The sequence below is a fragment of the Chelonoidis abingdonii genome, chromosome 1, assembly GCF_003597395.2.
Source record: "Chelonoidis abingdonii isolate Lonesome George chromosome 1, CheloAbing_2.0, whole genome shotgun sequence".
Lineage (NCBI taxonomy): Eukaryota > Metazoa > Chordata > Testudines > Testudinidae > Chelonoidis > Chelonoidis abingdonii.
In genome coordinates, this window is record NC_133769.1 from 69,048,749 (window position 1) to 69,111,478 (window position 62,730).

General features: G+C 42.3%; 1 protein-coding gene across 3 annotated transcripts; it reads left to right on the forward strand.

Annotated features, from left to right (window-relative positions):
• Nucleotides 1-15,336: 15,336 nt before the first annotated feature.
• On the forward strand, nt 15,337-60,433 carry NUP107 (nucleoporin 107). 3 transcript variants are annotated; one of them, XM_032796528.2, is made up of 28 exons: nt 15,337-15,356; nt 20,803-20,888; nt 22,632-22,721; nt 23,417-23,532; nt 25,708-25,843; nt 26,510-26,613; nt 31,252-31,379; nt 34,135-34,183; nt 35,453-35,524; nt 36,066-36,154; nt 37,071-37,149; nt 38,703-38,816; nt 42,662-42,752; nt 44,093-44,169; nt 44,746-44,805; nt 47,822-47,967; nt 48,076-48,124; nt 49,463-49,532; nt 50,217-50,335; nt 53,382-53,420; nt 54,107-54,257; nt 55,551-55,657; nt 56,171-56,273; nt 56,533-56,693; nt 57,271-57,396; nt 58,199-58,312; nt 59,061-59,228; nt 60,091-60,433. In XM_032796528.2, exons 2-28 carry the CDS (start codon nt 20,819-20,821, stop codon nt 60,196-60,198), a joined length of 2,736 nt encoding a protein of 911 aa, XP_032652419.1. In that variant the 5' UTR covers nt 15,337-15,356; nt 20,803-20,818; the 3' UTR covers nt 60,199-60,433. The 3 variants fall into 3 exon arrangements, with proteins under 3 accessions (XP_032652419.1, XP_032652418.1, XP_032652420.1); XM_032796527.2 differs by lacking the exon at nt 15,337-15,356 and adding an exon at nt 15,526-15,581; XM_032796529.2 differs by lacking the exons at nt 15,337-15,356; nt 20,803-20,888; nt 22,632-22,721; nt 23,417-23,532 and adding an exon at nt 24,368-24,448.
• Nucleotides 60,434-62,730: the final 2,297 nt, after the last annotated feature.

Consider the following 62,730-nt stretch of genomic DNA (forward strand, 5'->3'; position numbering starts at 1 on the left):
AATCAATCAATCATCCAATCTGATGCCAAGGGTATGAGCACCAAACCCATCATGGCACCCAAGTCTGGTGTCATAAAGGGGGACCCACAGCTGCCCAGTCAGCCCCTGTGCCTAGTGAGATTGTACCATAGCTTAGCCATTGGGGATCCCAGTTTCATTCCTGATCCCTACACTTCCACGTCCCATCCTGTTGCTATCCGAGTGTCATGTTCCCTTTTACAGGAGGGTGGTATTTGTATTCTCTTCTCGTTCCACCCATCAGGGGTTGCCGTATTCCCTCTGCTGCTCGCTTCTGTGTTGGGGGCCACAGGGGAGAATGCAGTGCAGGTGATACTTCACAGAGGTTTTGCTACGGGTGAGGGAGAGACCCGAAAGCTGCTGCCTGATGCCCCTGGCTGAGTCTACAGACCACTCAGCCCCCACCATGCTATGGAACAAGCTGCACTGGTTCTTGTAGGGGTGCCAGCATCTAGTTTTCAACAGAAGCACCCACTCAAAAAGGGCCCCTAGTGGCTCTGGTCAGCACTGCACCCCAAACCACTTCCTGCGCCTCAACCCTGAGCCCCCTCCTGCACTCCAAACCCATTGGCCCCTGCATGGAGCCCCCTCCTGCACCCCAAACCCTTCAGCCCCATCCCGGAGCCCTCACCCCCTGCTGTACTCCAACCCCCTGCCAGAGCCCCCTTGCACACCATGAACCTGTCATTTCTGGCCCCACCCTCGAGGAAGCACCTAGAGGAAGCTCTGAGCCTCCTCCTCTCCCCCATGGGATTGTGTGTGACCCACGACTGATTTTCTGTGTGTGTGTTAATGGTCCCTGATAGAAAAAAGGTTCCCCACCCCTGGTTTAAGGACTAGTAAGTAAGAAATAGTATTTTTTCCCACACTATTTAGCTAAAAGTTCCCGACACTGCTAGGGAAAGCTAGTCCAGCAGTTCTGAAAACCCAATATTTTTAGTCTAATTAGACGAGTTTTCAATATCTTAAGACTACTCCCAATTAATCAGAAGACTTTAGTTACTAGAGTGGTTAGAGATGCCACAGTATATGTTGTAAACTAGCAATTGAAAGATTTTTTAAAAAACTACAGTTAATTAATAGATTTAAATATATGTATTAGGATACAGCTGCATAGATCCTTCTTCCAACAGGTAAAGGTTAGCATCGTTTATCAAGCTTAAGCATTATGAAGACATAAAAATTTAGAATATTTACACAAAACTAGAGCACTTTGCAATGCATAATGTAAAATTGATTCTGTAGAATGCAGTATATAATCGGAGCCTAGTACAAGAGCAGAGTTATCACTTCTATTATGGTAGAGGGCGCAGAGAGTCTTCTAAAGAACCTATATGGTCCCCCATTACCACAGTATCTGAGCATCTCACAACTTTAATGAAATTATCCTTACAACACCCATGAGAGGAAGGGAAGTTCTATTATCCCCATTTTATAGGTGAAGAACTTAGGCATACCTTCTAAAGGGTTGCCATGGCCTGGAGTCAATCTGAGTCAAGTTCTCAGTTCCTATAAAAATGCTCCAAATAGCCAGTGTCTCACAGCCTCTGACAACCAAACTTCTACTACTTGCTTTCTCATGCTAGAGGTATTCTAAACAAAGGGGGGGTATGAAAGGCAAGTATCTGACGCTTTAAAACCAGGCTGTTCAGGGCCGTCACCCTGACTCAGGGTAGGTGGGACCTGTTAGCAGTGGCAGGCAATTCACCAAGGAGAAGAAAAACTGAATAAATTTTCTCAAGACAAGAAAAGATTGTTAAGAGTATGAGCAGCAGCAGTACTCTTACGGTGCTCTGGAGAGAGAAGGGGAAACCACATGTACATCCACCAGATGGTTAGGAAATGCAGCTTAAGAACTGGGTCTAGGTTGTAAGTTTTACTATGCAAATGGTAGTGGAAGGAGAAATGGTGCAGAAGTGTGGTTCACAATAATGGTAACACTGTTCAGGAAATCATCAAGGTATATGACCATTTAACAACTATCTGAATAGAAGCAAAGGAGTGCAGGTTGGTTATTGTGCTGTATATGTCCCTCAATAACATTGTCCTGAGGAAGAGGTTAGGCAGGGCCTACAGTAACTAGAAGATTTGGCCAGACCATAGGAATTATTGCTCATACAGGCTCAAATTGATCAGGGTATGACCAGATACTGGGACAGTATGCACTGAGATTGCAGAGTGCAGATGTTGCTGCACTGCTTGACAGGTGTTTAGGTAATGAGTGGGCAAATGTCAACACTTGGTTCAAGAGAAGAGAAAGTCATCTTTGCACATACTGAAGCAGCAGAATAAGCATGCAAATAGATTTCTTGATAACCTAAATGAGCCAGAGGAGGAAGTTAAGGATTGTAAACTTTTCCTGAGCAAAATGGTCACACCCCAACACGAGCCACTGGTAATAGTTGCAACTGACAAATGGTCCTGGCATGAGCTGTGTACAGCGAGACATGCATCAGGATACGGAGATTGTGCGGGGAGACTGCAGATAAGGTTAGGGAAACAGCTGGAAGGTTTGAGACAAAAGGTACACAAATTGGAACAGTGGAAGAGTAGTGTATCTTTAAGAACATTTTGATCTGAGAAGCTGAGCCTGTATGTAGACACACTAAGCTGGGTAGACCACAGTCTCATGAAGAATGGTAGTTAACAAGAAGGTGCAGAAAGAAATAAGAGAAATGAGAAAAGTGATGTAAAATAACTCTTTGAAAGAAGACATTGCCACCTATAGAGCCTCCAAGTGAGCAGCAAAGCAAGCAGTCAAAGGCAAGAAACCTAACTTTAGGCAAGCTCTATGAGATGAACAACTGCTTTCAACTTTCCAAAAAGAAAGTATATTCAATTTTGTGAACAAGAAACAAAAGGAAGAAAAAGAGGTAACATACTATTTGTAAAGGATACGAGGGACAGACTGCTTGTGATGGAAGATGTGCAAGTGACGGTAAGAATACTGCAAGGATATACTTAACCAGAACCCTTTATTTGCTACACTACCATCAAGTGAACCAATTATTACGGATGATCTCTCAGAGGCAAATGTCAAGGCTGCAATGCTGAAGATGATACCTGGAAAAGCAGCAGGACTGGACAAAGTCACAATAGAAATTATCAAAGTCTTGAGAGAGGTTGGTGTATGCTGGCTTATATGAGTCCTGCATGAAGTCTGAAAAGAGAAGAAAATTGCAAGAGAGTGAAGAAAGTCCACACTGGTACTGATATACAAGCAAAAATGTGACATACAGGACCATTCGGAGTACCAAGGAATTAAGTTGCTATCCCACTGCATGAAACTGTCCAAGAGAATCATATACTGTCACATTTGCTGAATAATGGAGCCCATTTTAGGAAAGATCAGTTAGGTTTTAGAAAAGAAAAAGGGACAATAGGTGGTGTGGTCATTGCTAGACAGTTGGTGGAGGAGAAGCTGGAAGGAAACATTGAATATGGCTGGGCTTGCATCGACTTCAAGAAAGTATCCAACAAAGCATCTGAGTGACTGCTGGTGCCTCTGCTACAATTCTACAGGGTACTGGAGGATCTTGTCCAGATGGTGATGGGTTTGACTCAACTAAGTCTACTTCTAGGGATTACAGAGCTTGGTGGAGTAGCCTTTTAGTTCTTTATAACTGACAGATGGTGATACTTGCATAGTTTTTAATACTATTAAGTCTAAAATGTACAATTATCATGTTTATGATGGTAGTGCCTGGGGGCCAAACTAGACTAGACTCCATTGTGCTAGGCACTTTACACACATAGAATTTAGTTTATGGGAGCTGGGATTTCAAGTATGGGTATGCATATACCTTTTCCCACCCAAGAAGTTACCTATTATTACAAGTTATAAATTATGTTAGAACATCCTTCCTATTTTATCAACATATTATTATTAAACCAACTGCGTATCTATTGTATCAATCAGGCAAGGCACTAACAAGCTTCAGCAGGACTTTATTTTTACAGTGGAAACCTCTTTACCAAGCTGCTGCTGCACCCTCTGTAACTCTCACTCCACCTCCTCAACTCCTCCCTCCTCCTTCCTGTTTCCTGTCCTTTCAGACTCCCAACAGCCAGTGCTCCCAGTTCTAATCATTACAAGCACATCTAAACACCACAGCATCTGGTACTTTTCTGCAAGATATGAGATACCCGAGATAAGAGTAATAATTTTCATTTAGTTTTCAGTTGAGGATTTGAAAGCATTTTACAAATAAAGCCTCAGACACCCTTGTGACATAAGTAGGCAAACATATTCATTTTACAAAGTAGAAAGTTGAGAGAGAGGATAAGTGACTTGCCCAAGGTAATAGCACCTCAGTAGGGAAACTCTGACTAGAAGGCAGGCTGTCCTGAGACCAAACCCTACTCACTCTTCCTATGTATTTTATACCTTGGGGAATAAGTATTACCTTCAGAGGAAACTTTCTTAAGAAACTAATTTAATACCTATAGATGTGCCATTTCTAGGTTAAGCTAAAAATCAAGTAGTTACAACTTTTGCCTGTTTGTTTCTTAAGAGTAAAATAACTACAAGAAGCAGCAAGTAGGTAAAAATGCCACATTTCTATAGAAATGTTCAGAGATGGTCAAATGTGGGAATTGCTGGGAAAACTCTTGCATTAGTTTCCCGGTAGTTTTATACTGTTATTATTTCTTATATTTCCTAGCCAAGCCTTCTTTAAAAACATGGACACTTCTATGTGTCTTTGGGGACCCAATATAAACTCAGTGGTTACCTCTCTGAGAGACACCTTTAGCATAAGAAGAAAATAGAAATAGGACCATCTACACTCCTAAATAGTGCTGGCTGTCATATTGGGGGGAAGGGTATTTCTTTCACCTAATTAGTAGAATTAACATGGATTTTTGTTTTTAAAATGGTATTTACAGGGGTGGCTCTATGTATTTTGCTGCCCCAAGCATGGCAGTCAGGCAGGTTTCGGCGGCGCACCTGTGGGAGGTCTGCTGATAATGCAGATTCGGTGGCATGCCTGTGGGAGGTCCCACGGTCCCATGTCTTCGGCATACCCACTGCCGAATTGCCACCAAAACTGCGGGACCGTGGGACCTCCTGCAGGCATTCTGCCGAAGGCAGCCTAACTGCCGCCCCCGGCGGCTTGCCGCCCCAGGCACGCACTTGGAGCGCTGGTGCCTGGAGCTGCCCCTGTGTACCTAGAAGTATTTGCCCTCAAGCTTTGTTTTTCAAATTAAAATTCATATGTAAAGGTAATTCTTACGTTGAGTCTTTAGTCTACTTAATGTTTAAACATTTTCTTTTACAAAAACACAACTCCAATTGCCACGAGGAACTAGCTGTTCACCTAAAAGCAACAGCTTTTCATGCTGCAATGAATTTATGAAAGTTGTAGTAATTCCTCCCTCCCCCCAGACAAAACTTCAGCAAGATTCCAGCCACAAAAGCTGATGGAGTTTTTTTCTCTTCCACCCTCTCAGGTGGTAGTGATATTCCTGTCATTTTTATCCAATGACTCCTTCTCTCCCTCCACTTCTCCCTCAGTGGCCCTCTGTTAGGTGTCTTCCCTCTAATAGTTGAATGCATGGCCAGCTCCAGGGTTTTTGCTGCCCCAAGTGGAAAAAAAAAAAAAAAAAAGAAATGCCACAATTGCAATTGGCACCTGCTCCACCGTGCCACTTTCTACTTCAGCGGCAAGTCCTTCCCTCCAAGAGGGACCAAGGGACCCACCGCCGAATTGCCGTCAAAGAGCCCGACATGCCGCCTCTTCCCCTCGGCTGCCCCAAGCACCTGCTTGCTGACCTGGTGCCTGGAGCCAGCCCTGGCTGAATACAGTTTCCTTCTACAGTTTCCAAGCAATTACTTGAAGAAGCTTCTCTGTAGGAGGAGTGTGTAGTACTCACCTTCTCAGGCCCAGGACCTAAGCCCATGACGTGGCAATATATTGCTACTTGTCTGCCGGGTCAACACCATGTTACCCATGTTTACTGGCAATAAGATCAATCTCAGAAAGGGATATGAAAGGTATTTTTAAACAAATGAGGAGGAATTAATGTCTTAACTGTTACAACTATTCCTCTTCCACTTTTTGAGGGGCAGCATCCATGCCTTTCTTGAAGCCATAAGTCATTTCCTTTCTTATCCCAAGGATCAATCTGGGGTGGGGATAGTGGCTATAGTCAATACTACTAGCTGGGTTGGCAAATGAGGTTTCTAAGGCACAATCAGCTCAGTTCCTTTTTTTGTGCATTAGCTAGTTACCATCAAAGACCATCTTAATTCAGATGGTACAGAACGGGTTTCTCCTTTAAAGCCATTACTAATGCCTAGCTATCAGTGAATTGGCTGGTAAGGATTAATAGACTCATTCCCCCCAAGACCAATCTGTGTGCTCCTCCTTGCCACATTATTGGAATTGTCAATTTGAAGGTTACCAGAAGCTCCCACATGGCAATTCCAATAGCAAAATTTCAATAATTAAAGTGTGAGTATCATCTCTGAAATAAATTAGCTATGATTGTTTGTGTATTTATCCACACTATATTGAACTCTTTGTGTGTCCTGGTGTGAACTGGAGCAGGCTCTTGGTACAGGAATTTTGGTGCAAGGGTGGGGGAGAGAGCAGAAGTTTATCTTGTGGCTTTTTTGGCCTATTGAGTTTAATTATAGGTGGAGCTGGTAGGGCTGCCTATTAAGATTGTATTACACTTTCCATTATAAAACCTCATTTTCAGTTGCTTATAACTTTGCCGAACTGTTTAGTCTGAAATGTTACATGCTGGGTTTTTGCTTCTGGCTGACTTTTTATTTTTGGAAAATTTCAATCAAAATGGGTCAGCAGTTCTGAGAACCAGGGCTAGGGAAAAGGGTTTTGTCCATATTAAAGATCGACAACTTTTTCTTTAAAAAAAATTACTGTCCCCATGCTTTGGAGCAGAAACTTGAAATTTAACAGGGACCTGGGATGTGGCTTTTGCTACCCCCATTATAAACCCCAAGAGTTTGACTAAGCAATCTGCCTTAGATGCTTATTAGAGGCTTTAGCAGACAAAAATCTGTAAAGATTCTATCCTCACTGAGCGTGCCTGAGCCTCTTGTTACTCATACTGCTGGCCAGAGTGTGCATGTGCTGTCCCCACAAGGCAGATGGAGCAGGCTCTATCTTCTCGCAGCTTTGTGACCAGACTGTGCATATACTATCTGTGAGCAAACTGAGAATGCTCCAGTCCTGGGCTACAATGGCAAAACTAGACTTTCCCTGTAGTGGCTGGGCAGGGCACTGGAACTGAAAGCAAGGAGCTTCTTTCCCCTGTGTTCTCAATAATTCTAATGCAGGCAGCTAGGGAGAAGGCTGTTGGTTTTGAATGCAAAGGGGACAAAAGCCAGACAAGGGGAGGAAAAGGAGTAAGCTGGGTCAAGAAGTCTGATGAGACTGGGAACTGGCTGGGCAAGGAGACTGGGAGACAGAGGTGGATGGGAGAACACTTTCACTGCACAGAATGGACAATGCTCAAGGAATGCATCAGGGTTGTATAATAAAAGACGCTGTTGTCTCTAGAATCTCTGGCTCATTTGTTGAAGAGGTTGAAGAGTGTGTACTATTTGAAGTACTGAGGACAGGTGGGTCTAGGCCTGCCCAAAACTAAAGGCCTTTTTCTCAATTAAGGGTGAGGAACCACAGATCCCAGGCAACAAATAATGTCTAGAAACAACAAATGAAAAAAAAAAGGAGTGAGAGTGGTGTCAAAGGTTGAAAATCAGAGCTCCAGAGTGGGACTCTGAGCAGAGAACTCCCAACAGCACCCACTGCTCCTCAAAGATGTCTAGAGAGTCAGTGGACACTGCCCAGAGGAACTCTCTCTGGAGGCATGATTGTACAAGGGATCAGAAATAGATCCCACACTCACAGAGCATCACCCTGTTCAGCTTCCTCCCCCTGGTGTGATGGCTGGCCCACCTTGGCCAGTGCCAAGAGAAGGTTGAAGAAGAGGTCCTGTGACTTTGTGGGGCCATGGATGGGAGGTGTAGAGAAAAGTGCAGTCAGAACCACAGTAAGAAGTTTTGAAGAAGCCAGAAGAGGGGCTGCAATCTGATGTACCCTACCTATATGTGTGCCAGGGTCTCCCGCTCACTGCACAAGGGACATGTGTCCAGGGAGTTTGTGAACCACGCCAGGTACATCTCTGTGCTCACAGCAGTGTGAAGGAGCCACCAACTAATATCCCCAGAGATTCATAGGACCAGAGTGGAGTACAAGCTGGTCTACTGGGGTGTGTCGCCCTCCTTGGGAGGCAACAAGTCCCACCACTCAATCTCAGGGAAGGACATGAGGGCAAGGAAGTGGATGGGGTGATTCATGAGCACATCAGATGTTCCCTGGGCACAGTTCAGAAACAGACTGTCTGGATATTGTGCAGCTGGCTCAGGTGACCTGTTGGGGACAGGCGGGGAGGCCTGCAGGACAAGGGCCCCATTGCGAGTTCCAGAGGGTCAGGGGTGAGAAGCACTCTCCCACAGGACCTGCTTGAAGAAACTGAGAGAAGTAGGAGGCAAAGCTGCCCTCACCTCCTGGAGCACACAATAGGGGACGTGCAGTGTGAGCAGCCCCATGCACTGGTAGAGTGCTGTGGGGTTCACCCACTCCCTCTGACTGCAGTCCAGAAGATCTCCAAGGCTTGTTATACCAGCCACGCCCCCCTGCCCCACTCCTTCTCTGAGGCCCTGCCCACAATTCCCTCCAGCCTTCCTCCCTCCTGTGCTGGATGAAATGAAGCAGTGGGCTGAAACCAGACAGTAGGTTCCTCACCCCTGCCTTAAACAGTATGTAAAGCCAACAGATTCAGCTTATTTCTTGGTATCATTCCAATTAAATTAAAGTGCAAAGGGTGGGTGGTTTCAGTTAAATTCTTAATGGCCACTTGATTCTCATGTTCCTCCTCAGCAGTCTGATAATACTCCTGAATGTTGACCTACCTTGAGGTGTTGAGATACACTGGTGGACCAGTTGAGTGGGGGGGGTGGAGGGGTGGGGGGAGAGAAGATGATATGGGTACTACCACTACCCATGCTGTACTCTAAATTGGACTGTAAAGTCAGAAGGGACCACTGCGATCATGTCATGTGACCTCTTGTGTAACACAGCCATAGAACTTTCCAAAATAATTCCTGTTTGGGCTAGAGCATCTCTCTTAGAAAAACATCAAATTTTTATAGATCGCCAGTGATGGACAGTCCTGGGTAAATTGTCCCAATGGTTAATTACTCTGTTAAAAAATTATGCCTTATTTTGTCTAGCTTCAACTCCCAGACATTGGATCTTCTTATACCTTTATCTGCTAGATTCAAGAGTCCATTATCAAATACTTGTTTCCAACGTAGGTACTTATAGACTGATTATCACCCCATAACCTACTCTTTAAAATAAAAAGATTGAGCTTCTTGATTCTATTATAAATCATGTTTTGCAATGAGGATGAGGAATTGTCTTAAGTGAATCAATAATTAGGACAATTAAAATAAACAAAACAAGGTGTTTTCTACTGTTAATGTCTTTTTATAGGCAGACTTAGGGCCTGGCTACACTGGAGAGTTGCAGCACTGGTGGTGGCTTTACAGCACTGCAACTCACTCCCCATCCACACTTGCAAGGCACATACAGCACTGTATCTCCCTGGTTACAGTGCTGGTTGTACTGCACCTCGACCATGGGAATAACGACTATAGCGCTGCTGATGCAGCGCTGCTCCACCAGTGTGGCCACCAAAAGCGGTGTTATTGGCCTCCAGAGGTATTCGGAGGTATCCCAGAATGCCTGTTCAGCCACTCTGCTCATCAGTTCGAACTCTACTGCCCTGGCCTCAGGTGACCAAGTGTCAGAGCCGCCCTTTAAATGCCCCGGGAATTTTAAAAATCCCCTTCCTGTTTGCTCAGCCAGGTGCAGAGTGCAATCAGTGAATCTTTCCAGGTGACCATGGCCCCACGTGGCAAACGAGCCCCAGCATGGAGCAATGCGAGTTGCTGGATCTCATCAGTGTTGGGGAAGGAGGAAAGCTGTGCAGTCCCAGCTGCGCTCCAGCCATAGGAATTACGATACCTATGGGCAGATATCAAGGGCCATGCTGGAAAGGGGCCATGACCGGACACGCTGCAGTGCAGGGTTAAAGTGAAGGAGCTGCGGAGTGCCTACTGCAAAGCCTGCGGGAAACCGCCGCTCTGGTGCTGCCCCCACACCTGCTGTTTTTACAAAGAGCTGGACGCGATACTTGGGGGTGACCCCACCTCCACTCGAGGGTCCCGCGAAACAAAGCCCGCTTAGGGAGATGAGAGTGCGAGGAGGAAAGCAAGAGTAAGGTAATGGGGTGGGGGGAGACACCCAGAATCCCAAGAGGCATGCAGCCGGGAGCTCTTCTCAAGCCAGGAGGAAGGTAGCCAGTCGCAGCAGCCAGTAGTTGGTGGAGGACAAACAGAGAGCGGGTTCCCGGTAACGCTTTTATTTTCAAGACTGAAATTTTTCGGGAGAGGAGGAGGGTTAGGGCTGCATGCATGCATCCCGTAGTGTGGAACAGTAGGCATTGATGTGGCCTATCACGTTCGGTAATCGACTCGTAATCTCTTCAAGTTTCAGCAGAGTATGGGCAATGCACTTGCACAGTTTCTGGGTCCTCTCTGAGTCAAGCTAAGCATCCCGCCACTGTTAGCCGATGGGGTGGGGGACCATTGCAAGACACAGGCAAGCTGATCGGGCTACGGCGGAATCCACATTGCAGTAGAAGAGTCCTAGTTCCCAGGTGACCGCGCAGCGAGATATCTTCCAGGATAAATCCTGTGGAAAATGTGGGATAGTGTTCAGTGTAGTGCCCCCTGCCAGCTGTTTGCTTCCCCAATGCACAGAAACCCGAGGACAGTACAGCTCTGAAACAATCAGTCCCCTTACTCACCATTCGGGCTCCGGGGTTAATGTGCGCTCTCTTGGGATGGGGAAATTATGCTATTGTGAAGACTGTTACCCTCCTTACTGCGGGATAACTGTCTGGTATAAACAATGCTGCCTCTGTTAAGTGTTGCATTTTTGCCTTACAGACGGCACTTGAGATCTCAGCTGCCCGGGTTATCAATGGCTGAGAGACTACAACCTCTAGAGAAGCTGCGAAAAAGCAAAGGAGACATGCTGCAAGCAGTTATGCACACTCTATCACAGAGAATCAAAAAAGTGCAGGACTGGAGGGAAAGGGAAGCAGATCCATCAGAGAAATGCAGCGGACAGGAAGAAAAGCACACAGCAGCTGATAAGCATCCTGGAGCACCAAGCAGACTCTTCAGCAGGCGCTCGTAGCCATGCAGGCGGGCACTACCGCACCCGCCCCCCGCCGCCCTTGTCCCAAATCTTTCCCTTGTCCCATGTCAGCTCAAAACCCCCTTCCAGCATCCACATTCTTACCACCACCATCAGTGCTCCAACACCTTACGTTCACAAGCAGCCCTGAGAACTACGACCCTTACCCTCTGCACTCAAGCCCCCTCACCATGCAGTATAGCCATCCTGAAGTGCAGAAGTCATTGCACAGACTCCAGACAGGCATATTCAAACCTGTGACTGTACAGTTCCCTCTCCACCCCCTGCCCTTTAGGTTCCAAAAACTTGTGTGTCTGTCAATAAAGTTATTTTATTTTCAATAAATGAATTCTTGCGTCTTGAGAAAGAGTCTTTATTATTGCAGAAAGTTAAAGATACCTTAGCCAGGAAAGAAACAGGCACTGCAAATCAGCTTAGCAAACACTGATTCCTACTAACATTGTAACCACTGCACTTCACTCCGTGCAAGGCACCAACATTACTGTGGGTTTTCAGCCTCAAATTCCTCCCTCGAGGCATCCCCTAATCCTTGAGCCATGTGCTGGGCCTCTGTAGTAGCCCTGCTCTCTGGCTGTACAAATTCAGCTCCAGGTGTTGAACCTCGGAGGGTCCATGCTGACTGAATCTTCACCCTCCTTCACAAATATTATGGAGGGTACAGCACGCGGATATACTGCAGGGATGCTGCTTTTCCCCCAGTCCAGCTTCCCATACAGAGATGGCCAGCGCCTTTAATGGCCAAAGCACACTACACAGTTTCGGTACGGCTCAGCCTGTAGTTGAACCGGTCCTTGCTGCTGTCAAGGCTCCCTGTGTACGTTCATGAGCCACGCATTAACGGTAAGCGGGTTCCAAGGATCACAATGGGTATTTCGATGTCCCCCGACTGTTTCTGGTCTGGGAAAAAAGTCCCAGCCTGCAGCTTCCTGATCAGGGCCACTGTTCCAAAAGATGCTGCATCATGCACCTTTTCTGGGCCAACCTGTGTTAATGTCAATGAAACCGCCACGGTGATCCACAAGTGCCTGGAGAACCATGAGAATACCCTCTTCGATTATGTACTCGGATGCTAGTGGGGTGGTGCAAAATAGGAATATGTGTCCCATCTATCGCCCCTCCACAGCTTAGGGAAACCCATTTGGGCAAAAGCATCCACGATGTCATGTCCTGCACGTTCCCCAGAGTCACGGTTCTTCTTAGCAGGATCCAATTAATGGCCCTGCAAACTTGCATCAACACGATTCCAATGGTCGACTTTCCCACTCCAAACTGGTTCCCGACTGATCGGTAGCTGTCTGGAATTGCCAGCTTCCAGACTGCAATAGCCATCCACTTCTCCACCGGCAGGGCAGCTCTCAAACTCGTGTCCTTACGGCACAGGGTGGAGGCGAGCGCCTCACACAGTCTCATGAAAGCGGCTTTTCTCATCCGAAAGTTCTGCAGCCACTGCTCGTCATCCCAGACTTCCATGACAATATGATCCCACCACTCAGTGCTTGTTTCCCGAGCCCAAAAGCTGCGTTCCACAGTGCTGAGCATGTCCGTGAAGGCCACAAGCCATTTCGTGTCATACGCATTACGCGACTCGCTATCATCGTTGGACTCCTCACTGTCACTTTGGATCTTAAGGACTAGCTCAACTGCCAAAAATGATGTGCTGGCGAGACTTGTCAGCACACTCTTCAGCAATTTGGGCTCCATTTCCCAGAGAAATCGCGCTGCACAGAAACCGTTGAAAGAGGCAAGATGGCACCAAATGTGGATGGAAAAACAGAGATTGCTGGGATGTGAAGCGATGCATCACGGGGCGTTGGGACAGGAAGCAGAATGACCCGCACCCTCTGCCCCCTTCCCACAACCCACGGCGCTAGAATGGGAAGAGGTGCTCTGTGGGATAGCTGCCCATAATGCACCACTCCCAACACCGCTGCAAATGTGGCCACACTGCAGAGCTGGTAGCTGTCACTGTGGTCACACTGCAGCGCTTTCCCTACACAGCTGTACAAAGACAGCTTTAACTCCCAACGCTGCATACCTGCAAGTGTAGCCAAACCCTCAGGAAGGAGATTGATGTCACTGAATTCTGAACAGGTATGACAAAATATAGTCTCTGCTAACTTTCAGGAAATGGTTTGTAATGAATAGTGCTCCTCTATAAATATATAGACTGGTAAGTCTTTCTCCTAGCCCTCACTTATGGAATGAGAGGACAGAAATTATCTGCTGTGTGTTCCAGTGAAATGTCTGAAACCAAGTTATAGAATAAATAGGAAATTAAAGAATTAAGAGTTATCTTAATTTTGGGTAAGGAAATATGTGTGTTGTAAAGAAAGTCCCTGACTAGCGAGAAGAAGGAAGGCCTTGAAAGTAATGAGTCATAAGGCCAGAAGAAATGAAGTAGAGAAAATGTCTGGTTAAAAAAATAACTAAATAATGGGAAATTTCTAAGAAGGGCTCTGACCAATAGGGGTGACTGCAGATGGTTTTAAATAAGACTTTTAGGCTTTCTCTACACTGTACTTTCATTGGTAAAACTTTTGCCATTCAGGGGTGTGGAAAAAACACGTCCCTGAATGACAAAAGTTTTACAGACAAAAAACAATGATGTGGACTGTGCTTTGTTGGCTCTTACTCTCTCCCTCCGACAAAGAGCAGCTACATTGGCACACCTGTTAGCGGGAGGGCTATGTCACTAAAAGATGTGTAGTGTTGACATAGCCAGAGTATCTTCAAAGGAACCAACATGGCCCTTTCTACCCCACTTATCAATGTTGCCTAAAAAATTAGCACCTATGTGAACCCGGGTGCAGTGAAAAAACTGTTGGTCAGCAGAAAGGAGGGGAAAAGATAGGGAGGAATGGCCTTGAAGAGAAAGGTGGTTTTAATCCAGACAAGATTTATAACTGGAATTAAGGGTGAACTGTCTCAAAAAAATTTTTCACTTGTGTTGATAATTCACATTGACATCACTTGTTTGATAAAAGGCATAAAAAAGTAAACTTTTAAAGGGTTCATTGTGAATACCTGCATGACCAAGTTGGAGCTGACCAATATGTGTCTAAGCATCCCTGGGTTTAGTCCGCTTCTAAGAATCTTGATCAAATGCTTATAACTGTTTTGTTACCATTTGGATGTAGTAAATTGCTTAGTAGTTAGGCATGTTTAGCGCAATTGTATAAATACCATTTGGCCTCTGGATTTAATAAAAGAATTTATGGTTAAATTAGTGTCATAGTAAGACATTACGTATACATCATAATTCCAACACTAGTTCATTACTTTTCCACTTTTGTCTTGGATATAAGGGCAGAACTTATCAACCAGAATTACCAGTTAATTTCTGTTCAGCAGTGGAGTACTTTCCTTGAAGCAGCATTAATCTCCCATAAAGTAATCGAGGACAGACTGCTAACTCCCATTTGTGGGTGATGAGTAAGATGCTTTCCCTAGCACAGGCTGGTAAGTGATAATTTTCTGAAACTTTTATTTTTAATAGACGGTATTCCATGCCTTTAGTGTTGGAAAGAACCTTCCACCTGTGCATTACAAGGGTAACGCCCTGCTGTCGTCCCCACAGCTCCAGCGCCTCTGCTCATGCTCCCCCAGGGCCAGGAAGCAGCAGCGGATTGAAATTAACGAGCCTCCGGTGCCTTTGGCGCCTGAAGCCGCCACTGCTGTCAGTCGCGCTCCGCGGGCGCCGGAAGCCTGGCGAGCGGGCAGCTTTGATGCGCTCGCCCCGCATTGCTGTGGGCGAAATGCCGGCAGGACGGGAAAGCCGGGCACACGCTTGTGTTCCCGCGGGCGCGCGGGCCGGCGAGGATAACACCTCCCCGCGCAGGGGCGGGGCTGAGCTGGGCGAGCAGCAGGTACCGGGTGCGCGCAGGCTCCTCCGAGGGGCGGATCCCGCTGCAGAGCCCCGGCATCGGCCGCGCGCACCCGCGAGTGTTTGTTTGCAGCCCCCGAGCGCCACGCGCGCGATGGAGGGGGAGGGGCAGCCTCCTGCGCCTCTTCGGGGTGAGCGCGCAAGGCCTGGGCGCTCGCGCCACCCTCCCCGTTCTAACTCAAACGCGAACGTACAGCCCTGGGCAGCCGCTACGCGCATGCGCAGTGTAGCCTCGATCCTTCCCCGGCAAATCCGGTCTCGTTCAACTTCCGGTTCAAAGGACCCAGGCGCTTCCGGAAAGCGGGCGGGCTGGAGACTCCGGCGTGAAGCGGTGGCCGGGCTCGGGCCATGGAGCGGTGAGCGTGGCAGCCGAGCGGGGCCCGGGGTGAGGGAGGGCCTGGCCTGCAGGGAGCCAAGGCCCCAATCTGGGCCCCTAGTGTTCTCCCCCCGCTGTCACGGTGGCTCCGCGCCCTGGCGCTCGCTTCTCCCGCCTCCCGTGAGGCGTGACAGCCGGTGAGCGCGGCCCTCCTCTCTCGCCTGCTGGCTCGGGGCCGCCTTCGGAGCCCTCTGCGTCGGGGGAGCAGTGGAGAGAGGTGTCCACGGAAACGGTGCGGGAACCGGCTCTCGGAGCCTCTTCAGAGACGCCCCCCACCCCCCAGCGCAGATTTCCCCGAGAGGCTCTGGAGCGACGGCAGGCGGTGGGGACAGATCAGTTATACAGACCCCAGGGGGTCCTGTGAACAGATTATAAAGCCAGAAAAGGCTGTTGTGCTCTCTGGTCTGACCTCCTGCGTAACCTGGGCCAGGCCACGGGACTTCTCCCAAATAAATCTTGCTGCCTCAAGTCCACTTGCTCAGGTTGAACTAGAGCAATTTTGGGGAGTGAAAATATCCATATCCACCGTAACCCCTGGTGAATTGTTGTAATGGTCAGTGCACACGCTTTTAACAGTGGGGATGTTTTTAGTCTGAACTGGTCTGGTTTCAACTTCAAGCCATTAGAGCAGGGGTTTCAAACTCAAATGACCAGTACATTGGCCCAAGGGCCGCATTACTGACACCTCGGCCCCGCCCCCACTCCACTCCTTTCGTGAGGCCCCGTCTCTTCCCCAGGGGGTGCAGGAGGGATGAGGGGTGTGGCAGGGGCTCAGGGCAGGGAGTTGGTGGGTGCAGGAGGTGTGAGGGTGTAGCAGGGGATCAGCAGCGGATTGGGGTGCAGGAGGGGTGTGGCAGGGGAATCAGGGCAGTGGGTTGGGGTGCAGGAGGGGTGTGGGGTGTGGAAGTGGGTTCAAGGCAGGGGGTGGTGGGGTACAAGGAAGAGGATTGGGGTGCAGCAGGGGTTCAGGGCAGAGAGTTGGATGCAGGGTGGGCAGGTGGCTCAAGGAAGGGATGGGGTGCAGGAGAGTGCGGGGTGCGGCAGGGGGCTCAGGGAAGAGGGGTGGGTGCAAGAGGGGTGCAGGGTGCAGCAGATTACTCAGGGCAGGAGCTCAGGGTGCAGCAGGGGGCTGGGGTGCAGCAGGGGGTTGGGGTGCGGCAGGGGGCTCAGGGCAGTGGGTTGGGGTGCAGGAGGGGTGTGACGGGGTTGGGGTACAGGGTGCGGCAAGGGGCTCAGGGCAGGGGGTTTGACTGCAGGAGGGGCTCGGGGGGGCAGGCTCTGGCCCAGTGCGCACTGGGGGCAGGGCAGGATGTGCCTGTGCTGCTCTGGGAAGGGGTTGGAAGGTGGGGGAGCAAGGGTACAGGAGCATGTGTTGCTGTTGTTTCAGGCACCGCCCCCCAGCATCTCCCATTGGCCGGGAATGGAGAACCGTAGCCAATGGGAGCTGCTGGGGTCAGTGCCTGAAGCAACATTAACACATGCCCCTGTGTCTCTCTTCCTCCACATTCTTTCCACTTCCCAAAGCAGGGCAGGGGCAGGGCAGGCAGGGAGCCTGCCCTGCCCGCCCCCCCCCCCCCGGTGCATGCCAGGCAGGAGCAGCTCTAGGTAAATGTTGGGGGACGGTGGAGGGGTGTTGTGAGGAGCTCATGGCTGCAGAAAATAACTTCGCGGGCTGCATGCGGCCCGCAGGCCTCATGTTTGAGACCCCTGCATTAGATCTTGTTATATGTTTTAATACAGGTAAATGCGATGTCATACATTTAGGACCAAGAATGCAGGTCTGTATTGTACAAATCAGGGACTCTGAAAGGAGCTACTAGAATAATTTCAGGGCTGGAAAATCTGCCTTACAGTGAGATGCTAAAGAAGTTAAATCTAGTTTATCTAGGAGAAGGTAAAGAGGTGACTTAATCATGGTCTACAGCAGGGGTCTGCAACCTTTCAGAAGTGGTGTGCCGAGTATTCATTTATTCACTCTGATTTAAGGTTTTGTGTGCCAGTAATACATTTTAATGTTTTTAGAAAGTCTCTTTATATTAGTCTATAATATATAACTAAACTATTGTTGTATGCAAAGTAAATAAGGTTTTAACATTTTTAAAAAAGCTTCATTTAAAATTAAATTAAAATGCAGAGCTCCTTCCCCCCACCCGACCAGTGGCCAGGATCCAGGCAATGTCAGTGCCACTGAAAATCAGCTTGCATGCTGCAGATTGCTTACCCCTGGTCTACAGATATCTATATAGGGAAGAATAATCTGATGATAGATGGGTCTTTAATCTATCAGAAAAAGGTACAATGAGATCCAGTGGTTGTAAATCTAAGTTTTTCTAGCTTCAACTAGAAATAAGATAACTAATCAATAGAACACCGTATCCATGGACATGCTGGATTCTCTATCTCTTGATGTCTTTACATCAAAACTGGGTATTTTTCTAAAATATATACGATAGCTCAAATACAAGTTACTTGATGAGGTTCTTGGGCCTGTGTTATACAAGACCTCAGACTAGATGGTAGTCTGTTCTGGCCTTAAAATCTGTTAATCTAAGTGAATCTCTGTGCTACCCAGTGCATGTAAATTGACTTCTGGGGCTCTGTAGCCTTGGCAGTTTTCCACATAGATTAGGAACCCCATGCACATGAGATATTTTGGACCCTATGTAGAGTTAAGCAGTGCACAAGATTTCTACTGAAAGTGCAAACTAAATCCTTCTGTCTCCCCAAAACACTGGTCAACTTCTTGTACGTATTTGAACTAAGATATCTAAGAAAACATACAAGAAGTGAGATCACTTCACTGTTTTTTTATTTTAAACTTCCTAGTTCTTGAATACATCAGATTTGCTTAAACTGACCCAGAAAAAAACTGCCATACTGTAAGATCAGCAAGATTTGGAATTTTAGGCAAATTTGTTTCGTTTTGCTGAGGATAGCCAGTCTAATTTTGACTATGAAAGAGACTAGCATCTGCCTATAATAGTATTAGAAAGAGGGTTTAGTGCAGGTTGGCTGCATTGGCACTTTACAGCGCTGCAACTTTCGCGTTCTGGGGTGTGGAAAAACAAAACAAAACCCTGAGCGCTGCAAGATACAGCGCTGTAAAGTGTCAGTGTAATCAGGGCGTAAGGAATGTGGTTTACATGCAGCGCTGGGAGAGCTCTCTCCCAGCACTGCTGCTCTGACTACACTCACACTTCAAAGCGCTGCCGCGACAGCGCTCCGAAATTTCTAGTATAGCCAAGCCCTACGGCAGGTCTACACTACAAATTTATAGTGACATGGCTGCTGCTCTCCCTTGGCTTAATAACTCCACCTCTGTGAGAGGTGGTAGTTATGTTGGTGTGAGAAGCTGCAAGAGGTGGTAGTTACACTGGTATGAGAAATTGTCCTGCTGACATAGGGCTGTGTACACCAGCCCTTACATTGGTATAACTATGTTGCACAGTGGTGTGAATAATCCGCACAAATAATTTTATAGTTTAGACCAGGCTTACTTTCAATTTCTGACTTGTGGGGTTTAAGAAAAATTATATATTCATTTTGAAGAGGAAACAGTCTAAAACAATTAAAGTTACTTAGTATTCCATCTGTAGTGTCTCTAAATATTATATAGAACATTTGCATAAGAAATAGATTTTAAAAATTCTTTGCATAAATGTGCCATGTTAAGGCTTTTTGCACAACTTTCTCAAAGTACTCTGACTAATGGCGTAAACCAGGGGTGGCCAAACCGTGGCTCACAAGCCCTGTGCCGCTTTTTTACAGTTAAAGTGTGGCTTGTGGAACCCCCTGCCCTCTCCCCCCCTTTCTCTGCCTACCAGACTGTGGAACAGAGCTTGGGGCTTTTGTCCTACAGTGGGGTGGTGGGGCTAGGTGCTTGCCAGAGATGACTGGTGCCTGCTGAGAGTGGGGCAGTGGCAGATCAGCCACTGGGCCAATGGGGCCTGTGTCCAGGGGTGCCCTTGTGCCCCAACCCACTCCGCCTACCTGCGTGGTACTCCTGCTGGGGAATGGGATCAGGGCCCAGGGGAGCTTGCCCTTCTCTGTCCACCTGCCTGGTGCTCCTGTTGAGGCACGGGGGCTTCCCCTGTTCCCCAGCAGGAGTGCTGGATGGGGCAAGCCCCTGCCCCCTGAACCCATTTCTCTGGCAGGAGCGCTGGGGGAAAAGATGGGGGGACTGCAGGTGGAAGGGGTGGGGAAGGGCCCCACAAAAGCTTAATCAGCCTCTGAAGTGGAAGGGCACAATTTAAAGATTCAGCCCCCCCTGCAGCTCCAGTCATGTCTCCCCCGCCCATGCCCACCTGTTATCCTCATTGGCCCCTCCTTGCAGCTCCCAGGTGTTAGCTCTGCATAGAGAGGGAGTAGCAAATTGTGGGGAACTGCAGGGTGGGGCTGCTGCTTTAGCTCTACAGAGAGGTGCCCCTGCAGCTCCCAGCTGTTTGCTGTTGCCTCTCCTCATGGCCTCAGCTTCCAGCTTGCCAGCTCCAGCAGCTGCTGTTCAGGGAGTGGGTACAGCGGTGGCACCATGTGACTGAGCAGGGACAGCAGACTTTCACAAATCTGGGGGAGCATGTGACCCCCCAGGTGACACCCCCCCATTTCCTCTGGCTTCTACCCACTGGGGAAGAGGGGTCTTAGGGTTCAGCCCCATGGTGTGCACCTTTCAGGGTCTCAGGACTTCAGCAGGAGCGGGGCTCAATCCTTGAGACCTCCATCCCCACATGGCAGAAGCCCCAAACCCCGCCATGGGGCTGAAACCTTGTGCCACAACAGTCACCTCCCATGGGGCTGAAGCCGCAAACCCTGGCAAGCACCTCCCATGGGGCTAAAGCCCTGAGGTCCCCTTCCCTGCAGGGCTGAAGCCCTGACCCCCAGCATGTGTGCCTTGGCTTTCAGACTTCTGAAGATTGTCATACACAGCTTGGATGGTCAATAAGTTTGACCACCCTGACTTAAACACTGCAGCCTCAACAGCGTTATGAGAATCAAGTGCTCCACAAGAACTTTTTAAATAAAGGCTATTGCTGGATAGATATCAGTATTTGGAGTTCCATTTTTAAGTTTTTATTTTTTGATTTTTTTTCTTTTTAATTGGATTTTTGAGTTAGTGCCATAAAGTTACTGGCTACAGTTCTCATTGTTTTGGGAAATGTAATCTGAATGTGTTTACTTATAGCATCTATTTTCCTATTTTGTAGGAATGAATTTGGAGAGATGTCATCCCCACAAGGTGTAGACGTGACCAGACCTGCTCAGAAGCAGAGCACAAAAAAAAGAGTTTCTAGTATCCTTTTTCTGTCAAGGTTTTTTTCTGCTTGTTTTAAAGGGTATAAAAATTGTGATCACTGAATGCAGCAGTTAACTTTTCATGGGTTTGAGTATAGTAAATTAAGACTTCCCAAAAATGGAATTCTTGTCAGGTGAAGAGTACTGTAAAATGTATTCTTTTAATTTCATGCACATTTGAAGTCACAAATTTCATTGAACTATATGTTAAAAATCTAATTTCTGAGAACTTTATACCTAATGTTTTAAAAGTAACTTCTGTCTATAACTGAAAGAGTTTACTTTTCTACTCTTTCAGTTAATTTGCTTGTGCACTCAACAGCAATTTGTTTCACTGTTTCCCCTATGTAGTCCTTCAGTTTAGCTCATGCTCGCGATAGGATTTCATAGAGGAAAAGGAGAGATATTTAAAAAAATATAAAAATGTGATTTTATAAGCACAAAGATTGGTTGGTTGGGTGGCTTGGGGTGTGTGAAGCTCCTGGAACATCTTGATTCCATATTGTATTTTTAATTTGACTTGGTTCTCAGTTAAGTCTATCTTCAAGAACTCAGTGAAACTAGAAAATCCAGGTTAGTTTGATTTGGAAAATGAATATTATTGTGTATTTAGCAGCATACTGCACCACCTTGACTGTTAGCAGAACTTTTCCAAGTGATTCTTTAGGACTAAACTGAAAGACAGTTGTATCTTTATTGGAAGACAGTTTTGCAATAATTCGTGTTTACTCTTGTAGAGTTCCCCTAGCTCCTCCATTACATTTGTCTTAAACTTCAAAATATGTTCTAGCATCTAGGTTATCTTCATACTATACTTAGATCAGGGATTGAATAATTAATTTATCCATGACAGGTGGGAAGCTTCTGCAAGAGTGTATATGGGCATAAGTTATCAATTTCTGCAGAATTGAATGGTTTGCTTTCAAAAATAGTTTTTATGGTTGAGAGAACAATTTTCTATGTGTGAATTAGTGCAGTAATATTTTCTTGAAACTGAGAGCAAGGGAGTCTGTTGCTGGTAGCTGTCCTAAGCAACTACAGAATAAAACTAACAAGACGCTGGTCTTGCTCAGAATTCTGAAGAACAGCCGGGAATCTAGTAGGGAAATTGACAGGAATCATGCAAGTTTCATGCTGCTTGGCAAATCTAGAAGCAATCACACACTGGAGTTATGTATTGAGTAAGAGGAACCACAAAACAAACTGAGGAAAAGGTAGAGGAGAAGAGAATTCTTCTCCTCCACCTTCTCCAAAGCAACTAGCAGGCTTATGTGGCTAGAGAGCAGATGTAGAAAGCTTTTTTTTCTTCTTTCTGTGAGGGGTGGAATTTCAGATTAAGCAGATACGTCAGCCTTTGGCTGGAATGTAATGCTACTAATACCCTCCTCAATCCCAGCACCTGTGGGTCTGGAATACTTCCCAGAGGGTTTCTTCTCGACTCCTCTCTGTGAGTCTCCCACCATCCGCACGCTCATCTTCGCTATCTACCTAAAGTTAGTAGGTTTAACCTTAGTCCTCTAGCTACTAAGTCTGTGACAAATATTTCAAGTTTATCTAACAGGGACTATCTCTTAGCCTTGTTAAATTTAGTGGACTAGATGTACATTCCTTTTTGGTATCTTAAGGATTTCTAAAGATGCAATTAGCAGAGGTGGTTCATTTCTCTTGTTAATCACTCGCAATAGCTTTGTAATGGACCTGAGATGGAGTTTAGGGCATTCTTTCTTAACATGTCCACCAGTTCTTGCATCCCTGGATGACAGTCTTGGTAATGGAATATCAAGAGGCCAGATTGTTCCCCGAACTCCAGGGTCATTGCTTCGCCAGTCCTGTAAGTCATTTGGGTTTTTTAATTTCCGTGCGCCCCACCCCCTTCCTTCTCCACTTCCATGAATAGTAAATTGTAGTTTGTGATTACACTAAATGTTTTGTTTTGTATATTTTTATTTCTTACTATTCTATTTTACCTCAAAGACTTTATTCTGTAATTGTCTTAAAGTTTGTTAAGGCTGAGACAATGTTTCTTTCTGTGTAGCAGCAGGCATGCTGATAAAGCCCAAATAATAATAGTAAAGATAATGTTTCCTAAACTTTGAGAGAGAAACAGTTCAGCTCTTTCCTTAGGGTATGGCTACACTCGAAACTTCAAAGCGCTGCCGCGGGAGCGCTTTGCAGTGTGAGTGTGGTCGCAGCGCAAGTGCTGGGAGAGAGCTCTCCCAGTGCTGCACATACTCCACCTCCTCATGGGGATTAGCTTGCAGCGCTGGGAGCCACGCTCCCAGCGCTGCAGCACTGTTTACACTGGCGCTTTACAGCGCTGTATCTTGCAGCGCTCGGGGGTGTTTTTTTCACACCCCTGAGCAAGAAAGTTTCAGCGCTGTAAAACGCCAGTGTAGCCATGGCCTTAGTTAACTGAATGTAAATGTACTTACAAAGTCCTACAATCTCAGTTACTGATTTTTTTTTGGCAACAGAGCTCCATAGCCTTAAACTTTTTTTTTAGAAAAATATTGTTTTGCTTTTCAGTTACTCCACAAACACGATGTTCCACAAAGCAGCTAGATATGTCTACCATCCTGGGAACAGGAGGGAAATCGCCTCAATTTACACATACTCCTGGATTCTTTGGCCATCTGTCTATGGTATGAAGATTATAGGGCATGTTGTTCTCCCTTCTTCGCTCATATGAACCTTATGACAAGGTTTTATTTTATTGCTTAATATTTTCAGATTCCTATTAAGTGTGCATTTTGAATATTAGAAAATGGTAATGTCGCTTGCTTATTAATATATTTTTGCTCATGTTTTGTATCAAGCTGCGTTAGAATAACTAGTATTTAATTAAACACAAAAAATATAAAGTTTATTTTTTTAAACAAAACAACCCTAAATGTTTTGGATATATAAACTTTTCTTATCAAAACGTTTCATATTTACAACTAAACTATTAAAGGAACGGAGGGATTGATTGTAGTCAGGGAATTAAACTGATTATGTAAGGTCAGCCTGGGAAAACTTTCAATATGCACAACTGAAAGTGATTGAAGCATAAGTTCCCACTCACCAAAGTCTCTTAAAAATGAGACAACAGTCTTCTAAATTATTTAGGCTGACCTTCAAACTTAAAACAGTAGGTCTCATCCCTCCTTCTGCATTTGGCTAGAAGGCAAAAAGGCTAAGATAGAAGAGAAGCAGTAGGAATAATGTGGGAATGGCATTTGAAAAACAGATTGGAGAATAGCAAGGACCTATGTTCACATTTCAGGAGGTGCTTAGCATACTGCCATGAAGATGATGTCTGTTTCCCTGTCTTCACTGGTTCAGTGAGAGTATCCTTCAGGGTCAGGGAAAAGACCTAATGGCAAATCAGTGGGACCTAATGTGTAGTGTTGGTGATGGTAGTCATGGTGATGATTATTAGGATGCTTGCCATTGTGAGATGATGATAGCTCCAGTCTCTGTTACTCTCAGCCGGCTTGCTACGATGCTCATCTGGGTAAGTTACCACATGGTCCCCCAGAAATAACCAAAGGGAGTGATCGCCGTGTCCCATCAAACGTAAGTATTTTCCTTAGTCCATGTTTGTACTGGGGCTGTCAAGCTATTAAAAAAAAATTAATCATGATTAATTGCGCTCTTAAAAATAATAGAATACACCATTCATTAAAATATTTTTGGATGTTTTCTACATTTTCAAATATATTGATTTCAATTACAACACAGAATACAAAGTGTATAGTGCTCACTTTATTACAAATATTTGCACTGTAAAAAAAACAAAAAATCATATTATTCAATTCACCTAGTACAAGTACTGTACTCCAATCTCTTTGTCATTAAAGTTGAACTTACAGATGTAGCATTATGTACAAAAAAAACCGCGTTCAAAAACAAAACAATGTAAAACTTCATAGCCTACTGCTTGTTCAGGCAATCACTCAAACAAGTTTGTTTACATTTGCAAGAGATAATGCTGCCACTTGTTGTTTACAATGTCACCTGAAAGTCAGAACAGGTGTTCGCATGGCATTATTGTAGCCAGCATCACAAAATATTGTTGTTGTTACTATTTTTTTAACATTTTTACAGTGCAAATATTTGTAATAAAAATAATATAAAGTGAGCAATCTGCACTTTGTATTCTGTGTTGTAACTTAAATCAGTATATTTGAAAATGTAGAAAAACATCCACAAATATTTAATACATTTCAATTGGTGTTTTGTTTAAATGTGATTAAAATGGCAATTAATCGTGATTAATTTTTTAATTGTGATTATTTTGAGTTAATTGCATGAATTAATCCGCACCCCTAGTTTGTACACTCTCTCATTTTGTTGCTGTTCCTAAAACATACCTTTAATCATAACCTCACCTGAAGCCTTGAAAACTCCTAATGAACAGTTTCAATTCAAACTGGTTTATGTCACTTTTTGGCTCTGTTCTCTCTCTCTCTCTCTCTCTCTCAACTTGCTTGTAGGTTAAAATTATTCTGCTGCTTTTCACCCACGTCGGACAATTTAAAACTTCAGTCCAAGTTAGGGTTTGACATAATACGGCTTAGGGAGAGAGGAGGATATGTATTTTAAGAGTGAGTGAAATTTTACATCCTTCCCATTAGATTAGAAAATCATGTACATCCGGACTTGTACCTTTTTAAAGACAAATCTGTCGTATCTAAAAGCTGAGTCATTTTTAATTTCTGGAGCTACTTTGCATTTATCCATAATAAATAATCATAGCATGAAGAAGCTTGAAAGCATCTGACAGTTTAAAATAGCCTTTATTTTTCCCTGTGTTGTTCTGTGTTGTGTTTTAGTTGGATGACAGCAATTGGACAGCTGCACTCACACCTCAGCATACAGGAATGTACACAAACCTTGACTTGTCCAGTGTGGCAGAAGATGTCACCATGAGTGCTGTTCTCTTGCGTGAGGATGATCCCGGAGAAGCCGGTGAGATGACTTTGAGCTTTCACAACAAAATAAAATGAAACAATTATTATTTTGTGCAATTCTTAGACGTATGTTCCACTTCCTTATTGTAATGTTTTTCCAGAATGTCCTTGCCTGACTCTTCTCCTCACCCTCACCCCCACCCCCTTCTACTTGCTGTCTGGAGATGATATTTTGTGAGTTAATCATTGAGAGAAAAGAGACTTCTTTAGAACATGGAGTCACAAATAGTCTGTCAGTCCTAGAGATGTAAGGTGTAAAACAGCTGCATCTTATGGAGCTTGGCACTTTTGGTGTATTTTTAAAGCTTTCTCATACGACCAACTCTGTAGCAAAAGATGTGGTATAATTGCTGTGTCCTTACGTAATTCACTTTCTTAGTTGCGGTGGTAAATTTTCATGACATTCTGCAGCGTGTACATAGTTCATGTAAGTGTCTGCATTTTATTTTCATCATGACTGCACCAAAGAGCTGCAAATGAGATTTTATTGAAATTATTTAGGCTGGCCTTCAAACTTAAAACCAGTACTATTGAAAAATAGTACTTTATATAGTCCTTGAAAATATCGAATATAAATTTCTCTGTTATCAGGAGAATTTCTTTGTGTTCAGTTTTTCAAAGTATGGCATGCTGTCATGACTCTTTCTTCTTTAATGTGTTCTAGCTACTATGAGTATGTACTCAGAGTTTCTGCATTCGTTTTTGAAGCACACTTCAACTACCGTTTTTGAACTTGTAGAAGAGTATGAGAATACTTGTAATAACCAGGTAAATTGTTGTAAAAATTTCACATTGTATTTCCTTTCATAAGAGGTTGTGTTGCTGAAACTAGGGATGGTTTTTCCTTTCTGACCAGAACTGCTAATTAAATTTTACAGTTGGAAGGAGTTGGGCATTTTGTTTATTTACAAGTAATGTACAAAATCCTGCTCCTCTGAGCACGAGAACCAAAAACAAAGGGAGCAGTTTCTTAGCTTACAACCCCAGGCCTTTTTCGCCAACACCAGACCTAAAAGCGCTCTGTAGCTTTTCCCAGGGTTATAGAGTAGTCATAGACTCTTAGGGCTAGAAGGGTCCTCAAGAGATCTTTTAATCCACTCAAGCATTATCTAGACCATTCTTGACAGATGCTTGTCTAACCTGCTCTTAAAAACCTCCGATGATGGAAATTCCACAGCCTCTCTAGGCAATTTATTTAAGTGCCTAACCACCCTGACAGGAAGTTTTTCCTAATATCCAGCCTAAACCTCCCCTGCTGCAGTTTAAGCCCATTGCTTCTTGTCCTATCCCTGGGGTTAATGAGAACAGTTTTTCTCCCTATTTCTTGCTAACAACCTTTTATGGACTTGAAAACTGTTAACATATCCCCCTTGAATCTTCTCTAGACTAAACAAACCCAGTTATTTCAATCTTTCGTCATAGGTCATTTTCTGGACCTTTAATCATTTTTGTTGCTCTTCTCTGGGCTTTCTCCAGTGTGTCCACATCTTTCCTGAAATGTAGTGCCCAGAACTGGACACACTACTCCAATTGAGGCCTAATCACTGTGGAGTAGAAGAAAATAATTAGTTCTTGTGTCTTGCTTACAACACTCCTTCTGATATATCCCAGAATGTTTGCTCTTCTTTTTTGGCAAGTGTTACACTGTTGACTCTCATTTAGCTTGTGATCCACTATGACCCCCAGATCCCTTTCTGCAGTACTCCTTCCTAGGCAGTCATTTCCCATTTTGCATGTGTGCAACTGATTGTTCCTTCTTAAGTGGAATACTTTGCATTTGTCCTTATTGAATTTCATCCTATTTACTTCAGACCAGTTCTCCAACTTAGCCAGATCATTTTGAATTTTAATCTTATTCTCCAGAGTACTTGTAACACCCCCTCGCCCCCGGTTTGGTATCGTCCTCAAACTTGATAAGTATACTTTAGAAGTGTACTCTCTAGGCCATTATCTAAATAATTGATGAAAATATTCAGCACTACCGGACACAGCACTGATCCCTGTGGGATTCCATTCAATATGCCCTTCCAGCTTTTCTGTGAATCGCTCATAACTACTCTCTCTCGGAATGATTTTCCAACCAGTTATTTATCCACCTTATAGTAGCTCCATCTAGGTTGTGTTTCCCTGTGTCACAGTGCTCATGGCTAATGCTTGGCTTCTTTGCTTTTTTTGCCTTTGCACCTCTGTTCTTGTCTGTTCTCACTTTCTGTGTTCTCTCATACACCCCCACACACCTGTTCAGAACACCCAGTGGAATGCCCCCACTATCCACCTGGTGCTAGTTTCTGGGCTAATTCTGTTAGGCCTTATTTTAGGTATGCCCCCTTAAGTGTTTCTCAGAGCTATCTTAAGTGAAGGGTGCATTAACGCATCAGTTTAAATGAGGTTTTAACTCACCTGTAACCAGGTTTCACCCAACTCCACCCCCTCTCCTCCTCACTTGCTGATGGGGTCATCACCCACAGTTCGGGAGCCACTGAAAACAGCTGTTAAAATGATTTCTACCTCTAGAGGCTGGACAGTTCAGTCTTTGCAAAACAATTGCCTACAAGCCATTTGTCTGACCTGGGCCATATCGTGAAAGGGAATTCGTAAGACACCTTTCCTGGCATTGATTACACCATTACAGTTACTAACCCTAATGAAATCCAAGCTCATCCACTGTTTCTGCCATCCAGACTTCTTGCTCGAGGTCCAAAGTCCTGTTTTTGGATGGATGTTCTTGCCCCCATCACTGTCTCCATTAAGACTGGTTAGGTGGTTCAGTGTTGGAGCCCCGATTCCCTAGCCTTTTAAGAACATCTGGTTTAATAACTTGTTTGAGCCAGCATCAGTCACCGACGTGCTTCATTTATGGATCCTATTACGCACACTAGCCAGACTCCAGTTACTGTTTGCGTAACTTCCCATATCTGACCAAAAACTATGAGGCTGATCCTTGCTCCTCCATGAAACTTTATCCCCATCATCTTGCTGTACTCCTATTTCCTGAACAATGAGAGGCTTTCACGAGACACTTCCAACAGTCTATCTTGGCCAGTGTTAAATTTATAGCAAACTTTTTGTGTGTGTGTGTCCAGTTTTAAAACATTACCAGCATTAAACTGAACTATTTCCTTTAATTTTTGTGTCATTGTCAGTTTCTCTTCTTTTAGAAACCAAATTTTATCACTGTTTCTAGTCGCTCACTAAAATCATGAACCAGATTAGAATCCCCTCTTTCACAGAGCTATGATTACAGGACGCTTCCTCACTAGTGGTTGTTTCCTCTTACCATGCATTGCTGCAAGGAAAGATTCAAGTTCTGTGGCAAATTTCACTTGCTCTGCAAGTCCAAGTCCAGCTGAGCATCTAACTGGTCCATCACCAATTTGTCCTGGAAGGCCTCATTGGTATCTTGGTATGCCAAGAACACAGGTCTCTGCTGGTCCTCTTCTAGGTCAGGTGGAGTTTCTTCTTTCCCTGTCCTAGCTCTTATCTGTGCCCTGGCCAGCGCAGCTTGATGGCTAACTCCAAACTGCATGTCAAGGGCTTGTACCAGTTCTGGATAACTGTTTTCTGGGATTAAGTTCTGCATAATCAGAGTTTGAGCATTCAAATTGGCTGCTAGTAATTCTCCATTCTTTCCCTCTTCCCAGCTATTACTTTGATATATAATGTTGAAGAGAACCACATTAGCCTCACATGGAGTCATTCCCTCAAAGGTAGTGAGTTTTTGCATCACTGGAGCTGGGACAGCTGGACCTCTCCTTTCTGGGCCTCTGATTTACAAATTGGGTAGGAAAGTGTTGTGAATGTCCAGTTTTACCCAAGTCCTTTGCCTGGCTCAGTTCCTCATCCAGACAGCTGCCTTCCACTGTCATCTGATGCACTTTGTTTTCCTTCTGGAACTGAATTTTCCAAGTGGGCTAAAGCTTACCTGGTCTCCATGATTTCATGGAAAGACTTCTGATCTGTGGCAGTCAGGTTGCTGGTCACCTCTATGATCTGTCCTGCCATTCTAGCCTGAGAGCTTTGCAGCTGGGCTTCACAACCTGTCTGGACACTGAAGTTCATGCTCCAACAGATATTTGACCTTCACCTGCAAGTCAACCCTCAGCCCTTTCTGAGAATTCTCCAGATGCTGCTTTATTTCCTTTTGTGAAGCCTCCAGGTCTTGTTTTAAATTCCTTCATCCATCTTTATTCAAGCATCACCATAATTTGCTCCGTCTTGGTTCAACAGGAAGACCAGCTCATAATTTCTTTTTGGAAACTGGTAGAGCCCTGTGTAGATACAAAATTTGTATCTATGGGTTTAAATCGGTATCCATGAAGCTGCAGGGCTCTACCAGGAACTGCAGCGGCGAAAGCAGCAGCATGTTAGGACACCGCTCCTGAGAGCCAGCACCCTGCACTGGCAGCTCCTCTGGCATTGCTGTACTGCCCCAGCCCCACCCACTGGGGCAGGCTCCAGGCTCACCAGCATCTGTCCCTGGTCGTGCTAGTGTGTGTGAGCGGCTCGTAGGCCCCCAGATACAAGTCCCTTCCACGCACAGCCTGCTTCTCCTGTCTGGGGGTGTACGAGCTGCTCGCACACACCAGCATGACCAAGGACAGCTACCAGTGGGCAGAGCTGGCGGGCGATACAGCCATGCCAGAGTTGGTAACAGCATGGGGCACTAGCTCCTGGGAGCGGTGGCCTGACATGCTGCTGCTTTCACTGCTGCATTCCCAGTAGAGCCCTGCAACATGAGACCCAAAAGTGTTCTTTAGCTTTTCCCAGGGTCACACTGTGCTCACGGGTTAGCACTTGGCTTCCTTGCCTTTTTTGCCTCTGTTTTTGTCTGCACATACACACACATTTCTAGGCAGATTCTATTAGGTCTTGTTTTACATGTGGCCCCGTAAGTGTTTCTTGCAGCTCGTAACAAGGACTTAATACGTTTCACTTCAGTTAATGAGTCATGGTGCTTAGAACGGACTATTTGCAATTGTTCAGGCAGTTGGGGATAGGCTTAGGCCATGCGTACACTACATCTTATACTGACCTGAGATATGTTTCTCAGGGGTGTGATTAAGCTACCCCCTGAGTGATATAAGTTACACCGACCTAATCGCCAGTGTGGACAGCGTTGTGTCAGTGGGAGAGCTTCTCCTGCTGATTATAGCTACCGCTGCTCATGGCAGGAGAGTGCTCTCCTGTCGGCTTAGAGCGTCTGCACCAGTAGTGCTACAGCAGCACAGCTGCAAGCTCTGTAGTGTAGCCATAACATTAGTGCTTCTGCTCCTAACTAATGAAATGAAAGGTGCTTGCTTATTTTAAGATCTATCTTAGCTAACAGACAGTACTCAGGGTAATGCGAAAATTGCTTGACACACAATAGAAAACGCATAACATATTGTATATCATTATTTACATCAGGTGAATATACTGGGGAAAATAGTTTACCGAGCGACTCCTGGACAGCAGAAGTTTTCAAAGACTGCCAGTGTTCTGTGGCTTCTCAAGCAAGAGATGGTAACCTGGAGACTACTGTCCTCACTTTACAGGTAGTTTTTTTAAAAAGTATGTTGGTTTTACTTTTGCAATGAATTAGTCACTTAGATGTACAGACTACCAGATTTGTATTCTGCATGGAAAAATAGTTAAGCAGCTTTGCTGAGTGTAAACATGCTGCATAAATGTTCATAAGAGTCACAATTGATTTGTCATTGCATAGATATTAAGCATGACTGCTAGATCAATCAGTGCCCTGGTCTACACTGGGGAGGAGGAGGGAATTGATCTAAGATATGTCAACTTCAGCTACGCTATTCTTGTAGCTGAAGTTGCGTATCTTAGATTGACTTTCCTTGTGTCCTCACGGCGGGATTGACTACCACTGCTCCCCCATCGACTCCGCTTCTGCCTCTTGGCAGTGGTGGTGTTCCGGAGTTGATGGCAGAGCGATCAGGGATCAACTTATCATGTCTACACTAGACACGATAAATTGATCCCCAGTAGATCGATCACTACCCACCGATCTGGCGGGTAGTGAAGACCTGCCCAGTGAGTGTCTTCTTCATTTCATTTGTATTTGTGGGGAAGACTTAGGGTATGTCTACACTACAGGATTATTCCGATTTTACATAAACCAGTTTTGTAAAACAGATTGTATAAAATTGAGTGCACACGGCCACACTGAGCACATTAATTCGGCGGCGTGCATCCTGTACACATTCGGCTGTGTAGAGTCGATTTCTGGAGCGTTGCACTGTGGGTAGCTATCCCATAGTTCCCGCAGTCTCCCCCGCCACCTGGAATTCTGGGTTGAGATCCCAATGCAAAAACAGCGTCGTGGGTGATTCCGGGTAAATGTCGTCACTCAAGCCTTCCTCCGTGAAAGCAACGGCAGACAATCATTTCGCGCCCTTTTTCCCTGGATTGCCCTGGCAGACGCCATAGCATGGCAACCATGGAGTCCGTTTTGCCTTGTCACTGTCTCCGTATGTGTACTGGATGCTGCTGAGAGACGCAGTACTGCAGTGCTACACAGCAGCATTCATTTGCCTTTGCAAGATAGCAGAGATGGTTACCATCCTATTGCACTGTCTGCCATTGTAAATTGGCGATGAGATGACGGTTATCAGTTGTTTTGTACCGTCTGCTGCTGTCCATGGGTGCTTCTGGCTGTCTCGCTGAGTCGCCAGGGGCGCATGGACAAAAATGGGAGTGACTCCCTGGGTCATTCCTTCTTTTGTTTTGTCTAAAAATGGAGTCAGTCCTGCCTAGAATCTGGGCAAAGTGTAACTAAAGAGAACCAGAGACACAGCCGCCCGTGTCAGAGCCCCAGAGATCCTGCAGAAATGAATGAGCTGCATGCCATTCTAGGGGGTGCCCCTGCAAACAACCCCACCCGTTGCTTCCCTCCTCCCTGAACCTCCTGGACTACTGTGGCAGTGTCCCCCCAGTTGTGTGAGGTAGTAAAAAGAATGCAGGATAATAGAGAAACTCTGGCTTTTTCGGAGAGAAAATGAGGGTGAGGCAGCCTCCCAGTGCTTATGATAAAGTCAGGCAGGACATTAAAGGGTTGGGGGGATAGAGGAGCGCAGCCTCCCAACTGCTAGGATAGTCCTGCGGTACAAGAATTTTTTTTCTTGAGACATGACAGGGGGGGGGGGCTGATAGAGCTTAGCCTCCAGTTGCTATGATGAGGACGGTTACCAGCCGTTCTGTACATTGCCGGGGATGACGGGAGTCATTCCCTTTTACCGTCAGGCGCCCCTGGCCGACCATCATAAGCGCCGAGGCCAGCAAGGAGCACTCAAGGGCTGAATGATGAATGATTGGATAGCAGTCATATTGTACTGTCTGCCATCCGGGAAAGGGATGCTGGTATTCAGCGCTGGCAGCACCCATCTACCAGCAGCAATGCTGTAGAATGTAGAGTGACATTGAAAAAAGGGCCGGCCGAGAAATCTTTTTTTTTTAACCTTTTCTTTCCGGGGGGGCGGCGGGGGGTGTAATTGCCGAACATATAACCCTTGAACACCCAGGAAATGTTTGACCCTTCAGGCATTGGGAGTCAGCCAAGAATGCAAATGCTTTGTCGGAGACTGCGGGGTTTACTGTGGGATAGCTGAAGTCCTCAGTACCGCCCTATCCCTCCCATGAGCGTCTTATCGACTTCTTTGGCTTTCCGTTGCGCTTGTCACACAGCACTGTGTGTGGACTCTGTATCATAGCCTGGAGATTTTTTCACCCTGTTTTTGGCATTTCGTCTTCTGTTAACGGAGCTTCTGATAGGAACAGTATTTGTCTCCCCATAACAGCGTTCAGATCCAGTATCTCCCGTACGGTCCATGCTGGAGCTCTTTTGGATCTTGGGACTGCACCGCCCCTGTCTGATCAGAGCTCCACGCTGGGCAAACAAGGAAAATGCAATTCAACAGTTTCGGGCTTTTCCTTCTAACCTGGCCAGTGCATCTGAGTTCAGATTGCTTCCAGAGTAGTCACAATGTGCAGCTGGGGATACCGCCTGGAGCCAATACCGTCGATTTGCGGCCACACTAACCCTAATCCGACATGGCAATACTGATTTCAGCGCTACTCCTCTCGTCGAGGAGGAGTACAGAAACCGGTTTAAAGAGCCCTTTATATCAATATAAAGGGCTTCGTTGTGTGGACGGGTGCAGGGTTAAATCAGTTTAACGCTGCTAAATTTGGTTTAAATGCATAGTGTAGACCAGGCCTTACAGTGGGAGACATATAACTTTAATTTTTTTCATATTAACCATTAATAAAATTTTGTACTTTTTTCTCTAGAGATAGAATACAGTCTGCCCTGGAGGATGAAACAATGTTTGAAATTGCGGTAAGCTTTGTGCTATAGAGAGCCCTTTTATTTTGTTTAAAGGACAACTTTTAAATCTAAATATGCTTGTCTTCATTGTTTGCAACCCAACTATTGCACCACTCAGAACTTGAAAGTAAAACTGAATGTAAACAAATTAAATTGATTTGATTTTCATTGTCTAAGATCAAAGAGACCTAACTGCATAAATTATGAAAAATTAATCAGATTCGATGTTCATTTCTTAATATTAATAATGTGGGAATTGGTTTAAAATATGATTAAATTGTAACTCTATAACCACTCCATATAAAGTTGGAAAGTTTGTTCTAAGTGGTTATCTGTCCATTTCTTATAAGCTCCAGGGGCACAGATAGTGGTGTTCGTATTGGATAGTCAAGAGTTGAGACTTACTTGAAGATGTAACAAATTTGAATGATCTAGGAGGCCTTGGGATGTTTAGCATCTTGTCATCTTGATTTCTCTTATGAATGCAGACTGAAGAGTTTTGAAAAGCTTTCTTGGTCTATGTCTCTCTTTGCTCTTTTTATTACAAAGCAATGTTTGCAGCCTGTGCTGGTAGAGTATATTTAGGAAGGTTAAAGATGAAGAAGGGTAACTTTTTTTTCTTGTAAAATGCAAACTGCAGATAGTCTTGTCATAAAATATCTCCAACTACTAGTACTACTTTAGTTGAGGAGGAGAAGCCTGTCAATATTTCTAAATTTAACTCTACCAAAAATCAACCCCCTTTGCCCTGCTCCACACTCCCCCCGCCCACCCCCCAAAAAAATCCTCCAGGTTTTAGCAAGAGCCTCTTTCTCCTATTTTTGGTGAGGGTTTAATGAGAGTTAGATGTGTCTGGCAAAGGGAGAATATTGTGTTGTGCTGACCAATTTTTCATTTTGTAGTTTACAGCAAGGACACTTAGAATCTTGAGTTAGTGCCCATTTTTATTTTTGTATAAATCTAAAATAAATACTTGGATAACCTGACTGGGATCCAAAGTATACCAGTGTCTGCTATCATTATCTAATTTGTAACATGTCACCTATGGACTGATTCTGCAATCTCATGTTTAGACGTAATTTTATTTTATGATATAGAACAGATATACTTTCATATCTTGATATAATGCATTATTTTTTTCTAAGCTACCAACATAAAACTTGTAGAAGGTCAGTGGATATGATATTAATTGGTCTTCCCTGAATTCTCTTGTTTTTGCCATTTACATTCTGATACTTCGTTTATTTTTTTATTAAAAAATAAAAGCTCTTTCTTAAATAGGTTCTAAATGCTAGTGAAAAGACAGCTGTAGACATCTTGTTTCAGAAAGACTCATTGGTTCGACAAAGCCAGGTATGATCTTAAAGATATGGGAGTAGATAAGCTAACAAGCTTTAGATACTTGTTATACTCCATTATAATCTATAACAAATGCTATGTAGAGTATATTAAACTGCTTCTAGCACTATGTATTTCTCTAAAATGGGTTTCCTGGATTATATAACCTCATTAGGGATTGCATGCATGGTTTTTTTTGTGAAGGCAAAAGTTTCTTAGTTCTGCTTTGATGGAGGCCAGGTATGTTCTTGAAATTAATATGAAAAGGGCAGAGGATTAGGAGTCTTTAGAGCTATCTCCGTCTGGCCTATCCTTTACTAGCCAACATATGGAGCAAAATAAGCTGCTAATCAGTATTGTAACAGGAATGGCTAACAAAAGCGAGGATTGAATACACAATCTGTCATGGTTACTTAAGAGATATGGGTGCAGTGATCTAGAGACGTATATACATTTTAGGATACACAGATCATGAATAGGCTAGGATTGGGCTGGGAGGCTGGTATAATATTTGTAACAGGAGTGTTTTTAAAAACAGCTTAATTTTATATTCCAGCTGGTGGTAGATTGGTTAGAGAGCATTGCCAAGGATGAAATTGGAGATTTCTCTGACAACATTGAATTCTATGCAAAATCTGTATATTGGTGAGTTACTGAATCATCATTAAGGGTCATGGAGAAGTTTATCTACACTGCATGCTTCCTACAAGTATTAAAGCAAACTGGATGATAAAGCTGTTTTAACAACTTGCTGTTAGTTTTTAAAAAACCTCTAAGAATTAAAAAAGAAAATGAAAGGAGTTGCCAGCTTTTTAAAAGCTAAGGATGTTTTTTGGTCAGCTGTTGACACGGTGACTTCCCAAAAAAGAGAATTCAGTGCATTTCTTTATCCAATGCCTAGTGCAATAGTACCTTAATCAATGTTTGAGGTCATTAAGTACTACCACAATAGACATAATTAATAGGTAGCTGCCTGACAGTAATTTTATTACTTGAGATGGATTAAATAGTTCATGTTTTTGTGTGTTAATACAATGATCTGTCCCTTCACTTGCACCTTATTATTTTGTTGCTCAAGTCCTTGTTGCTGTTACTGTGTCTGTAACACCTTGGCAACCGTAGTTCTTGTTGTATTCATTCTCAGCAATGAGTTCAGGTCAGAAAATACCAAATCCCACATGGATTTTAAATCAGACTTTGACCAATGATACGTTCTGGAATCCTGAAGTGAACTGAGTGTGCTAGACTGACTTTAGAATTTTAATATACAATCTAGTTTACCACACTGAAATGATTCCATTATTTGGATGAATGAAACAAATCTAGGTGAATTTGATCATATATCAGTTGGTGGTTTACTTTCATGTTTTTAGCTGAATTATATTTACACAACAGAATTATAGCTGACAGGTCTCAAAGTAAACTGTAGAAATTGATACACTAAGAACCCATCTTGTGAAGAATCAAAGTATCCATTACTTTGTTTTGATGTGCCATCTTGGAAAAAAAAAATTGATATCTTAAACGTCTCTTTAAAAAGAACACTTCTCATTGCTTTTAGGGAGAACACTCTACATATTTTGAAGCAGCGACAGTTCAGCACATACATTGGAAGTACGCGTCCCCTGGTAACTGAACTAGTAAGTATAATTTAAAATGTTTGGCTTCATGGTAGGTGTAAATTGGATTTTTGGGGTAATTAGTATATTTTTTTCCTACCCAGCACAACTTCCCCAGAAGTTCAGGAGCTGAGTCTTAAAAATGAAAAAACTCCTGCAGTAGATTTTATTTATTTGTTTTCATTTTCATGATAACAGCCCTGACCATCTGGAGAAATTATGTACACTGTCTTTATTGCTCTGGGCATCCGACTTTAGTCCATCATGGATTTCATTTTTCTTTCCACCTTCCCCTTTTTTCAGCAGAAGTACTTCTTAGCTATTCATTTAGGTGAGTGGCTTTATTGGTACTTTTTCTAACTGCCCCAAAATGTTAGGTGCTTCAAAACAAACAGTATCCCTACCTAGAAGAGCAAATTATCTTGATTTAACTTGATACTACATGTGAAAGTCATAAATTAACAAGGGTAAAGGAGGGTGGAGTGGATTAATGACAAGTGGCAATAAATAACATGGTTACTTAAACCATCATGTAGTGCAAGTGCCTTTCTGATTCCCTTTTTTAAATTAATTTTTTAATTTTAGTTACCTTTGCCCCTTCACTTAAAACCTCACTTCCAAAAACCTTACAAGAATAATTTGTGTGACAAGAGGTTAGCTTGATGAACAGATTTGGGGAGGGCATGCCAAATGTAAGGGACAGATGCTTATGGAGCAAGGTAATAAATGGGGTATCAAGGTTGACGTCACTGGAAGAGTGGAGAAAAACAGTGGGGAATATGAAAGAAGGCCATGTCAAATTTAGATTTGGGCTGTGTGATGTAGGGACCTAAAAGTAAGAACAAAATGTTTGTTTAAATTGGATGTGAAGCACTATTTGTAAGCTCTCTAAGACACACTTTTTGTACTGCAGTTAGCACAATGAAACCCCGATTCTGTTTGGAGCCTCTGGGTGCTACCATCCTCTTCTGGTTTCCTCCCATTATTATTTCTCGAGTATTGAAAACCAAGAGAGGGCTGTCCAGGAAGGAGCAGTAATCAACTGTATCAAATGCAGAGGCAAATTCAAGAAAGATGAGCATAGGCTTTGAGAATTGGTGAGGTGGTGGTGGTTAGTGGCATTAAGAGCGGTTTCAGTGTTTTGAAGAAAGCAGAAAATAGGCTGGAGTGGATCCACGAGAAAGTGAGAAGAGAGGAAGTCAATGTAACAGTTGTAAAAGGCCTTCTCAAAGAACTCAAAGGTAAAGGTAGGAAAGGAAAAGGTCTGCTATCTGGAGAGGCAGATTACAAGGGGGAAATGTTTGTGGTGAAAGGAACGAGAGGACAGGCTTCTGAGAAGGCGAAAGGATTGAAATTGATGCACAGTAATCTCTCGAGCTCAGTGACTGGGGAGGCGAAGAGGAGAGACCAGGAATGTAGTGCCAGTTTTTATGCAGACTGGTCAGACTGTTGTCAACATGGGAAAGGGATTTACTATCATTCATAACCTCTGAGACACTCATACAGAGGGAAATATCTGCAGTGTAGGGGATGGAGGATTCATTGTCCCTCCCTTTTCTTTTTTTTTCTTGTAGGACCCAGATGCCCCCATAAGACAGAAAATGCCACTCGATGATTTGGATCGAGAAGATGATGCCAGGTTACTCAAGTACCTATTCACTCTTATCAGAGCTGGGATGACAGATGAGGTAAGCCACAGAACGTATAGTATCCTTCCCTTTCCTTCGGACTTGTTCAGACATTTTAAAAACTGGTTTAGTTCAACCAGTACAAACTTCTGTGTGGACATCCATATGTCAATTTAGCTTTCATCCAATTACAGGTGCTGATTGCTGATGTCACATGTTAGCTCAACTGCTATAAATCAGGTTTTAACTGATATGAGTGTCTGCACTGAATTTGAAATCATACCTTTAGTTAAACCAGTGCAACTTTGGGTTAAGAGCAGGCATTATGGTAGATAAATTGGACTTAGGGCTGTCAGGCCAGCACATTAGTAGCACTGCTTGTTACTAAAGCAGCTTAGTACTGACAGCTCAGTGCTGTATGGTACAGTTAGACCATCTGAAAGAGCTTGTAAGCTAGGCCTTTCAAAACCATTAAATTATCCTGTGCACCTCCTTTTTCGCATATGAGTGCTGTACAAATTTGAAATATAGCAGAATTGATGCTTCTTGGGTTTCCGTCTAGTACTGAATTGCAAGGATGTTTTTGCTCTTTGCTGATGTAATCATTTAATGATGGTTTTATGTGGCTGTAGTAAACATTAAGAATGGCTTCCTTTCTTAATGATGACTCTGATTTGAAGCTATGAAAATAACACTCAGATTTCATGTTTACTAGGAGAAAGATGACTCTACTTTATTTCTTTTTTTTCTCCTTTTTCTGTTGTCCCTGGCAAGCCATAAATGCTTCAGTAGTCAAATCTCTCTGAAGAACTCCTGGATAGGCATGAATAGGATACTAGGAGTTTGTGGTTTTGACCAGCACAGAAGAAGTTACTCTTCTCTTTCATTAATCCATTGGCTGAATTAGCTCTGCCTTTTTTTTTTTTTTTTTTTAATACCTTGCATAATTTGTGTTGTAAATCTACTATTGCCCACAAATGTGAGGGGAATTACAACACTGTCACTTGGAGATCAGCCTGCCGTGGCATGTGCTGTATTCTCAGTTCAGCAGCACCCTTGCAGTTCCTATCCTGGGCCTCTCCTGGGTAGAGGCTCCTCATTGTGCCAGTGGTTTTCATGATTAATCATGAAATATTTGTATTATGGTAGCATCCGAAGGTCTCTGTGGTGGGCTAGGGGCTGTCGGGATGCTAGGCACTATACCCCTGCATAATGAGGGGGAAGAAGTTCTGCTCCAAAGATCTTACAATCTTAGGAACATAGGAATATAGTCACTTGTTAGAGATGAAAGTATTATCCCACTGTTCCTAGCTACCAGTGTTCTCAGTTTTCTTCCCTTCATCATCATGCCCAAAAGTGACAAGTTATTGCAGACTCTGCAGCTGGAAAAAACTAAAGAAAGCATGACCATTTAACACCATCTGCCTCACTATTCTGGCAGTTCTGTCAGTCATGGAATTGATACATCAGTTAGATAAGGAAGTAATTGGGTGTGAGATGAGTAACCTTCAACAGTGTGTGCTTGCTTACAGTCCACACAAGCCTATTTTTTTCTCCCTATCACTTTTACTCCTGCTATATATTCATCTAGCTAGAATAGGTACCACAATTGGCTTTGATGGAAGCAGACTCCTTGAGTAAGACTATTCATGACAGTATATAGCCTGATGTATATTGTCGGCACAGAGGATGGAATTTTCCAAAGTACCTGAGAGTTGGGTACCTAATTCCTTCAATAATGTTGAAAAATTTCACCCAAAAAGATGGATTTTAAGCCTTTGCACCAAGGGGCATATTTTCAGAAACTATAAAAGACTTCATCTAAAACAACTAGAGCTGTCAAGCGATTAATTGTGTGATTAAAAAGATAATAGAATACCATTTATTTAAATATTTTTGAATATTTTCTACATTTTCAAATATATTGATTTCAGTTACAACACAGAATACAAAGTGTACAGCACTCACTTTATTTTTGATTATCATTTTTACAGTGCAATACTTGTAAACAAAAATAGTATTTTTAATTCACCTAATACAAGTAATGTAGTGAAATCTCTTTATTGTGAATTTGAATTTACAAATGTAGAATTATGTACAAAAAAACTGCATTAAAAATAAAAATGTAAAATTTTAACACCTTCAAGTCCACTCAGTCCTACTTCTTGTTCAGCCAGTTGCTCAAACAGACAAGTTTGTTTACATTTGCAGGAGATAATGCTGCCAGCTTCTTGTTTACAGTGTCAGCTAAAAGTGAGAACAGGTATTGTCTTGGAACTGTTGTAGCTGGCGTTGCAAGATATTTATGTGCCAAATGTGCTAAAGATTCATATGTCCCTTAATGCTTCAACCACCATTCCAGGGGACATGCAACCATTTTGATGACTGGTTCTGCTCGATAAGAGTCCAAAGCAATCCAGTCCAAAGCAGGTTCATTTTCATTATCTGAGTCAGATGCTACCAGCAGACAGTTGATTTTCTTTTTGGCATTTGGGTTCTGTAGTTTCCGCATTGGATTGTTGCTCTTCTACGACTTTTGAAAGCATGCTCCATATCTCATCCCTCTCAAATTTTTGGAAGGCACTACAGATTCTTAAACCTTGGGTCGAGTGCTGTAGCTGTCTTTAGAAATCTCACATTGGTATCTTTATGTTTTGTCAAATCTGCAGTGAAAGTGTTCTTAAAATGAACAACATGTATGCTGGGTCATCATCCAGGACTGCTATAAGATAAAAACAACAAGGAGGCCGGTGGCACCTTAAAAACTAACAGATTTATTTCTTCAGATTCATTTGAAGAAATGTTTTGTTTACTCACGAAAGCTTATGCCCAAATAAATCTGTTAGTGTTAGTCTTTAAGGTGTGACCGGACTCCTTGTTGTTTTTGTGGATACAGACTAACACAGCTACTCTCTGATGCTATAACATGAAATATATGGCAGAATGCAGGTTAAACAGAGCAGGAGACGTACAATTATCCCGCAAGGAGCTTAGTCACAAATTTAATTAACACATTTTTTTTAACGAGCATCATCAGCATGGAAATATGTCCTGTGGATTGGTGGCCAAAGCATGAAGGGGCATACGAATGTTTTGCATATCTAGCACATAAATACCTTGCAATGCTGGTGACGTAAATAAAAGTGGGTAGCATTATCTCCTGCAAATGTAAACAAACTTATTTGTCTTAGCAATTGGCTGAACAAGAAGTAGGACTGAGTGGACTTGTAGGCTCTGAAGTTTCATTGTAACAAAAATAAAAACCCCTACATTTGTAAATTGCACTTTCGCGACAGTACTTGTATGAGGTGAATTGAAAAATACTGTATTATTTTTACAGTGCAAATATTTGTAATAAAAATAATATACACTTTGATTTCAATTACAACACAGAATACAATATATATGAAAATGTAGAAGAACATCCAAAATATTTAATAAATTTCAATTGGTATTCTACTGTTTAACTGTGTGATTAAAACTGAGATTAATCGTGATTAATTTTTTTTAGTTAATTGCATGAGTTAACTGCGATTAATTGACAGCCCTAAAAAGTAGTTAGAAGTGAAGGATATACGACATTGGGTTAAGCCAGCAAAGCTCTTGATGAAAAAGATAAGTAGTTGTACTATAGTACTTCTCTTGCGCTGTTGAAAATCCCTACTGAAAAGTCCTATATACATCACTGGAAAATAAAACCAATGAAAAAATAAAATCTGGAATTTTTATTTTAAGATCCTTTTAGTTTGAGTTTAGACTTACCAAAATATAAGCACATTAGTTTGTGCAAAAAAACACTTTTGATGATTAACCATGTTCTAACATCTATGCATCGTTAGAGGAGAATACATGTGCTTTTGCTGCCTTGAAAACTGTTGCTCAGAATGTTCTTTGCTGTGTTACAGGCACAACGCCTGTGCAAACGATGTGGTCAGGCCTGGAGAGCTGCAACTCTTGAAGGGTGGAAACTGTATCATGATCCAAACGTAAATGGAGGTACCTAGATCAAAATTTATCTGAAGCAGACTCAGAAAGAAGGCCTAGGATTTTCTTGTTGTCAGGATCTATCTAAAGGAAGCACAGCTCTCAGCTGTCATTTTTATGTTTTGAAAACACTTTCACAGGTGTATGATGGGGAGGAACCTTCTTTGTCTTTATAGCTGACACCGTATGAATATTTTAACATTGAAATTTCTTTAAAAATGGTTAAATTTGAAAGCATTTCAACCGAATCCTGCTAACACTCCAAAAATTACTTTATCGAGATACTCTCACTCATCTACATTTCTTTAAAGCTTCAAACCTTAATAACTATATTTTATTAGCAAACATAACAACTTAATAACTATATTTTATTAGCAAATATAACAAATATTTAAGGTTTCCAGACAGCCCCTCACCACTGCCTTTTAATCTTTCATCACACACTTTTGTGCTATCTAACTTATCCCAGCTAACCAAGCGCTGAGCCGCCCTGAGCTCACCAAAGCAGGACTCCATTCCTGCAGCTGTTAACAAATCAATGAAAAGTTTTGGTGATAAAAATTTCCCCTTTCAGGTGTAATGGGGATCATGTACAATGGAGGAAAAGGGATGCTTTGAGCCACATGGAAAGCTTTAAGTTCTCTGCCTCCTCTTCTGTATTCTCAGTACCTTGCACGATCGAGCTCTGTCTGGACCCAGTCCAGTTTAAAATAAATAAATAAAATAAAATAAAAGGCATATGCTTTAGGTGCTTTACTGAATTAGAGCCAGAGTGCCCAATATCTCACAGGATCGAGTCCTCCGTATCTGGATCTCCTATACCTCCTTATTTCTCCTCCATGTCCCCAGTGTACCCTGTATATAGCCTCTTTTTCCCCACCCCAGAGTCTTCCTCTTGGGTATAGACTCTTTCCAAGATGAGTGAGCACAGATCCATGTGCCAGTTGGCGCCCTGCCTTGCCATGTTTCCTTTTAGTGAGGTATTCCTCAATCCATGTCCCTACCTCTGGCTTAGCCCAGCGGTGGGAGTAAAAAGGTCTGTTTATGTTCATTAAGTTTTTGTTTAAGGATGAAACTGCAGCTAAACTTTTGAAGTACTGTAATTTTAAAACATACTCACCACACTGCAGAAAAACAACCTCCTATTCCATCTGTGGCACATAGTAGTCTAATCCCCTGTGGGCTGGTCCAATTTCAGTTGTGTTTAGTGTACGGCTGCTGAGTGGTGTTGATGGCCTGTGCTGTATACTGGAAGTCAGAGTAATGATCTGGTAGTCCCTTCTGGCCTTGAACTCTGATTCTATGAAACTTCAAATACCCATTGCTTTAAAAATTATTCTTTTTACATATAGGAACAGAGCTGGAACCAGTGGAAGGGAATCCATATAGATGCATTTGGAAAATCAGTTGTTGGCGAATGGCAGAAGATGTAAGATAAATATTAAGTTGCTTGATATTGTTAATGAGTAAACTTCTTTTCCTGAAATCAAGTGATGCTGACACTCACTTCCACACAGTTGAATCTACCCTTTGTGCTTACATCTCAGGGGGATTTGTTTTCATTGTTTCTGAGAGAATTCCTCAAGTGGGTAGTATATTTGTGTGTCCTAATTAATCTGTGAAACTGGCATCACAACAGAGACAAATGGCTTAGGAAACATCTAAGAAGGATTAGTCTTTTCTTAGGAATAAGAGCGAAACTGTAGATATTAGCTAAGATATCATTACAGGAACTGATGATCTTCATTCTTCTTGGCATAAGAAATTTTTCCAGGGGTCAGGAAAAATCTCCCCTTTCTCCCAACTCAGTATAGTATTGCCTAATAAGGTATCTTGGGGGTTGGAGGTATATTTAGCCCTTCATTGAAACAGCAGTCATTAACTATTCTTGGAAGCTGCTGAATCGACCCTGTTATAATGGATTGATGTCTAGTAAAATTTCCAGTGATTATGAGGTTGAACAAGAACTCTAATAGAGATGATTTTTCTTAAATATATGTATTAGGAGCAGTTTAATAGATATGAGAGAGCAATCTACGCCGCACTCAGTGGGAACCTCAAACAGGTATGTGATCTTTCATGTCAGATAAGTACCATTTCTCTTGGTAAAAATGCATTTCTTTCTCATAGCTGAGAGCAGAATTTTAGATAGCTGGTACAGTCACTTGTGTAATGTTTGTAAAACCTAGTAAACAAGATGATCATAAACATGATAGACACCTTTACATCATTATCATATCTAAATTAAGCTAGCACAATCGAACTTCATAGGTTTTTTGTTTTGCCTGCTATCAATAGAGCTAATTCAGATTTTCCTGTTTTGGTCAGTCCAGATTTCTAGTATTCTTTTGATAGCTATGTTAAACTAGCTTTCATATGACAGAAGTGTGAGATGGAAAAGGATCTAATGTGCTATTTTGCATCAGCAGGGAGGTGGACTAGAGTATTTCCCCTTTGTCCTCACTGTCTGTGTGCTCTAGTCTTAAGTGTTAACCAATAAGCCCCTCACCACTTGATGAGATTATTCTACAGTCTGATCTCACTGTCAGGCTTTTCCTATATTCAGCCAAATTGTGCCTTTTTCAGTTTTTCCTATTACTCCTTTTAACACCTTCAATTATCTTCCTTTTCCCCCCGTTGGTTTTAGACCTTTCACATATTTTTGGTATGTTTTCCCCGCCCCCATCTTTTATCACTAAACTATACATATTATTTTTTCTTTCATTTCTTCAAAATGTAATCCTTCCAATTCCTTAAGGAGGGCACTGAGTACATTGGCTGAGGCACCTGGACCTGGGAAAAGACAACTTTAAAAGTTCTACATTTAACTGTAGCAATCAAAGACCTGAGCATTATTGTTGACACATCAACAAAAATCTCTGTTCAACGTGTAGCTGTAATAAAAATAAACAAGATGTTAGGATTGGACAGTAGTACCGATAATATTACTATTTATTCACATAATGGAATTATGTGACTGTATCTGGGATATCACATTCAGTGCTGGTCACTCTGTCTCAAAAAGATATAGTAGAAAACTTTTGCTGATTTTGCATGTGGGATTACACTGGGCACATTCACCATCTGGGAGGGGAATGAGTGCTTGTTTTGAGGATTTTTGCATGTAGTATAGCAGTTGAGATTGCAAAGGCATTTTGGAAGGGTGATTGAACTCCAGCAACTGAAAAGGAAGAGCTGAGTCTGTACGCTTCTCAGTGGGGTTGTGGGCAGGCTCAGCAGCTGGGGAAGGGTGGGTATCTTGTCAAGGGCTTGCTAGTAATATTGGTGCACCCATGATTCCTCTGTTACTTACATTTTTCTCATCAGCAATTTAAATAGAAATCCATGACTTAAATAGAAGCATGTCCATGATTGCTGCATGTCCCACGCACTCTTCTCTTTGATTTCCACTGTCCACCCTTTCCATGAGCCCAGAGGAAGCAAATGGGAAGCTGCCTTGAAGGTGACTGAGCCCCTTTCTGTATAGGCATGAGATCCACCCAGGGAGTGCACCCTGTGACAGTCATGAGCACAGTCAAGCTCCAAGTCCAGGCCCCATAACTAGTTTTGATTGTCACTTCTGTATAATCTTTGTACAGAAGTGACAATCTGTTCTTTGCATCTGTTCCTGCCTTTTTGCTCTGAAACATTGTAAGCTTTTGGTGGTTGAATATCAGGGATTCATGCTCTACTCAAGGGAGAGGAGTTATTTAAGTTAAAGCCAATATTGGCACAAGAACAAATGGATATAAACTGGCCATCAATAAGTTTAGCCTTGAAACTAGATGAAGGTTTCTAACCATCAAAGGAGTTAAGTTCTGGAACAGCCTTCCACGGGGAATAGTGCGGGCAAAAACCCAAAGTTTTAAGACTGAGCTTGCTAAGTTTATGGAGGGGATGGTATTGCTATTGCAGGCAATCTCATATGGCCTACCTGTGACTTCTGTTAGCAAATATCTCCAGTGGCTGGAGATATTCCACTGGATGGAAGCAGAGGGGAGCCCTCTGAGTTGCTACAGAGAATTTTTTCTCAGGTGTCCAGCTGGGGGGTCTTCCCCACATACTCAGGGTCTAGCTGATCACCATATTTAGTGTCAGGAAGGAATTTCCCCCAGCTCAGATTGACAGAGACCCTGGGGAGGGGATTCTCCTGCCTCTGCAGCATCAGGTATGAATCACTTGCTGGTCTAAACTAGCGTAAGTGGTGGAGTCTCTAGAACTTGAAGTCTTTAATATATGAGGACTTCAGTAACTCTGTTAAAGATTATGGGCCTGTTGCAGGGGTGGGTGAGGTTCTGTGGCCTGCAATGTGCAGGAGGTCAGACTAGATCATAATGGTCCCTTCTGGCCTTAAAGTCTGAGTCTAAATAGAGGACATTCAGAAAGTGGAAAAAAAGAATGAATGGAGGCATGGACTGGCAATTGTTTACATTGGAGAGGAGATGAAGAAAAGGGGATGTGATAGTATGCAAAATAATGATGGTATAGAGAAGGTAGATTGGGCCCTGGTCTTAACTCTTTGTATAATAGAATGGGGATATTCAATAAAATTGAAAAGCATCAAATTTAAAATTTATAAAAGGCAAAAAATTTTAACACAATGTAGTATTTGCTTGTGGAACTCATTGCTATATCATGTTGGTGATGCCAAGAGCTTAGCATGATTCAGAAAAGGATTGGGCGTAAAGGCTATAATTTTCAAATGAGCCTAAGGGATTTAGTGTACAAATCGCATTGACTCTGATTTGGGTACCTTGCTCCGTTAGGTCCTTTTGAAAATCTGTGTAATATAGGTAGGAAGAACTTCCAGAGGTACAATACTAAGGATTAAAAATCTAAAAGAAACTAAGTGCTTTGGCAGATACAGAATCTCTCATGATTCTGGCCGTATAAAACCAGCATCTAACTAATGGGATTCGGCTACAACAAGATTTCTTGTGCCTTTCTTTGAAGCGTCAGAGGCCACTGTTCGAGACAGGATACTGGACTATATAGACCATAGATGGGATCCCATATGGCCATTACATCTTCTGATATTTCTCTAGATCTTTAATTCAGACTTTTTTCTTTTTAACATGAAGCTTCTTCCAGTTTGTGATACCTGGGAAGATACAGTCTGGGCGTATTTCCGGGTCATGGTGGATTCGTTGGTAGAGCAGGAAATCCGTACATCAGTAATGACCACAGAGGAACTGGAAGAGCTCCCTAGAGAGTATTTAGAAACAAAGTAAGTCTTTAGTACTATTGTGCACTTTAACTTCAATAAAGGTCATATGTGATCTGCAGTCATTCAAATTCACTGTTTCTGTACCTTCATTTTTCTCTTATTTTGAAGCTGGACTTTAGAAAAGGTTTTTGAAGAACTCCAGGCTACAGACAAAAAGGTAAATACTTAATACAGAACTTCCAGTTAACATTTTTGTGTATTTATATTGTCCCAGGGAACTGCTTTTAATCCAGTATTTAACAGAATGATCTCAAATATGCACTGGGACTGAAGAAATCAATGGCAAGCTTTTTTTTTTTTTTTTGTAAAGTCATTTGGTTTTAATCTCCTTCTGAAAGATTCTATTATAGATTTCCAAGAATTTTTTTTGCCTCCATAGTGGATATTTTTTTGAATGCAAATGAATTAAGTTGCAAAATTCTTCCCCCTCACCCCCACTGCCAGCCCATTTGACAATGAAACGAATACAGGCAACTTAAAAACCTGAAAAATTCAAAAAATGAGGTACACTTGACCCCAACTTCCTCTGCCAAACTGGCTGACTATACTGAAGAAACAGTGAAGCTGACTATCAAGTGCTCTCAAATGTACAAAGTAGGAAAAATGAAAAAAGAGAATTTTTCCCTAATCTTGTTTCTTGTACTAATACTAGATAAAATTTTCATGTGTGATTTGATTCAGTGTCCCTTTAAGAGGTTTCAGCTTTTGCATACTATGCATAGTAGGAATCTGAACAATGTTAAGATTTTATTCATTTAAGTAGGTCACACATCCATAGTACCTTTATCATCCAGGGTATTAATTACATTTTTTGCACAAGATTAAACTGAAGACCTATTTATAGACTGAAGACCTATTTATTTACCCCGTTAAATATTCACTAGATAACATGCAGAGAAATATGCTTTAACAAGCATACGCATATATATATACATAAACACACCCCTACCTAGTTATCCTCATAATGTCAAATTTGTGTTTAAGACTTTACAGTTGCATCTCTAGTATGTTCCATGCATTAGTTCCTCAAGGCACACAGGCTTTTCTTTGTGTATATATGTCTGGGCTTCATTTTCTTGTCTGTTGTTCTAGTAGTTTTGTGGAATCCATTTGTGGAATTCCTTTCAGATTGTATACATCTCCATCATGCTCTTTTATTCTCACTAAGAGCACAAACAGAGATTTCCCGCCTCCCCCCCAACGGAATTAATTTCTGCTGTTAGTCTATAAGGTGCCACAGGACTCTTTGCTACTTTTATTAATTTCTTAGACTCCTTTTCTTCCCCTCCCCCAATTCTATCATTCTTTTCTTATGTGACACCCCTTGTATCTGACAGTACGTCAGGTGTGTACTCTCCTGCACTTTGCACAGTACCCTATTCTCAGCATAGTTATTTGATTCAGGTTAGCCCTCATCAGAGAGGGATCCTATTATATTATGGGTTACACTGTATGGTGTATATGGTTTTCACAGGAAACATGAACTTTTTTTCAGAGAGTTTTAGAGGAGAACCAAGAACACTATCATGTGATTCAGAAGTTCATTATTTTGGGAGATGTGGATGGTAAGCTTTGTTTTGTGACTTTTCTTTTTCAAAGGTCAATTCCTTTTATTATTTATAGTTACTTTTATGGGAACTTACAAGTGAAAATGTTTCCTAACTTCTAACCATGCAAACTCAGTCTGAAAGTCAAGCTGATTTCAAATCTGGCTTACATGATGCCAACAATAAAGATTCTACAATCAGATCTTTAGCATTGCCTCCTCGACTAGTATTGACCTCAACAGTCCAAGCAGAAGTAAAAAGTAGTAAAATATAATTTAGTCAGAAAAGCATGCAGATTCTTCTGACTACATATGGGCAGAAGACTGGTGGAATAAAAATGTTGTCATTGTTCAGACTAGAACAGCATGTTGAGAGCTATGCTTTAGTAAGATGGGGGAGGGTCAGCTCAGTGCTTTGAGCATTGGCCTGCTAAACCAGGGTTGTGAGTTCAATACTTGAGGGAGCCACTTAGGGATCTGGTGCAAAATCAGCACTTGGTTCTGCTAATGAAGACAGGGGGCTGGACTCAATGACTTTTAAGGGTCCTTTCCAGTTCTATGAGATAGGTAGATCTCCATATATATGGATACAGTCCTGTTGGAACGTTCTAGCTCTCCCAAATACATTCTATTGAAATATTTCTCAGCTGTCATCTTCTCCCCCACTGTAAAGCTAATGTAGACATGTACTTTGTGGCTACAGGCTTGATGGATGAATTTAACAAATGGCTTTACAAAGACAGAAGTGTGCTCCCTGGGCACCTCCTTCGGTTCATGACGCATCTTATTCTGTTTTTCCGCACTGTGGGACTGCAGACAAAGGTAAATTCCATTTGTTTTATTTAATTATATTCTGCTCTTGTCATGAAACCTAGGCTCACTGAATTAACACACACACAAATATGACGTACACAAATTATGGCAAATTGCTAATAAATTGACCTGAATAGAGAAGGAGTTAATCCTAGAATCCAAAGTAACACTTGAAACAAAAAAAAAGTAAAGTGGTACAAAAAGACAACCAAATCCTAAATAAAATTAATATATCTTACAGTGCTTGCCAAATTTTTGTCCAAGAAGAACAAATGCCAATCATAGGAGCCATTTACTGATCAAGACCCTACTGCCAAACTCACTGTTTTAGGCATTGGCATTAAGAGGATCTCAGCTACTATGAGTATGAAGCAAGAAGAGATCTCTCCGAGAACCTGGTATCAGACCATTCAGGTTTTAAAGACAATGAGTAATAGCTGGAATGGCACCTGGTGCTGTGAGCTTGAGGGAACCACTACTTAAATAGTGAGCTACTTCATTCTGCACCAGCTGAAGCTTTCAGGTATTTTTCAAGTGTAGCCCTAAGCGTAGCACATTGTCAACTAGAGGCTGGGTGACACAAGATGTGGGCTGATTAAGAAAGGAATAGTTGTAACCTCACAGGATCATGGAAATGTAGGGCTGAGAGGGATTCAAAAGTCAAGTCCAGTCCCGTTTTGAGGCAGGGTCAAATAAACCTTGACCATTCCTGACAGGTGTTGGTCCATATTGTTCTTGAATCCCCATCATTGGAGGTTTTTCACAATGTCCCTTGGAAGCCTATTCCACAATTGAACTACTCTTGTAGTTAGAAAGTTTTTCATAGTATGTAACCTAAATCTCCTTTGCTGCAGATTAAGCCCATGACTTCTTGTCCTAACTTCAGTGAACGTTAGACATCAGTCATTCTGACAATCATATGCAGTCTCAGATAATAAAAGGCATTGTGAACTGCTGCCTGAAAATGTAGAAACTCTAGCCTACAAACCATTTTGGCAAAAGACAGTCGTGTATCCTTATTAACTTATGTAGATGCCATTCCATCCCATTTTTCTAGATGTTTTCTCATAACTACAATCATCCCTTTAATCTTGTCAGGATTTCAGTCAAAGCCAGTTTGCATTCAGCTAAATCTTTCTCAGCCAGACACTGGGAAAGTAGTGAAAGCAGATCTAAAGCTGCATTGAACTAGGTGTCAACCTACTGCAGGGGCAACTTCACACGAGTACACTAGAAGGAAAAATGAGTAGTTGAATACTGCACTCGGAGGGGAAAGAGTGAACTTGATTAAGGGCCACTCCGTCAACCCTCGCTGAATCCCACAAGGAGGATGATGCAGTTTTGCAAACTCTTGTGATTTTTTTTTTTAAAGCTGCAGCTCCTGGAGGCATGTTTTTAGCACGAGATTCTCACTTCATGGTTTTAGAGAAAAGTTTGCAAATGTGACTTGAGTGTGTATCCTAAAAGGTCAAAATTCTGAAGGCAAATATAAAAACTCAATTTTTTTTTTAATCTTGTGACTTTTGTGGGGCATGACTCATAACTAGGGCCCTACCAAATTCATGGTCCATTTTAGTCAATTTCACAGTCAGAGGATTTTAAAAATTGTAAACTTCTTGATTCTAGCTATTTAAATCTGAAATTTCACAATGTTGTAATTGTAGGGGTCCTAACCCAAAAAGAAGTTATGGGAGTTGCAGGTTATTGTAGGACAGGGTTGTGGTACTGCTACCCTTACTTCTGCGCTGCTGCTGCTTTCAGAGCAGGGCAACTGGAGAGCAGTGTCTGTTGGCCTTGGAGCCCAGGTCTGAAGGCAGAGCCACCGCCAGCAGCAGAGCAGAAGGATGACATGGTATAGTATTGCCATTCTTACTTCTGCACTGCTGCTGCTAGCAGAGTGCTGCCTTTAGAGCTGGGCACTCAGCCAACTGCTGCCACTCTCCAGTTGCCCAGCTCTGAAGGCAGCACAGAAGTAAGGGTGGCAATACGGTGATCTCTTTCCCCAACCGCCACCCTACCCCCCAAAAAACCCTCTCTAGTATAGGTGAAAGCATACACAAGACCAGATTTCATGGTCTGTGATACGTTTTTCATGGCCATGAATTTGGTAGGTCCCTTCTGAATTTTTTTGGGTTGGGAATATTGGAGATGTCAAAACCTCAATCAGCAGTATCCAAAGCTACTGATATTGAATAAAATCCACATGTACAGCTTCATCTTTAGTCCTTTAAGATCCCATCGGACTCCTTATTGTTTTTGTGGATACAGACTAACATGGCTACCCCTCTGAGCTTTAGCCTAGTCAGTCAGCAGGATGAGATCAGCCACCCTCAATAGCAATACAGTCAGTCCAATGTCAGAAACCGGACTGGTGGTGGTGTAGGAAATGTGTACGTTACCTGCCCAGTAGTGCCCCCTGCTGGCTAACTGTGGCTCTGCAGTGCCCTGCCTCAATTTCTTTCTCTGTGCCCCCTAAGAACTCCAAAGATATAAGATGCAGTTCTGTGATATGGAAATGATTGAGGCAGAGACTGTGTACATCAAGATCTAGACAGGATGTAGCATAGGACTGTAAAAATTCTCTGGGTAGCAGGCACTGATACTTGGAGCACTCTTCAGCCACCAACTATATCTAAGATATGAAGAAGCAGGAGATAATGAGCAGAACATGGTGATGCAAAAATATGATGCAGGGGTAAAAGCTGCCTGTTCCTTCGATTAGTGGTTGTGTGGACAACAGATGATGATTATCATTTTCCACAGGACAGAAACAGTGTGTGGTCTACAGGCTGAGCACTAAAATCCCCAGAGCATTTTCAAAACCTCATTGGGACCAGGGGACTGCCAGCCTCCAAGAGCAGACCATAGAAATGGGTCCACCACCAGAGCTTGCTACAGTGAGTAAATTACTGAAGCAGTGATATTCAGCTAGCTCTGTGTCTGCATCTAACCTTGGCAATCTTATGAGTGCAATGGGAAAAATGGCAAAAAGAGATGCATAGTTGCTTTCACTATGTTATTTTACTTAAAATTGAAATCTTTTTTTCCAATTAAGGAGGAAGTCTCTGTTGAAATCTTGAAGACCTACATTCAGGTAAACTTTCAAAAGTATAGGGGCTTTTTCTGCTCTGCTCAGCTGTGGTTGGGGGTAGGGGAATAAAAGGCAGCTTTAAAGTTACGGTAGCATATTTTAATGCAACAAATGGAAACGCTTGAGGGAGAGCTAAGAAAAATATTAATTATTGCATCCTACTAGATGCACAGGAACTCACTTGCACATAGTAGAGCTTATGTTAGCAATGCCTAGGGACATGTCTACGCTTACCGGGTATTGATGCTGTGGTGATTGATGCTAAATCGATGCAGATCGTTCTCCCATTGACTCTGGTATTCTATCAGAAGGAGAAGCATAAGGTAAATCAACAGGAGAGTGTCTCCCATCGACCCAGTGCAGTATAGTCCCCATAGTAAGTCGACTTAAGCTAAGCCAACTCCAGCTACCTTATCCACGTAGCTGGAGTTGTGTAACTTAGGTCGACTTACCCCCTATAGTGTAGACTAGGTCTAAGTGAGAACTAGTTTGATAGACTCCTGCCTGTAAATGAAGATTCAGTTGAATCTTTTTGTCTAATCTTGCCTTTTAGAAATTTGTGTTCTGCATTCTGATACTCATCATGATGCTGCGTGGTATATGTATGTAAAAAATAGAAACGGAATATAGAATGGGTTCTGTACAGAAGCATATTCGTTACCATTGTATTTAATATTTTTATTTTGCAGCGGTTGGTGAGTGAGAAGCACACAGATCTAATAGCATTTTATGTCAGCCACTTACCTCAGGAGCTAGCTGTTGCTCAATATGCTGTATTTTTGGAAGATGTCACTGAAACTGAGCAACGTCACCACTGCCTTGAACTAGCAAAGGAAGCAGGTAAGAAATACTGAGGTTAGCCTTATAAGCTTTTTTCTGCCTTTGATGTTACCTTTCAGAAACATTAGTTCCATTATTACTAATCCCAGCTACACAAATGTTGTTGGGCAGTTTTCACTATTTTCAGTTTCACTAAATTTATATCATTTTTGTGAACAATTACATTTTTAGGACTGGCCTATGTTTCAGGAGGATCAGTCTCTTTATAACTGTTTCCTGGAATTGGATTTTTCTTTCTAAATTAATCTGTTAAATTTTTTAATATGCAGTCACTTCCGAACCAGAAAGGAAATAAATGCCAAGTTAACTGCCTGACTGATCCTTATTTTTGCAGTGAGTTGGCCAAGGCTTTCATGATTCTTACCCAGGACCGAATTAAAGAGCATGCAACGAAGGCTGTCGTCAGACCCATGTACTGACTCAAGGATTTGGCAGAGCTGTGAAGCTCACTGTCCCTCTCCCTTCCTGCTTACAGTGCTGCTTTCTAATCCTCCATTGTGGTTGTAAAATTAATGTACAATCTTTCCCTTCCTCTCCTCCTCACTGAACAAAACTCCAGCTAAATGGCCAGCTTTGCTGCTTGCCTGGGAGGGGCTCCACTGTCACGTTCAAACTGGAATCTCTTGCATAGAAGTATCTTTACTGTGAGGCTGTCTAATTTGTTGGTCAATGCAGCTTCTGTGCATGTTCTCTGGTTCATAAATACCCTTCATCTAGGCAATATTCTGCCTCCTATTTGTTTTGTTTTTTTCTGAAACAGTACACTTTTTTTGTTTAGAAAACGAGACAATATAAGTATACTTTCTTTATGCTCATAATTGGAAGGGTGTCTATTTTTTCTTTAGCTTTTTTATTCATCTTCCAGATACAACTTAGCTAAGAAAACATCTCTTGCCAAACGAGTTACTGATACAAAATCTACAAAAGCACTGCTGTGAGGTTCCCTTAGTCTCTAGACTATTAAATCAGTTGTGTTGCCTTCTTCAGTCCAGGGTTCTGGGAATAGCTGGGTCTTAAAATACGTGCCTATATATCAGTCCTACTACACAGATGGAAAAGCATATTTAAACTTTAATTGTTTTACTGTCCCTTCCCACTGTTTGTGATTTTTTTCTTTAAAAACTCAAATGTCATTCTCTTTTATGCTGATAATCAGTTTTGCATTTCAGAATCATATGGGTCAGTCTTGCAGTAAGCACAGTCATATAAGTGACTAGCACTAAAACAAAATGATCGACACACTTCCTATAAAAATTGATTAAATATTGATATATAATTTTATCTTAAACTTAGGTCTGGATGTTGCAACCATAACAAAAACTGTTGTTGAAAACATTCGCAAGAAAGATACTGGCGAGTTCACTCACCATGACCTGGCACTAGATACAGGCACAACAGAGGTAAATGTCTATGTACAGATTTCAGCCAGCAGTACAAAGATTCCAGTGTGCAATATTCAGGAACAAGACTCTCTTTACCGACGGTGTCCATATTTCTGTTTTCAAGCAAATTAAGGTGGAAATTGAAAACTTGCCTCCTCCCTTAGGGTTGTTGTTAACACCACTCAACAGCAGCTAAGCGGTACTTTGGCGATTATGATACTGTAATTAGCCATGAACTCACTTTCCCAAAGTATGGTATGTGAGCAACTGGCTGAGTGGAGCTACAGGAATAGTAATTAACTGAAACTTTGACTGGGAGAGATTTTGGGTGGAACTAGGCTACCAGAGAATATTTGTTTTTCCCAAATCTTTTGGTAGTAGAACTGCGATTAAACCAGTCTACCATAAGCGTCCTATAATGCTGTCTGGAGACTTCTTGGTAGGACACTATTTAATGCCCGGAACCAAGTGTATTTAACATTTGCTTTATCCTAGAAAAAGATCTTAAGTCTAATAAATATGCTTTTACAGGAAGATCGCTTGAAGATTGATGTGATTGACTGGCTGGTGTTTGATCCTGCACAAAGGGCTGAAGCACTTAAGCAAAGCAATGCTATAATGAGGAAGTTCTTGGGTACTACCATTTTACAGATTTTATTTGTGTAGTAGATTTTAACATAGTCTCATTGCCAGTTAGTCTTGGCAATCTAAGAACATTAGATTTGGATTAAAATCGTATAGCTCATTAAAGAACATGACTAGGACAGTGAAGAGGGTCAAGTATCCTCCGTCTTGAAATTATATCAAAATTGTATCATAAGTTTGTCACCAGCATTAACCAATTTTGTAATAACATTATAAAAGTACTGAAATTCTTAATCGAATTGTCACAGCATCCAAGAAACATGAAGCAGCAAAAGATGTGTTTGTGAAGATTCCACAAGATTCCATAGCAGAAATATACAATCAGTGGGAGGAACAAGGAATGGATAGTCCACTTCCAGCTGAAGATGACAATGCTATAAGAGAGCATTTATGTGTCAGAGCATACCTGGTGAGAATCAAATGCACTATACGTTGGGTACTTGAAATCACTTAAGGGTAACTATAATTTTGCCTTTTATATTAGGACTGGAAATGGCTCTGGAGAAGCATGTACATATTTGAGCAAATGTGCACTGTAGTGGAAATGTTACAAAGTGGTAGTGGTTTTTCTGCACTGTTGATAAATGTTGACTGTCTTGAGTAACTTTGGAGAAGCAAGATGTGCTAACTTCTCCTATTGTAAAAATTTAACGAGATCAATGTAACAGAGCAATTCACAGATAAATCAAAGTCTGAGTAGCAATCTTTAGCAAAAGCAGCAAAGAATCCTGTGGCACCTTATAGACTAACAGACGTTTTGGAGCACGAGCTTTCATGGGTGAATACCCACTTCATCGGATGCATGTAGTGGAAATTTCCAGGGGCAGGTATATATATGCAAGCAAGAAGCAAGCTAGAGATATCGTGCTCCAAAACGTCGGTTAGTCTATAAGGTGCCACAGGATTCTTTGCTGCTTTCACAGATCCAGACTAACACGGCTACCCCTCTGAATCTTTAGCAAATGTTTTTTTCCAATGCAATTTAGGAAGCCCATGAAACGTTCAATGAGTGGTTTAAACACATGAACGCAGCTCCACAGAAGCCTACTTTGCTGCTACAAGCAAGCCTCATTGAGGAAGTCACCCATGAACATAAAGAGAAGAAGTATGAGGTATACAGAATGTGTAGATGTTAGTCTCAAAGTTTGTTGACAAAATATGTTGAAATGTAAAAATTATCTCACAACTACTCTACATTCCAATAAACCCTGTTCAGGACAGTCCACTTTTAATACAGTAGAAATGTACTAATTCACGTTGATTGGGAGATCCATTTTTTGAATACTGAAAATAAATTAAAAAAAAATCAAACACAGTAAGGCTACTGCATTATAAAGTGCTCCTATATTTTAAAACTATATTTAATCTTTATTTATAGTACTTCATAATGTACTAGTAAATATTCTATTGTATAATTTTGTAAAAATATTCGGTCTTAGTAATACGAGACCTCTCTACTGCATTCTGCTAATAAGTCTTCACTGGACAGTGAGGATGTTTTGTGTGATGATCTGTTGTATTTTACTACCCTCTTATCTCCTCTTATAAAAGATGTTGCAGGTTTTTCTTACCTAAAGACCCTCTTTATAGACTTCACATGTTGGCAAGTACAAAATATACTGTGGGTAGTTTAATTGAAACATGCAGTCTTGTTCTGGAGATATGGTAAAATAAGTTGTCAAAATATTCCTCTTCTCTGTGTCTGTCTGCTTCAATACTATCTGTTTAACTTTCTTTATGTAGGTAATTAAACATACATGACTATGTCTATTAGCAGCTGGCATTTCAGCCAGCAGCTAAAATTTAATATTTTTATTTAGAATTAGGTCTGTCAATGTCTGTACATTAGACTCAAATATCGGTTCTGTTAAAATAGGCCTTGGATATTCAATTTACTCTGTTTTTCTCCTTCAGATGGATTATGGTATTTGGAAAGGTCTTTTGGATGCTGTAACAGCTGATGTGAAAGAGAAAATGTACAATGTCTTGCTATTTGTTGATGGAGGATGGATGGTTGATGTCAGAGAGGTAAAATGCACTCTTGTACCTCAGAACAGGCCTCCAAAAAGCTGTTTCTACCCAATAATAAGAGACATTAGTACTTCCAAGTTTCACTTGCTGTTGCTGCTCAGTTACAATTCACTCTGGTGACTTGACTATCACCATGAATGGATTTTTCCCCCCCCATGGTTGGGAATATGAGAATTGCCCTACCAAGTCCAGAGTCCTGTCTCTGACAGTGTTTAGTACCAGGTTCATCAAAGGAGGTATAAGAAACCGTGTAGTGGACATCTAAAGAATAGTGTGCTGACAGGAGTAGTTTCTTCCAAACTTCTTCAGCTAGTGGCTGGCTTCTGCCCTGCTTGAGATCAGAATGTGAATTTTCAGGACAAATCTATCTGAAAGAAGTTTACACAATACATTAAATATGGTTGGAAAACATGGACTGCTTTAACTGGACACAGGCAAAATGTGGAGTTAGCAACCAGTCTGACTGCACTTACGGAAAAATACCCTATTATGAAACTTAATTTCCTTTCGTGTTAATTTTTTTAAGGAAAATCATTTTCTTTGCAATACGATAACCATTTGTAGATTGATTTTAAGTCTTCCAAACTTGTAAATATATGCAGTAGCTGTTTCCACTGTGTTGCTGCATGACTTTTTCCTCCTGACAGTTAGAATTGGGCAGAAGTACTGTTGCTTTGTGAGGACAATGTAATAAGACCTAGTAAAGGAATGCACTTGTAACTAATGCATGCTTTTCTATGGTAAGGATGCTGAAGATGACCCTGAACGAACACATCAGATGATCTTGTTGCGAAAACTGTGCCTGCCTATGATTTGCTTTCTTCTTCATACGGTTTTACACAGCACCAGACAGTACCAGGAATGCCTGAGACTAGCTGATGTGGTTGCTTCAGAGCGACACAAGCTCTATGTGGTGAGACAGAGCTCAAAACCACTTATTTATTTGCATTTTAAATCTAATGTAAAGAAATCCACAATTGCTTAGTATAGTTAAAACTACTGAGTGTGTCTTTGTAAATGAAGTCATGAAGCTACAGTTAGAAAAACAAACACTAGGTCATACTGTTTAATCTTGTTACTGCAGCAGTAAAGGATTTCTTGACACAGTTAACCTTTTGTGCGAGTTTTTTGCTATGCTTTATTTCAAAGTTGATAAGGGCCATGAGAATTACACAGAAAATAATCCGATAACCAATATCTCTTCTGCATGGTGCCATTGGTGTGGCTTGGGGTTTTTATTTTATTTTTTAAATTGTAATAAGAGATTTATTGCCCTGCCATTACATTTCATTGCTGGTAGAGATCTTATTGAGCAGTACTCGCTAATACAGTGTACCAGGGCTTTTGTACAGTGAATACCTTTGTTTCTAGTCCTTATGGCTATGAAAAAATCTTTTTCCAGTGTGAATCAGTAAGGTACTGTCTTGCAGAGTTTGCAGGTAAACCATCAGCTGTAAGAGCTATGACCTGCCCAACTCAAGTGGCATTGACTCTGAAGCCTGATGACAACAAACATATATGTTAATATTACCTATTTCCCTGCTGATCTTTTTAGTGGAAACATCAGGCTGTTCTGGGTTAGTGAGTGGGATTTGAGGTTGGCTGGATGACTTTGTGTACTCTGTCACTCTCTTCCAGTCCTGACACCTGATCATGGAGTTCTGTTGAGACTGCCTACACATAAATTGAGCAGCATACTTAAACCACTGTTTACTTGCAAATCTGTCTCATCTGTAAAGAAGATATGACCTCATGTATATATCTTTTATTTTCAGGTGTTTTCTAAGGAAGAACTCAGAAAGCTGCTACAGAAGCTGAGGGAGTCTTCTCTAATGCTTTTGGACCAGGGTCTTGATCCTCTGGGATATGAAATTCAGTCATAGTTCTGCCATTCTAGTTATTGACAGGAACTTTTGAATGGCACTATGAATGGGAAGTCTGGACATCCTGTTCTGTTTGAAAAATACATGAACTTTTGGGGTAATAATGTCTTTTGTAAAATTAAACTCAGATTTGAATATCTGTAATTGAAAAATCCTGACTAAATACTTGATGCATGTTCATATACAGTCTTTTTTAAAATGTTCTTTCCAATAAAATTGCTTTGTAAGCAGAAAACCTAATGTTTGTTGATTCTAACATAAAAGTGTACATTAAGGCCCCAGTGCTGCAAGTGACTCCAGATAAGTGAACAGACCCCTGGCCTTGCTTAATCAGGCAGTTCCACAGGAGTCACTTGGGGACTGGAACAGTCAGCCACCAGCAGAAGAAGAATGTCCAGAAGCCATGATCCCTCAATTTAGGAAGAAGGCTGTGCTGGTTAACAAACTGACCTGGATTAGAAACTAAGTGAAGGCAGCTATAAACATAATACAGATTAAAACAAATAGAATAATGGGGAATTGATGGTAGGGAATATAAATCAGAAGTCAGGAATTCTGGAAAACTGATAGAGAAGCAGAGGGACACAGGGAGAAACTTGTGACCAGCATAGTTAAATCAAAAGGAGTTTCTTAAATATATTGGGAACAAAAAGAATCCTAACAATGGTGTATTGGTCCATTACTAGACAGAAATGGTAGAATTATCGGTAATGGTGCAGAAAAGTCAGAAGTGTTCAATAAATATTTCTGTTCTGTATTTGAGGAAAAAAAATCTCATCATATGGTCATAACTCTTTCCATTCCACTAGTCTCTTGGGAGAATGTTAAACTCAAGCTGTGAAGTTTGACATTTTTAAATCCGGTCCAGATAACTTGCCTCCAAGAGTTTTGAAAGAGCTCATTCAGGAGCTTGCAGGACTGTTCATGTTGATTTTCAACAAGTCTTGGAGCACTGGGGAAGCTCCCGAAGACGGGAAGAAAGCTAATGATGTGCCATTTTAAAAAAAAGGGGAAATGAGATGACTCAGGTAAGTATAGGCATGTCAGCCTGACATCAATTCTGGGCAAGATAATGGAGTGGCTCAATTAATTAAGGATTAAAGAAGAGTAATGTAATTAATGCATATTAAGATAGGTTTATGGAAAATAGATCCTGCCAACTAACTTGATATCTTTGAAGAGATTACAAGTTTGATGGATAAAGGTAATACCACTGATGTAATATACTTCGACTTCTGTATGGCCTTTAACTTGGTGACACATGAGATTTTCTTTTTAAAAAAAAGACTAGAACAACATGGATTAAAAACTGATTAATGTAATTGTAAATGGGAAATTGTCATCAAGCAGATGTATTTCCAGTTGGATCCCTCAGGGATTGGTACTTGGTCCCATGCTATTTAATGTTTTCAATCAATGACCTGGAAGAAAACAAAATCATCAGTGAAAGTTTGCAAATGACAGGTACAGTGAGGGAGTGGTAAATAATGAAGTCAGTGGTTCAGAGCTATCTGTATCACTTGATAAACTGGGCTCAAGCAAACAATATGCATTTTAACACGGCTAAATGAATACCTCTAGGAACAAAGAATGCAGGTCATTCTTACAGGATGGGGGGACTCTATGCTGGGAAGCAGTGACTGAAAGAACATTTGGGGTTGAGGTGGATAATCAGCTAAAGGTGAGCTATGTGTGATACTGTGACTAAAGCGGCTAATACAATCCTTAGATGCATAAATGGGAATCTTGAGTGAGTAGAATGGTTATTTTACCTGTTTGGCAATGGTGCAATCACTGTTGGAATACTGCATCCTGGGCCAAAATGTTATACCAATAAAAACTAGCAGGATCTTATTAAAGGGGACAAGACATTTGTCACATTTATTGTAAATACCAAAATAAAAGATAACAGCAAACAACTTTGTTTGGCTACTTATTCCTATGATTACTTATATATATCCATTCACACAATCATTCATACAAGTTCTGTATAGATATTATAGTTACCAGCCTAAAGTTGCTTGTGACAGAATACTGGCCAGGTACCCTGTACACAAGAGTGGAGCCGAGTCTGGGTCAGGTGCACCTGATGCTCCTGGAGGCTGGCAACAGAACCATAGACTCAAAGTCCTCAGTCTTCAGAGTCCAGTTTTATAGGGATTTTTCCCTATGTCAAGAATCTTCATTCCTACAACCAGCATGATATGTGATACTCTCCTGAGACACAAGGCAGGTGAGGCAATATCTGTTATTGGAGGAATTTCTGTTGGTGAGAGAGCATAGGCGCCAACTCCGTGGGTGCTCTGGGGCTGGAACACCCACAGGGAAAAATTAGCAGGTGCTCCGCACCCACCTCCACTCCTCACCTCCTTCTACCCCTCCCAGCGCACCGTGTCCCTGCTCCTCCCCCTGTCAGAACTTCCCTCCCCCTCCCACTGCCTAACAGCTGTTTGATGGCACTTAGGACTTTCAAGGAGGGAGGGGAAGGAGTGGGGACCTGGCATGCTCAGGAGAGGAGGTGGACAAGAGGCG

Coding starts and splice junctions, on each gene's coding strand:
- NUP107 (XM_032796527.2), top strand. Junction 36,155..37,070: donor TATGCAAAATCTGTATATTG/GTGAGTTACTGA, acceptor CATTGCTTTTAG/GGAGAACACTCTACATATTT. Junction 53,421..54,106: donor TCTTGAAGACCTACATTCAG/GTAAACTTTCAA, acceptor TTTATTTTGCAG/CGGTTGGTGAGTGAGAAGCA.